We start from the raw sequence: 71,266 nt of genomic DNA on the forward strand, positions 1-71,266 counted from the left end.
CCCAGCAAAAAACAAACCCTGAAAATCCATCCCATTAAACATATCTGAATTCTGATGTTAAATACTTGGAAAAGATTTCTGCTGATTTCTTTCATAACTTCATTTTATCACATAGCCAGTTCTTAACTAAGGAATATGCAGGTACTTGGCAGCAATAAAGTTATAGTATTGACAGGCTGGTTTACATACTGGACTCTGTGCAGTTGCTGTAATATACCACAAGAATTCTTTTTTGAGGTCCAAACTCACTGTTGGCTTAAATGACCACAAATCTGCTGAAGTAGCTGCAAGTGACATTGTTTTTACCAGCAATTAAATTGGCCTTGCAACCACTGAAAAATCTTCATGATCATGAGCTTTATTTCAAGGTCACAAATGGAGCAAATCTGCACATCCCAGTTGAACATCTTTCTTTGAACTGCTCTGGTTCTGTCTCCCTGTTCTTCTTAAATAATCACTGTAATGGAAGCAGAGTCACTCTGGAGTAATAAATTATAAATGCTGTGCTTCAGCCTGCTTATTGGGATGTGATTGTATAGATAATTTAATATAGTTTTCACAGATGACTATGGAACAAAGAACCAGCAGTGGCTCAAAATAACCCATTTCTCCATACAGTCTTGATGGCAGTCGAAAGATAATGCCAAATGCCCCCTCTTTGAAGACCAAGGTAAGAATGCAGAGTGATAAAACCTCTGGCTCTGTGAAAAGAACTGCTCTCTCTAGGCAGAAATGGGGGCGGCTGAAAGACCCAGACCCTGAACTGGACACTTGCTGCAGCATCTGAAGAGAGCAGCCTGTGGGGCATCAGCAGGTAAAGTACCACCCAGAAAGTCTGCTCCTGAGTCCCGAATCTGCAAATGATGTTGTTCCTATTGATAAAGCAGTAGAGTGGGGAGGAAGAGGCTGGTTGCTCATTGCTGGCCTGGGCTGTGGACTTTTGCTGGAAACAGGGAGGTGGCAATGCTGCTGGGAAAATGTGATAGTCAGGTTTTTGTAGTCTGGGGGTCTAATCTGAAAGCAGAGAAGCTGAATTAAAGAGAAAAAGGGCTGATGCTTGGGTGATTTGCTCTGAGACTGGAAAAGAGGAGGTAAACAACAAGAGGAAACCTGTAAATGTGACAGAGACAGTCCTGCAAGTCAAACGTGGGGTGGGTGATGTGGTTCTGCAGGAATCAGTGGGCTATGCCTGTTTTGTCCAGCTGGGGACAGGGTTTCGGCTGCAATGGGGCTGTGCTGCTCTGCGGGGTCCCCTGAACTCATCTCTCCTCTTTGCTTTTGTTAACCGATTCTCAATATGCTCATAGCAATACTTTGGTTAAAATAAACCAGTGATTTAATTCTTGGTTTAACTTCTGACTTAGTCCAGCAAAGTTTTCAGTACGACAAGGACATTACAAGTCCCGTTAAGCAAAGTAAAATAAGCTTTAACCTGAACATTAGTCTAGTCACTGTGAGTTACCATATAAAGGCATAATTCTTAAATGCACTCAGTCTTCCATTTGATTCATGTTACAGCAAAATATCACACCATAGATTTAACAAACATAGATCATTTTAAATGGACAGCTATGTACAAAACTATGATACAATATTATTATAAAACTTGAGAAATAAAGCTCTGAATTTTAAAAACACAATACTGCACATTCCAAATTTTAAAGCAAAAGTAACACGAATTGACACCTTCTGCAGCTTGAACACAGAGGCTCTTGAGTGCAAGCAGCTGGCAACAGAATTCAAACCCAGAGATTTACTAAAGGATGAGCTGAAAAGAAATGTGTCCAATAGAGCATTCTGGATAAATCTCTTTCTGTTGCTTTAATAAGAGGAACTGGGGCCTTGATTCTCCAAAAGCTGGTGGATGCATCTGTGCATGTGAGAAGATTTCTGCAAGGCTACTGACGTGCTTCAACTTAATTGCACATAAGCATGATGTAGGAACTGGACACTGTTTATATGGCCATATGCTCACTAAAATACATACTTAAAAAAAAAAAAACCCACAAGTTTTTTTCCCCCTGTAACCAGTTTCCCTTGCTTTAAATGACTGAGAATAAAAATACATATGTCTGATTTTGGTCGTGGACCTGGTCCAATATGAATCATCAGTGGGTGATGTGAAGAAGGAGTAACAAACTTCCACTTATGATGGCACAGCCACTGCTTAATTTATACCCTTAATTTAGTTGAGGCACTGCTATTTTTAAAATTTCTCTGAGGGCTACACACTGCGGTCCTTTCTTGGGCCACACTCAGCTGTCATTTCAAGTGGAGTTTGGCCTAAGAGCAGGTGGAAAGACTTGGCTCTGAGGACAGCAGGCGGCAGGTCTGACCCTTTCAGGCCGCCAGAGGAAAAACTGTCCCTGTCCCCATGGGCACCCGGCGTAAGGTACAGGCTGAGGGGGCCAAAGTCTCCAGGGACGCTCTTTGCGTCTTGGGGAGGGGAGCGAAAGGCTGTGGGAGGAGATGCGGTGCGTCCTGGTGAGGCAGAGGTGACCGCGGTGGCGTTTTGGCGATGCAGAACCCGGCTTCTGAGAAGCTGGCAGCGCTCTGCGGACGTGGGAGAGGTTTGCTGGGTCTCCATTATATCTTCTGCCTCGCCGTGACACCTGCAGGAGAAAGGAGAAATGCAAACTATTTGCAGCTATAAAATAGAAGTGGTTTTTTTTTTTGCATGTGTATATATCTAATGGTTGGGGTGCTACTAGAGAAACAAGTTGCATATTCTTCAGACAACCTGAAAACAGGTAAAGCTAAATCTTTAAGTACTTAACAAAGAACCCACGTTTCCAGAACTGATCCTGATGTTCAAGCATTTGGGCAACTTTTCTTTTAAGCTGGGTGCCAGTTCAGTCCTACAACATGAGTCTTGCATTTTCCAAGAAGAATATCAGAATACAATTCTAGATATTACCTTGCTGAATTTACCAAATCTAGTGGATTTATCAGGACTGTCAGAAAGTCGGGGCAGCACACTGTCATTTTCAAGATCCTATCCCACTCCACAACCAAAGCAAGTACCATTCTAATGACAGACATGAAGGTAAGGACACCAGGCTGCTGTCTTCGAGCACTGACCTGTGCTCCTGGTTTGGTTTGTTCTTTTGTTTTCTAGGGAATAAATCAGGTACATCTGTGAGCAGGGAAATAGCCAAAGCCTGGTTGCTTATGGACTTATGCTTTCAAGACTTTTCTTTCCCCTAACTTTTCTAAGTGACACAAAGACGGGAACAGAGGAAAAAGGGAATTAATTTCAGGTTTCAAGGTGCAGCTCGTCTCTGCCCTGGTGCTGAGGCACAGCTGGGTGCTGCTGGTGTGATACAGCTGTGCCACACGCTGCGTTTCCAAGGATGCACTGAAACTCCAGCCTGACTCGGTCACTCCATAAAGGTACTGTTTGTCCATGCTTTCCTCTGTATTGCTTTCCTATGTCTTCTAAGGTGAATTCAAGTCTGTCTGAGCCTCTAATTTTTTTTCAAATATGACTTTTTTTAAGCCTGCATGCTGGAATCCCTGTGCTTAAAACATACATAATCCAAGTTACACTTAACTCATGTTTTCAGCTGCCCTCCCTGTGCAGCACAACGACTGGTCCTGACGTATTCCTTACTCGTGCCTCACTGCTACGATTTTCTGCTCTTGCTGTAAATCTTCCTTAGTATTTTTAAACCAACAGAGCTACTTCCCTTTTCCACTTGATGTAATCCCGTGGTACAGCACGGAAAGAACCAAGAGGAAGGCAGGAGCAGTCAGGACTACCAATTCATATCTGCTTTTCTCTTGCTAGCAATGATGCTTCAGGTACAGGAACAAAAGCAACCCTGTATGGAAATCCTGCAGAGATTCCTCTGTTCTGGCACCCCAGGGGCTGGGACTGCTGGGCTGTGTGGGACCAGGGCTCCTGGCTGGGCTCCCAGCCCCAGGCACTGGGGATACTGGAGAATAAATACATTCCTTTCAGGAAATGAGACAGGGAGAGATTTGACATTATTGATTCAGTTCATAAGAGATACTCATCAGCACGGAAAGGACAATGTGTAACTATGCAATTTCAGTACAGTGGGTGTTTCGATTGTTTCTTTTTCTTGCTTTTCTTCCCACTTGCTGTAAAAACATGCAAAGTTTTGCAAATGAAGGTCCCATCCTGAAGTGCCTTAAGTTTTCTTTTGAGGGTCAACTGTATGTTGCCAGCATCCATGAAGGATGCAGGGAAGTCGGTACACAGTTTCTCTAGAAGTTAGGCTTAGCTGTATTATTTTTTAGGCGACAAAAACCAAATTACACTTCACCACCCCCATCCTAGAAAGCTGTATGAATGCTCATAAGTATGCACCGTCTGTTTGCACAATGTGAAACTGCGTGCAACACTGGAATTGAATTTGACTTTGAGCTGGAGCTGCTATGTTGCCCCAACTAATACTCCTCCCCAGGTCCAGTGTTTTATTCCCTTTTCCAGATACCTGTATTTAAATGGTGCTGTAGGACGCGGCTAAAAGCAAGCAAAACAAACGTTGTTATTTGCATAAAGTAGGTACTGAAATTGCATTTTTACAGTTTTTGAGAAAATAATGGTATCAAAGCAAGGACTTTGTTTATCACATGAAGCTGGATTCACTTGGTTAGAATAATGACTTTTAATTGTCTGCGGGAAAGGAGGTTTGGCGGCGGCTGCTGCTGACACAGAGGACAGACATGAGGGCTGCGACCTTGTGTCAAAGGGAGATCAGCACTGACTCCACTCAACGCAAGATCAACACCCTGGAGAGTAAAAATCAGAGTAACAAATTTATTTTACATGTATTTGTGATTAGACACAAAGACAAAAAGCTTAGCTGATATGCTGAATACTGATTAGGTCTGTAAAGTCCCAATGCTGTGGTTAGTTCACATAGAAACACCTTTGTGAGTTTACCTACCTCATTGTACCACACAACCTTTTTTTGTTTTATTATCTCCAGTATCAGTCTCAACCTCTGCTTTTAAACAAAAGAGAGACACTAAATATAGCTGATCATAGCAAGGCAAATGTAACAACAGGGAACATTTTACGATGTAAACATTGTCTAGTAGCAGAGAGGTTTCAATGATGCCACTCCTGGATGCCCAGGGAGCTTCATGGCTTTTGTGGGGGGTCAGTTCTCTAAGCCAGAAACACTAATTTCAGGTGTGAGGAGGGCATCACCATGGCTGGGAGCACGGGGTGCTCCAAGGGATGCAGCTGCTCCTGCTGCCTCCTGGGAAGCAATTTTGGGAACCACTGCTCTGGGAAACCACTTCTGGTTTGTGGCTTGGTTTTTAACTAGGGAAAAGTGGTATGTTTAGAAATGTAAATAACTATGGCCCCAGGGTGTGCCAGCATTATAAGGGTAAGTCCCTCATGGAAGATGCTCAGCCCATGCTGCCTTTCTCAGCAGTGGGTATTCAAACCCTCCTTTCATCTCTCCTCCACTTTCTTTAGAAGGAAAAACGTTAACCATTGATCAAAACAGACTTCCATCACATTCCTGCCCATTTTCTTGACCCCAGGATCTTGCAAAAAAACAGGCTTTGGACGGTATTTTGCACCTTTCTAAAGGCTGACAGACTCCTGTGCCTTCCCTATGAGGCACATCTAGTTTGGGATTAAAGTACCCACCCAAGTGTTGCTTCAGCTCGGGAGAGCACTTCCCAGGCTTGGGAACACCTGTGGACATTCACCATGAGGCAGAGACCTGGGTGGCTCCACACCCCTGGCCGAGCTCTCTCCCAGCACCAGCCCAGTGCAAGGGACCAATTCATGCGGTCAAATATGATCCTTTGCAAAAGCATCAGCAAGATGCTCTTTTTTTAATTGTTGACTTTCTCTCCTCACCCTGCAGTGATGGTGCCAGGGCCTGATGTTCAGAAGCCACCTCAAATACCCCTGGGGCAGTCTGTCAAGTTACTGCAGGACACATGCTCTTGAAATGAGGCTTAGGAGGGAAAACCAAACAACCCTACGGCAGTGCTGATGTTGCTGGTTTTATGTGTCTATAAGTAGTTGAGAGCGGGTGATTGCTGATTAAGTACCCAGTATTAACTGCTCTTAATCACTGCTCTGGAGTCCTAATGGAGCTCTTGTTTGCACATAACCGTGCCTTGTAGCTGTCTTCAGCACACTTGACAGATGTGCTTATTGCCATCTTTACTGCATATGTGTAATGGGCTTTTTAATTATTGATTCATCATTACCCCTTTATAAACTACTTATAAATGTCAAGAGAACAAACAATGCTACTGTTTTTCTTTTTACATCTCTTTTGGGTTTAAAAAATGACAGCTCCATGAAACAGTGTGGCTCTAAGGGCAGGGGGCATTGAACCTCAAAGTGGGGAGAAACAGACACAAATATATGAGGAAGCCTACCCAGTTTAACTCAGTTCCCAAGGACTACATATAAAATAGGCTACCTGAGTAGTTTTTGCTGTGCCTCTTCTTCTTCCTCCGTTTTCCAGGTGGCCTCTGCTTTTCCCTGTCTGTGTGAGTGTGCTCCGAGGGGAGCGTTGCTGAACACGAGGAGTCAGTGGCTGGTTCCTCTGAGAAAGACTTCTCTTGAGAGGTGTCCAGCAGTGAGTCTGTTCCAGGGTCTTCATTTTCCTTCGCCATCTCTTTCAACTCTGCCTGATGAGCCTCATCACAGGGAGCAGACTGAGCACTGCCAGAGTCACCTCCAGCCTCGCTCAGCTGGGTTTCTGGCTCCTGCACCATCCTGTCGCTCTCTGACCCATCAGCTGGGTATTCCTTGTCCTGCCCTTCTAGGATGGATCCATTGAGTTGGTCTTTTAGAGCAGCACCCGAACCACTGCTCACAAACCTTATCCCGGTGCCTACATTAGCAACAGAGAAGGCAATGGATCCACTCTTTGTGCTCGGCTGGAGGCTTGCCCAGCTCTCTGCCTGCTCCATCCTGGCACCCCGCATGGGCTGACTGGTCCCATCAGCTTCCACCAAACTTACTGAGCGGATTTCCATCTGGGACTCTGGTGGCAAATTTCCTCCAGCTTTGTTTTTAGATAACACATAGTTTGAAGCTGAGGCATTTGTAACTTCACCCATCTCCATCAGGGCAGTGGTTGAGGTGGGAGTGCTTTCTGAGGGATGACCATTATCATTTGGTTTGGCCTTATCAGTCTGCTTTTCTGCTGCTTGTGGATCCTTAATGCTCTTTCCTTTAAACAAAAAAACATGCAATTAGCCACAGCTGCAGAGTTGCAGCTGGGATCCACCAAGGTGTTTCTGCCACTGGGAGAGGTTACAAGCAAGCAGGTGCCTGTGGAGGGACAAATGACCCTAAAGTGGCTATGCCAAGGCAGCACCATTTTATCCACCTTATGCTTCCCCTCCTCATACCCCATGTGGTCACCCCAGGTGGACTCCAACCTCCAGCCCAACCTCCTGCTCTGTTTTCAGCAGGTGTTCATGTGTCTTTGCTGCCAACCATCTGACTTCCATGGAAGTCCTCAGACTTGCAAGGGTGCCTGGAAACCTATGGCAGGAGAAAGGAACCCACCTGTAAAGTCCTGAACCAGCTGGGATTGCTGGCTTGGCTCAGACTCAGAGGCAGATGGGAAAGAATAGCTTCAGGTACAGTTGGGTCTGTGTCCTTACCAGACTGGTTCTCCTCCGGGCTCTCTGCAGGCAAGGTTTTAGGAATTGCATCCGACTCGTGTCTGTTCTTTGTCTTTCTCAGCGTGAACCCTTTCCTGATGTCGGCTAGCAGTGCATCGATGACACACACCTCCTCCTGCTTCACCATCCCCTTCTTAACTGGGATAGAGAGAGATGGGTGTTAAATCTGCCCAGAAGATGGGGCAGAAGGACACATTGCAGTGAGGCTATAGCTTGGGGGTGGGTACTGCTGTCCCACTGAAAGCAACCACTGGGCAAAAGCCAGGCTCAGATGCCAGGCCTGGGGGCAGCCCATGCTCCCTGGCCCCACAGCAGCATGTCCTGGCTGAAGTCAAAGGATTTACCCCAAAGTCTGGTGCTACGGGCTGGCATGAGTGGCACCAGCTCTGCCCAGACTTGCACCTGTTTGTACCATGACCTTGAAACAGCTCCTGTTTGCTATCCATGTTGGTGGAGGCCTTTTTTGGGGGGGAGGGTAGGGATAGAGGGGAAAAAAATGCTTTCCTCTCATCTTCTTTCAACTGTACTTTTCAGTTGTGCCTTTCATCTTGATCTAGAGAAAGGCAGACTGAAGTTATCTGCAAGATTTTTGAGACATCAGAAGTCTGTGGTGAAGAGCGACTATTCAAGTGTATATAGGGATTTTGGAGAGGGGGGAGAAGTCAAATGTTGCTTGTTAGATTTGGGATTCAAAAGCTATGTTTAGAAACTGAAAAAGTTAACAGAAATGTTTCAATTTGATTTTTGTTTCTCTGCTGTTCAGTCAGCAAACCTAAAATTAACTTCTCTGCCCAGCTGCAACTGTGAAAAGTCCGTCTGAGCTATGGCTGTGAGACATCTAAAAGCCTTTAGTCAGCCAACACCTGGAAACCCACAAAATAAATTACCACTACTGGTCCATTAAAGCAGGGTGAGCCACGAGCTCCTGTCAGCTCTCCCAGCCAGTTTGGGATTGGAAGTTCATCTCTCTTTTTTGAAGCCCTTTCATATACTCACTGACTTTTCCATTTTCTCCCTTCTGTCTCTTCCCCTCTTCCTCTTCCAGCTGTTTCTTCCTCTTCTCTGCTTTGGCAGCTTGCTCCTTTCTGTCCTTGTTTTCCTGCAGTGAGGTAACAGGGACATAAGAAAGTTGGCTAAATGTCCGCTAGAAAAGTCAATGAAGAGAAACATGATCTGCAGAGGGTTGCAAAGAAGGAAGAGAAATTCTGGCCTTATCCTGTGCAATAAATAAAAGTGGCATGGGGAATAAGGCCTGTCTTGCCAAGAGGGTGAGAGGGAGACCGCTGGCTTGGGCAGGACTCTGCCACGTCCCAGTAGGAGGTGGCAGCAGTGATCCACCTAACACAGCTGCTACCAGTGTGCAGATCTGCCTGACCTTTAGTGAGGCAAAAATGGAAGGTATTGAAGCCACGACTTCCTCCAAACTGGTGGCTTTTTTACTATCCGTCCCTTTTCTGAGCCTGTTTGTTCAGGTTGGAGTGAAGGGTTAAGTTTTGTAAGCCAGTTCCTCTAAAAATTATGAACTTGAGTCCAAAGCATCTTTGCAACTCTGCACTGAAATACCAAATCTGGACCAGGCCAGAAGCACCAGCACTGCATGAGGATGCAGTGGAGCAGGGATCAGACACCCCTTCCCCAGGTGACCTCTTGCCAAGTGCTGAAAGGAGAAGGCCATAACCAGCACCTTTCCCCCACCAAATTTGGGTGCCTGTCCCACTCCTGTCTATCAGAACAGAGGCGTGCACCAGAACTAGGGATGCTCAGTGTCATGTGTGCAGACACCAACCTTCAGGGCTCGGATGAAGAGGTCTCTGAAGGTCTTCATGGTGCTGAATATGTCCTCTAAGGACAACTTGCTTGGATCTTCACAGAGATAATTTGCAAGTTCTTCTCTCTTCCTCTCAATAGTTTCAAATTCTTCTTCCAGCTTTCTGGAGGCATCAATGCTATCCTGAAATGCATTTGGTATACACAGTAAAGCACCATCCAGAGGACAATGAGGGAAGTACACATAAAGAAAAAAGAATATCAACATTAAGAGCTTGGAGCAAGACCCTGGGTCCTGGCTTTTAACTGCAGCAGAGCTTATAAGGTGGGAAGAAGCTGTTTTGCAGATGACTTTTGCTCCTGGTGACTATGCTGTGCCAGTTTACAGGGGTGGCTTGAGCAAGACATGGAAAGCTCAATGCAAAGCTTAATCCTGAGACAAGGGCTTTACTCTGGTGATTCACACAGAGGGTGAACATCTTCACTTAAAGTGAGGAGTCACACAACAGAGTCAAGAGAACAGTTGGGACAGGGGCCTTGAGAAATGGCCCTGACAATGGTAACTAGGTTTGGGGTGGAGGTGGCAAACAAACACTGATGAGTTGTGTGGCATCACAGTCTATTTCCAAATCTGAGAGCATGTCTTGTGGCAATGTTTTCCACCCCCTCATGAGCCTCCTCACCTGCATATGTACCATGCACTGCCTCTGTGTGTGCAATGTGGGAGACATGAGGGAGCTCCATTACTGACCTGTATAGGTTTCTCATACTGTTGTTTCACATTGTCGCTTGATGATAAGACTTTTCGCTGAAGCTCCAGCAGCTTCTTTAAATTGGTGCTGGACTCCGTGCGTATAATATCAAGATTAATTCTGAAATGACACAGAACCTCCCGTTAGTTGACACTCCAGCATCCCGTGCCGACCAAAGAGAGGACAAGTCTGAGCTGCTGTTTCATTGTCCCTCTGCTTCCCACCACTGCACTGAACTGAACCTGAGTTCTGAACTCCGTACAGTGCAAGCTCATGAAAAACAGCATTCTTCACGGGGCTTCTGAAAAAGTGGCCAGGTCTACCTACAACTTAGTGTATTGAGTAGAAGAATGCCCCCCACCTCAAAAGTCTGCTCATTCAAAAGGCTCATTCACCGTCAGAGCTCAGCATTAGCTCATTTCCCCTGGTTGAAGGCCCTTCAAGAATGCTTCTGGGTAGCTGGCTGTCAGGAGCTCCTGCTACCACAAAGGCAGTGCAGATTTTGGAAGGGCCTGGGAGGCAGAATTAACTGAATGTTCTGCAAGTTTCAGCCCTAAGTGTTACCAGCTGTAGTAGAACTAATATATATTAAAGGGGTTTCAACATTCATCAACCAAATCTTTTTGGTTAAAACTAAATAAGATGCCATCTTGTTAATATGCTATACCAGCTGCGCGTGTCCTAATTTCTGGTACATTGTTGATGTGTATGGGATTTATTTTTAATTCGAAGGAAATGACACACAATTTTACCCTGCTGCTTTTGATACATATTCAAGATCCTTTGGCAGTTCCAGTAGGTCCGTGTGTCTGTTTTCTACTTCCTGAAGTGGAAGAGAGAAAGAAGCGTTATTTGCTGTGCGGCAGGAGCTGAGAAAGGAAGCTGGGGGGAAGAGAGATGGGCAGAAATGCCTGGGCAGGACGACTGTGCCATGTCCTGCTGCTGCCACCCCTCTGCAGTTTGCTTTTCCTTGCACAGCCAAGCTGCATTCAAAACAGGACTGCACATTCCGAAAGGGAAGGCATTGCTCCAGGCTATAAAAACATACAAGAGCACTCAATATTGAGGAATAGTTCAAAGCAAAGTTGACCTGCTGCTGAGCTCTTCTTACCCTCTTCTGAGACACCTACTCCCAGCCATGGGAGGAGGCAGGACTGTGTTTTGATGCAGTCTGACAATTCCTATGGTCCCAGGAGGGTATCAAAATGGCTTGAATCTTATTTGCATAATTTACTTTCATGGTTGTGCTTGCTGAAGCTGCTGCCAGCTAAAGCAGTGCTTGAACATGTATAACTGGAATGGAGAGACCTTGGTGAATGAAAGTGGCAGGGCATGGAGGAAAAAAGGAAAAAAAAACAGCATTTCAGGGAAGAAGAAAGCAATGGGGGCTTGGAGAAGAGCATGAAAAGCTCAAGCATAGTCTAGTGGAAAAGGGAGAGGCCGTGGAAAGGCAGAAAGGCTGAATGGGTACAGACCAGCCAGGACAGCTTTGGTAGCTCTGTGGTTTGCAGCTGATGATGTGCAGGTTGCACAAATATGAAAAAAGGACATTCCAGACACCGTGGGAAAAGATGCCAGAGGAAAACAGAACAAGCCTTCAAATAAAGAGCTCCCTGAGTAGTGCCCACAAGCAGCCTCCATCAGCCCAAGTGAATCAGAGACTCCCAACTTGTGACACTCTGCAGCTGGCCAGGGAGAATACGAATACTCATGTGGCATTCACCGAGAGTAGAGCAGGAGAAATAGTTAATCCATGATAAAACCCTCCCTGTTCCCTATTACCCAGGGCTTGGCAGTGGTACCTCCAGAATGTGATGGAGCAGTGTAATGCGGGTTTGGTTTGCTTTGGTTTCTGTTAGTTTGAGTAAAGTGCTGATTTTAAACCCATCGGCATCGCCCGTGTGACTTCCCTACAAGACAGAAAGAAAGCAGATGTAACTCCCATGTCCACCCAAATTAAAACCCTAAAGGAGATCATCCACATACTGTAATGACAGGAGAACATGACAAAAGAGGTCCTTACATAGTTCAGAAAGTTTCCAACTTTGAGAATCAGTTGACAAAAAAGCGGCAGGCGATGACTGTTCAGAAGATCTGAAAAACATAAAGGACTTTTAAACAAAAGCCTCTGTTACACCAGAACATTTCCTAAACTGCACTGAAATTGGGATTCTGAATTCCAACAAACCAAACCTGATTTTTCAGCTTTGGACCCAGTGGCTCAACCTGCAGAGAAACTGATTCTACATACAGTCAGTTCCAGAAGTTGTAAAAGTTTTTGTTGACTTATGCTTCTTTCTTTCTTTACATCTAGACTCATTCCTAATGGAAAATAACATGGTGTTGGACTTTCTAAAAGCCACCAACTCACCGCTTTCCTTAGAAGTACTGATTTACCCCGGTGTGGGTGAGGGTAATGGGGCTGTAATTTTAATTTTGCAGAGACTGTTCAGCTGTGCAGTGAAGCCAGTTCTGACAGCCCTGTGATTACGTGCCCGCTGCTAAAACCCCGCTGCTCACCCTGTTCCTGGTCTCGCATGGTGGAGGTGATTATCAGGGCATGAAGGGCACAGTCCCTGTCCTTGCTCTTACAACAGGGTGCTGCAGTGATGTGCTTTCTGAAGCACTCAGCTTTGAGGCAGGAATAGCTCCAAAAAGACAAGCGGGCTGCTGGGAAGACACTTATTGGTGGAAGTTTCAATTAATTGCAGCAGGCAGTTGTAATTCCATCTGGAGAAAGCCCAGCAGGAGTTGGGAGAACCACCTCTTTAGGACAGGTGCCCATAATAGAAAACTTTCTCTTCTGGTTCCATTTGTAGGCAGGGAAAAACTAAAGCATCACTACTTTCTGGAGGAAGTTTGGGGCACACTTTTCTGGCAGCAAATTGCTGTGAGAAGGTCTTAATGTGGCAAATAATGCTGTATGGATTAGCTATAACAGGGCCAGCTCTGCTGCCTAAATTCAGCTCCTTTGAAAGGGCTGACAAGCTTCCAATGCTTTACCATTGGAAGTGTTTCAGAGGAATACAGCTGCCACAGAAAAAGAGGCCTGAGGGTGAGGGAAAATGATCTCCAGTCCCATCAGTGGAGATACCTAGAGCTGCATCCCATATTCTGCAGAAGATTCTGGGGGCTGGGTAGACTCATTGCAGAAGTCCAAGGGAGTTTTCTGTGGATTTACAGCTTCCTATCATAAGTAAGATCCAGAAATCAGAACAAGTAATTTACCTTCGCAGGCTCTCCGGATGGCTTCAGCTTTCGGCTGAATCATGTCCAGCACAACGGTGGTCTCTTCACAGATCAGCATACATTCAATGCGCAGCTGGTAGCTAAGGATGGAGATTGATTCAAAGCTTAAAGGCATTGTGATCTTGGCCAGCCCAGTGGCCCTCTTCCCACATCACCATGAAGTCTGTCAACACCACAACATCACTAAAATGAACTTAAACTTCTCAGAGGTAAACCAAGATTGGGCTGAACTTCATGACCAACACACTTACCTGGGAATCTGAAGGAGGAGAAGATAAAACTGGTCTGCATTTGCTAGCTTGGATTTCTCTTCTTTGAAGGCCTTCAGGTTTTCTATCTAATGAGAAATAAAGAATCAAGACTGCAGGACTGCACTGCATGTTATGCTCTGTGAACCAAGGGTATCATTTTTCCTCCTGACCTCATGCTTTTCAGGCAGCAGCTTCAGCAATTGCTTGAGAACCTCAACATCGAATTTGGTCCGGTCTCCATTCTGCACCATGGCAACTACCTCTTCATTGGAGCTGCAGGGAGAAGGAGCACAATCAGCCATCACCCAAACGACCCCTCTTTCACAATCCTATGGTACCAAGATTTATCTGTGCAATTGCTCCATGCTTTCCCCAGTGAGAGCCGCCATAACCCAAAAGGAAAGAGGTGTCCCCATGACTAACCCAGAATTGGGACCAGGATCCTTGCTATGGCCCAAATTTTGTTTCTGGCCATGGTCAAATTACTCAAGGCCAGAGATCAATCCTGCAACTTAGATGACTGTCTCTGCACATCTGATTGATTATTTAATTCTTAACTCCCCCACTGGCCCTGTTTTGAGGAGGGGTTCAAACTCCAGAGGTATCTCGCAGCCTAAGTCACCTTAAGAGTTTGTGCCACAACTTCATCTGTAATACGGAGATATAATGCTTTTCCAACTTCTAGGGATGTTGTAGGTAAAATACTAAACCCAGTATTTTAAAGACAGTATAGGACAAACTGGGAATATTCAGATGTTTCAGTAACACAGACCACCAAAGCAGATTGGCTAGAATAGATTTCATTAGGACCTTCCAGACACTATACAAAACCTGCTCAAAGTTTTGTCAACTGTCACAAAAATTTGCCAAATCTTACCATTTAAATTGCTTCAAAAATATGTTCAAATTGAGACTTTTCTTGGAGTCCAAAAATGTGATCTTCATTAAAGAAAAAGAAGATATCTCATATTAGATGAGCTGTCTGCAGCGATCTTTATTCGAAAGAACAGGAGGGACCTCCTCACCTCCTTGGGTTCTGCCTTCACTGGTGCAGCCGTTTTCTCCTTGGGGGTTGGTTGTGGAAAGCAAAACAGCTGCTCAATGCTTGTGTAATTGGGCTCTATAGTTTCCTCACTGCTGCTGCTCACTGAAGCCCACATTGAGTGACTTTCTGAAAAAAAGACACAGAGTTCAGGCTGGCTACAGGGATGGTTGAAAGCTCCTGGCTTTTGGGGCAATGTGAGTTGCTCAATGGGACACTTCTCAGATGGATGAAATAAGAAAAGACATATAAGTCCCGGACAAATGATAATTAGAAGGAACAAGTCCCACAGGCAGGATCCAAAGGGCCCGAAGAGTAATTAAACCCGATGCTTTACCCCGAGATGTGCTGGAAAGGGGATGCAACACTGGGCACACAGAGGTCGTCTAGCCCCATCCATCCCTATACAACTGCATTCTCCCCTGGAGCAGGCAAAATGGACATCGGCCTTTTCTAGTCCCATGGCTGAGGTGATTTTTACTTCCTTGCATCCTAGCTGAAGGATTGGTCACAACCTGGACATTTTCTGACATTGGCCTTCCTCTATTTTTCATTTTATAACCAAGCATCCTTGTATAATGCTGGCTATAGGACTCCCTGAATTAATTACCACTGCACTTTTTTAAACATCTTTTTAAAACAAACAAACAAAAAAAATCACCCAAACATGCCTGTAAAAGTCTCTGCTGAAATAATCTGAACAATTAACTGTTCTTGTGATTGAAAACAAGCCTTATTTAGACTTCGCCTGTGCCAGCTTCCATGCAGTGGATGCCTTGCTTGTCTAGGACAAAGCTGACATTGCCTGTCCTGGCTTCTCCTCACATTTCATGCTGCTCTTTGGATTCACTAGGAGATGGAAATGTGATCCAAAAATCAAGAGACAAGTCATTGATTCTCATGGCTCCCCAATTCTTTCAATGTCCTTGGACTGTGATGTGATCCTTACCTGCACTCTTACTCATGACTTTAATATAGACAGATACAAGTATAGATGAACTAGGGAACTGAAGTTTGAGGAACCCAGATCAGAGCCTGTTGAGAACTCAAGCCTAAGGCATGTCAGGTGGATTAGGGTAATATTCCCTTATTTTAATTTCAAATAATTTTAGTTATAAACAAGCTATTCCTAACTACTGAGTTGGAATGGTTATTATATTAATAGTTTTGTGTTACTATTACTCATTTAAGGTCTGCAGGTCAGATGTAATAGAAATCAGGGAAGTTCTGTATCTGAATGGAGTCAACCACACTTGACAAATTCAGAGAGAGTGTTTTTTGCCCTGGATCACCCCTAAAGCAGCAGTGACATTATGCCAGAAGCACCCACCTCTCACCACGTTGGAGGGCAGCTTCTGCCAGTTCAGCTTCTTCATTCTCAACGTTGGTGTCTTCACTGCCTTACGGGGAGGTCTGCCCAAGCCGAGGGGGCAGCTGACCTGGGAGGCCACTACGGCTTCTATATGATCTCCTGCCATGCTGGGCAGGAGGGGTGGAGGAGGAGGGATGCCCCCCATACCAGGCAATGGGGGTGGAGGGGGAGGGATGCCCCCCATACCAGGCAATGGGGGTGGAGGGGGAGGGATGCCCCCCATGCCAGGCAGTGGGGGTGGAGGAGGAGGGATACTCACCATGCCAGGCAATGGGGGTGGAGGAGGAGGGATACCCACCATGCCAGGCAATGGGGGTGGAGGAGGAGGGATACCCACCATGCCAGGCAATGGGGGTGGAGGAGGAGGGATACCCACCATGCCAGGCAATGGGGGTGGAGGAGGAGGGATGCCCCCCATGCTGGGCAAGGGGGGTGGAGGTGGGGGGATACCTGCCATGCTGGGCAATGGGGCTGGGGGTAGAGGGATGCCAGGGAGTGGAGGGGCTGGAGGTGCATTCATCATGGGAGATGTGGGGGTCACAGCTGCTGTGCCAGAGGGAGGGGGTGGAGGTGGTGCGGGTGGAGGTGCCTGGGCAGGAGCAGCATTCGGTAGAGGGTTAGATGTCTCTGGCAAAACAGAGCAGCCTGTGAACTGGGAGGATGAGATCTTCTTTTCATTGGCAGGTGGCCCTGAGCAAGGTGCTGGTGTCTTGGTGGGGTTTGATGATCCTGCTGGGGTCCGAGATGTACGTAGACATGGCTCCAGCTCAGCCTGGATGCTTCCATTTGCACTCCCGGACAGCTGGTTTTCAGCTCGCATTTGCTTGTTTGGATGTTTCTTGATAGACAGCAGCCTCTCGATGACTTCTTCAACTGTGTTTGCTTGGACTAGAGAAACAAGCCAGTGTCAGAGAAGGGGATGGGGCCCAAAGCTTGATTCATGCTATTTGACACCCACCAAGGAGCAGATCTGGAGCCACAGTGCCCACTCCCTGGTGTCACTTTACACAACTGCACTTTTAGCTTCCAGGCAATATCCTTCCCACGGTCTTGGCCCATCAATGCTGTTTTGAGCATGCCTGCCCCTAAGACTAGCCAGCACCAGTGTCAGGATGCCAATGAGAACGGATTCCCGCTACCCAAAGCTCAGGACTCAACCCTCAAAGTAAGATAAATGGTGAATCCTGAGCCCACTTCTAAATGACCGGCTCCCACTGGCATCTGCATGGCTGGAGTTTTGCATCAAGACTTGACCCTGTGCAGCAGGTGTAGCTTTGTCCCAGATTTTGTTCAGCTCTTAGAAAGTCCCACAGGTTATTTCTTGTGCATTTGGGAAGGACTTTTGGGGGCACTGGGTGGGACGAAGGGAAACAAGAGGAGAGTGCAAGGCTGGATGAAAATGTCATTCTTACTGTCATTTGCAAGCAAAAGGGCTCTGTTCACTACTGCGTCCAAGGACTCCCACAGCAGGAGGCTGGAGTGATGAGATGGTTCCAAGTGCAGCAGGCTCTGGAGGATGGACAGCAGCTGGATGGAGACCGGAGACCGGCTCACCTGGAAGACAGGGCAGCTTTCCATCATCGCAAGGCTGGTTCCAAGCAAAGTGTGTTAACTTTGTCATTGCATGACTTTGTGCCCCACATGAGGGCCTGCTTACTTTATTGAAGAGAGATGAAAAGACTTCATGGTGATCGTTCATGTTTATCCCATCACATATCTTTAACAATTCCTCGTCATCTTCTATCTTGAACTCCTCAAATGTGTCACACTGGATAAGCAGATCCTCCTCCTCTATGTTTCTGCAATATTACAGCATTCATTTTCACGATTTTTTTTTAAATGGCTTTTATCTCTTTGCATCTCAGACTCAGCCGGTCAGTGTTGAAAGTACCCCAACTCTACCTTACTTATAATGGATCAAATACCATCAGTGCATGCTTTCTTGAACTGAATATACCCCTTTACAGTCAGCACATACAAATGAATGGGACCTTTCAAGGCATAACCTGGCCCAGTATATACTTTGTATCAACCTTTCCCTGGAGCTGAAGCAACAGAGTGGCATTTCCACCTTTTGAAACTGGGCCACCTTCTGTTTTTTAAGAAGGTCAGACAAATCGAAAGCTTTCCAGTGATGTTTCTGTTTGAAAAACTTCCTTCTCTGTTACTCAAAATTGGATTAAAAAACCCCAAACACCCTAAAGCAAACTTTTTCAGCACTCAGTACAGAAACTCTGCCCTTGCTAGTTGGCTGTATTGAAAGATCTTCTTTTCCCTAGTTATATGGAGTTGAATGGAGCAATTCCAGTTACACAGAAAACTGCAACTCACATATAATGCATTCTAGAATTTATCATGGGTATTTCTGACAGAACATAATTTTTTAAATTAAGAAACTGAAAAAACAGGTATGTCCAGATATGCATTAGTAAAGTGTCTTAGCTGGATGCTTCTGGGACCAACACCAGCAGTGAAGGGGTTAGGATATAGCAAATTGCTCAGTGATCGCACAGCATCACTTCAGGCTCAGTCTAAAACGCAGCCTCAGTGAGGATGTTGCTGAGCCTTGCTCCATCTGTGCTCAGGGCCTTTGTCAGTGACATCTGCACCAACAGCTGTCCCGTGACACTGTGGTTGGTGAGAGCATCTTAATGCTGGCCTGATGCCTCCGATTCCTGTGTAATGGGTGCACACTAGCATGGTCCACCCCACCTGCGTACACTTCATACAACTGACACCTGATAAGTATTAAGTTTCCGTGAATGTCACATTAACATGAATGTCATTTATAAAGAAAAATTAAACACTGATCCTTACCTTAGCTTGTCTAAAATATCCAACAACTGAAGTCCTAGAAGAACAACAACAAAATATTAGCATTGTGACCTACTTGGCACTGATTTATTATGATCTCAGACACAGGTTTCTGGGGCTGGATGGGATTCATCCAAGGGTTCTGAGGGAGCTGACGGAGCTCCTCACCAAGCCACGTTCCATCATTTATCAGCAGTCCTGGCTAACTGGGGAGGTCCCAGTAGACTGGAGGCTGGCAAATGTGATGCCCATCTACACAAAGGTTTGGAAGGAGGGTCAGGGGAACTACAGGCCTGTCAGTCTGACCTTGGTGCCAGGGAAGGTCATGGAGCAGATGATCTCGAGTGCCATCAAATGGCACATACAGGACAACCAGGCGATCAAGCCCAGTCACCATTGGTTTATGAAAGGTGGGTCCTGCTTGACTAACCTGATCTCCTTCTATGACAAGGTGACCTGCTTAGTGGATGAGGGAAAGGCTGTGGATGTTGTTGACCTGGACTTCAGTAAAGGCTTTGATACCATTTCCCATAGCATTCTCCTGGAGAAGCTGGCAGCTCATGGCCTGGATGGGTGTACTCTGTGATGGATAAAGAACTGGCTGGATGGCCAGGCCCAAAGAGATGTGGTGAATGGAGCCTAATCCAGTTGGTGGCCTGTCATGAGTGGTGTTCCCCAGGGCTCAGTATTGGGGCCAGTTCTGTTTACTCTCTTTATCAATGATCTGGATGAAGGGATTGATTATACCCTTGGTAAGTTTGCAGACGACACCAAATTGGGTGGGACTGTTGATCTGCTGGAAGGTAGGAAGGCCACACAGAGGGATCTGGACCAGCTGGATTGTTGGGCTGAGGCCAGTTGTATGAGGTTTAACAAGGCCAAGTTCTGCCTTCACTTGGGTCACAACAACCCTGGCAGAAAGGGATCTGGGGTTGTTGATTGACAGTCGGCTGAACATGAACCAGCAGTGTGCCCGGGTGGCCAAAAAGCCCAAGAGCATCCTGGCTTGTATCAGGAATAGTGTGACCAGAAGAACTAGAGAAGTGATTGTACCACTGTACTCGCTGCTGGTGAGGCCCCACCTTGAATCCTGTGTTCAGTTTTGTGCCCCTCACTCCAAGAAAGACATTGAGATGCTGGAGAGAGTGCAGAGAAGGGCAATGAAGGTGGTGAATGGTCTGGAGCACAAGTCTGATGAGAAGCGGCTGAGGGAACTGGGTCTGTTTATCCTGGAGAAAAGGAGGCTGAGGGGAGACCTTATTGCTGTCCACAACTACCTGAAGGGAGGTTGTAGCATGGAGGGTGTTGATCTCTGCTCCCAAGTAACAAGTGATAGGGCAAGAGAAAATGGCTTCAAGTTGCACCAGGGGGTGTTTAGATTGGATATTAGGAAAAAATTATTCACAGAGAAGGTTTGTCAAGCATAGGAACTGGCTGCCCAGGGGAGTGGTTGAGTCACCATCCCTGGAAGTGTTTAAAAGACATGTAGGTGTGGTGCTTAGGGACATGATTTAGTGGTGGACTTGAAAGTTCTAGGTTAATGGCTGCACTCAATCTTAAAGGTCTTTTCCAAGCTAAATAATTGTATGATTCTATAATTTATATGTTAATCACATACATCCTTTTTCTTCCAGATCTAAAAAGTGAAAGTATCCTCAGATGGATCTGTCAAAGTGGGTAGCATCATTTGGTAAGAGACACATAGTACACGTCTGCAGCTGCATGAGCCAGTGAGCATCCCCCTGGAGTTACTGAGGGACACAGGCACTTTTGGAGCATGATTCACCTCATTCCAAATTAGACATCTAAAACCAAAATCAGTCAGATGAACAGTGAGGTCAGAGGTCCCTTGCTTTCCACAGAAGAAATGGAGCCCCAGCTCGCCAGCTCAGGTGTGCACAACACATCAGGTGATTTCTAACAACAGTACTTAGGATCCTGGTATTCAAGTATTAGAAAGTATTTTTGAATCACAGGGCAGCTTCTGTGGCTCAACTGAGTAGATGCAGGGCAAAAAAACCTTATCTGCTCTTATAAGGAGTTGCCTCATAACGAAATGTGGCTACGTAGGATGGTTGGTTCTATAAATGCATTGAACAAGCTCAAGAGATACAAAGCTGCTGACATTCCAGAAAGGATCAAAGCTATGGGGAGGCAGTAAAGTGAAATAACTCTAGTTACAGAAAGGCTGTTGAAGAGAATAGAGACCAAAAGAAAAAAAACACTTTAACATTTGCAGTTTTGCACCCCAGTTCTCTTTAGTCACCTTACAGATACATCTGAAAATAAAACTTCTTGGCAACTGATTTTCTCCAGGGAAAGTTAAGTGCAACAACCATTCTTACCTATGAACTCATTTCTGATTTGTGTCCTTGTTCTTAGTTCTTCTTTCCCCAGTATGATGGCATTGATAGCACTCAGCAGTGTCACCATGTACGGCACGTTATCTGTGTTGGAGAGCTCGTTCATTATGACGCTGAATCGATACTGCTGGTTTTTCACACTCTGTTAACAACACAAGCAATATTTCTGTTCAGACAGTTCAGCAATGTCTACCACTTTGGTGCAGTCTCAGATGGAATTAGCATCTTAAAACCACTCAGTTTATGCCATTGTGCACAAGACAGGATGACACAGGTAAAAGCAGCACTCCTCCATTACAGAACAGTGTCTGGTTGGCAGAGAAGTCAGTGAAACTCCTCTTGGATCCCTTTACGCTTTCTGATAACTGATGCACCTACCTGAGCTTGTGGCCAGCGAAACCCACGGATGTGGCATCATCTGTTTTGCTAATCTGGTAGTGCTTTTCCTGCCAGAAATGACCTTGCGGCTGGCAGTCATCTGTCCAGACAACTCACAGAGCAGTATTGTGGACTTACGCTCATCAGGCCAAATTTCCTGCAGTTTTCACCTTATAAATCCCTGCCTCTTTTATCAAAATGATGCAAAACGACCCTCATTCCCAGTCCTTTTCTGTGGCACATGGATCTACCTGCATAGAGCAGAGCAGAGCTGTACCTCCTGCTGCAGCCCTACACTTGCCTTGTAATGGTCCAGGGCATCCAAAGCCAAAGCGTGGCCATCTGATGAATAAATGCACAGCGCAGCCAGGAGCTCAAATACTTGCTTTTTGACCATGACATTAGTTGTGTCGAGTGCTGGAGGACAAAACAAAACAAAACAAGATTTTATAATTACATTAATGTTCTAAATTTCAGTGTCTGCTGCTACAAAGCTTATGACCAGTGTTAAAAAAAAAGACTGAAGGAGTGAAGCCACTACATGGAAGATGGAAAGCAAAATATCCCTATGTATAGATACCCCATCCTGATAGCACTATGTGATAGTAACTTCTTGTGGGAACAGTAAATGCTACAGATACCCTATTGGCATTTTGGTGCTGCTTGGAGTTGTTCATCTTTTCCATGTAGCAGTGGTATGCTGCAAGAGCAGCACAGTCACACATTTTATTTCCCATTTACACATATGGGTATTTTCTAGAACAGCAGATGAACCATTTTGCTCAATTAATGAGTCTTATTTTTAGTGCAGAAACATCCGATGTGCATATTAAGTACCTACATTGTTCTAACCCATCTCTTTTTTCCTCTACTCTTCCTCTGTGAGCCCTGGGAGCTGGGAGGGAGTGGATTAGACCATCTTAGTTTTCCTTTATTAGTGCATAAAGAAGCTTGACCACTGAAAAGCCCCGAGTGTGCCACTGTTTTTCACAGCACAAAAATGCCAGCTCTGTATTTCACCCTGGTTAAGAAAATACAGGGTGGAGAGGAAGGAAGAGGACTTCAAAACTGAAGGGGGGAGCAAGCCAGCCTTCAGACTAAATGCCTTTTAAAGAGTAATTAACCAGGGTTTCTGAGCACAACTGTGACCTCAGCTCTGTGGAGCAGCACAGTTATCCTACCAGCCCCAGCATCATTAAGTGATGCACAATAAGTCTTAGGAGATGCCCTGACAAGTGTCGTACCTAACAAAGAGCCAAGTGAATGGCAAGAGAAAGTGACTGTTATTACCCACCATCTTCTAGAAGGAACAGACTGAGCAGTGCAGAGAACAGGCTCTTGAGTCTAAAACATGTCACCTTCCCTCCTCTTTACAGGCTACAACTCTCCAAGTCCTTTAAATTCCTCTCCCACTGTCCTTGAAGCTCAAAAAGACTAAATAGCAAATGTCTGCTGACAACTGGAGGGTCAAGGGCTTTTCATGCCCACGCATGGCTAAGGCTGGGTTTACCCCTGGCCTCTCAGTGAACTATGAAAACATTTGTGTGGAGATCACTGAATCACAGAATGTTAGGTATTGGAAGGGACCTCAAAAGATCATTCCGTCCAATCCCCCTGCCGGAGCAGGAACACTTAGATGAGGCTACACAGGAACGTGTCCAGGCGGGTTTTGAATGTCTCCAGAGTAGGAGACTCCACAAGCCCCCTGGGCAGCCTGTTCCAGTGCTCTGTTACCCTAAATAGCATCTAAACAGCATCAAGTGGCAAAGGCAAAGCCATTTCTAAGCAATATAATTTTAAAGAATAAAACGATCTCTTTCATTAATCGTGACCAACAACTTGCAAGAAGCATGGTGTAGGAGGACAAACAATGGGAAAGTCCCCCACCATGCTGCATGTGATGGGTGAAGCAGGAAGATGTCTTCTCACCTTGGAAGAGTTTCCTGACATAGCCCTCGTTGCTCACAATGTATTCGATGCCTTTGTGTGAGTTCATGACCGCTCGCACACAGTTAATGCAGGTGAGCTGAAGCAAGGCATCAGAAATCCTGGCCACTCCTCGCCCAGACAGCCTGTCCAGCGCCTCCAGGAGGAGGTCCAGACCACACAGCTCCAGGAACTGGACCATCCAGGTATCATCACTGTTCTCCAGACGCTTCTTCAGCCCAGAGTAATTCACCACTGATGGCATTTGCAGGAGACGGATGCACAGCTCCGGTTCTGCATTTTCCAGGTTGGCCTCTGACTGGTCAGTCTCCTGGGGTCCGAGTTTTTCCTTTAGGGCAGCCCACTTCTTGTGGGCACCTTCCTTTTTGACTGACATTGTGAATGATTTGTCCTAAGAGGAAAAGAAAACACAAAGTGAGAAGTTTGTCCAGACTGGCCAACAACTCTTCAGCAGTCCTGTTTTTTCTCCCAATGATTAGGATGTGAAGTTCAACTGCAGGAGGTCCCCAGCTCTCCAGCACGTACGGCACACACTGGAACCAGTCCCCTGCTGAAGTAACTCAATACATTCCCTCCTTAACCACACGCTTTACATTCAGGCCCTGAAAACTCTGTAGTGAGACTTTTACCACATCTAAGCCAGAAAATACAGCTTTAAAAGTAGCCAATTTAGACCAGTCAATAGCCACTACCTATTTTCATGCAGCAAAAGGATAAGGTTGGAAGTGGCATTATCAGCTCTGAACTCTTTATGCCCATTAAACCACTTTAAAATCTCACTGCGCTGGAGAGGCTGTGCAGTTTCTAAGCATTTGTAATGGGTCAGAGAAGTAATTTTGAGCATATCCTGCTCATAAGAGCATCCAATTACCCTGCTAACTTTTCCTTCTGTTTCTTTTGACTGATGCGAAGGTTAGTTTTATAGCACTCACTTAATCTCTTCCTGTCTGCTGTAATAGCAAATACGCTTGCAAAATGCAGTGCTTGTGCATGACAACATGAGAGCCCGACAAGGCTGCAAGCGGAGGGACAGCAGCAGAAGGCTGTGGAAACAGCGGTGCATCCTTTTGGAGATGGGGAGCATCTCTTCAAGGCCATTCTCCCTGGAGGACACAGCTTGTCTCAGACATGCTGTTATCAGCAAGGGATGTGAGGAGCTGATTCAGCACAGAGAAACAGAAAAGCAAAGTCTAATTAATACCTGGTGCCAAATTTTATGTTTTTAGGCAGGATTACTATTTTTCAGACCCACAGTGATTAAGTTATCCAATGCAAGTCCTTTTCAAAGCTGAATGCAATCGTTTTAAAGCTGAATTGCTCCCAGAGAGGCCAGTTTGTCCCACAAAAGGGGGATAAACCTGCTGGACCCAAAGCCAGCCACTAACATTACCTCCCCTCCCTGCCATGCCACCAAGACCTCTGCTTCCCTGGGCTGGTGAGCCCACACGAGGCTCTAAATAGCCTGGGGGCTAGTTGGCCTACAAAACCAAGCACTTGGGGGACTGAAGAAACTATAGGAGAGTCTCACTTTCCCTTATCAGCTCCAGCCCAAGGATTTCTAGCCCTGCAGCACACAAGGAAAAGGCTTGAAAAATCTTGGCCAAATTTTGGCCCGAAAGCCAAAATAAAGGACAGACCATTTTCAATGGTTGGAAATAATCTTGTTATTTTAAAGCCTGCCTCGTGATTTTTCCTGTGGGCTGCACTGTTGAGAAAGGTCCTGGCTGCTTTACCAGAGCAGACCTGCATAGTTTCTGGTTTACTCGAAAGTCTCATTTTGGCAGTCACCCCTTGGCAAATATACAGCCAAAAAGTTGATTCATTAATTTGTGGTAGGCATGATAGTATAGGACTAAACATGCCTCTTGGAAAGACGCAAAGCGCAATGGGATGGGATATTTGAGAGAACTCGAACAATTCTGCTGGGAAAAGGTGATGGTGGGACTCTGGCAAGGCCACTCAGGTCCCAGCTCACAGCATCAAAGACTGTGCTGAGTAAGGGTCAGAGGGGCGGTGAAGTCAGTGGAATATGGTCACAGAAAATCCTTTTAGAGAGCTCTGGGGAAGCCCTCTTGCAGAATCTCCCTTTGCTTCAATGGGAAAGAGCTGGCCAAGTGCCCAGTTGTTCACTGTCCTGTTATCTGAAAAAATGATGGTCACTATAAAAAACCATGAAAGTGCGAATCTGTGTCTGAGAACACACTGTACAGCTGAAAAGTAATAAAAAGGACGATATAAAAAAATCCAAAACCCAAACAACAAAACCTCCTGTTAAAGAACAGCCTTGAGTTCTAAGATTTGTCATCACTGTCTGCAGCCCAGAACTGCTACTCCCTCCTGGTAAAATTCTTGTTGGAGTGAGTCACTCTTAGTTGTTCTGCTGCACCCAAGCCCAGGAATTTGGGTTAGGCTCAATGCAAAGGAGAAAAGAAATCCTCCCTCCCCAGAGAGGGAGAAGTGAAAGTGTCCTGTCCTGGGGTCATAGCCCTGGTGATGGGGCAGTGTCCCACACTCTCACCTCACCAAATTTACAGTCATGGGGCTGAGAGGCATTTCTAAGGAGCTGTGGTCAAATCCTGCCCCATGCTGTGCACTGAACTCAGAGGTCCTCTTCCAGTGCCTGGGGTCAAGGCCAGACCTTCAGCGTGGGGCAGTGCTGAGGACCACCCAACCTTGCTGGGACCCATCCCTCCTCTTGGCTCTGCTGTAGCCCAGACTCTTTCCCCTCCCCAAAGTGAAAGTGTGCACCAAGCACAGAATCTGGTTCGTGGCCCTGTGTGTGCACAGAAGAGCCTGGTGGTCCCTCCAGGTGAGAAACCTGCAGGAGTGACCATTAGAGGAGGATGGTGATGCCAGCTCACAGCCGGGCTCTGCCCTGCCCGGAGCTGTGCCAGGGCTCGTGTTGCTCAGCCGAGGGGCTGCAGAAGCGGCTGCTGACTGCAACCTCCCTCTCTCTTGGTGTGACTTTTTATACTCAACAAATCACTTTTTTTATTTGCATATGACTAAAACGCTTCTTATCAAACCAGATAACAAAGCGGGCTGGCTTTTTGCTCCCAGTTGTATGAATACTTTATTAGATATCATATCAGCTATGGAAAGTCAGAGAGATTATGATAGCATTATTGACTTTAGACTTAGCTGATTTCTGAAAATTAAGCTTAACCAGTGCAACAGGAGACAGGAAATACCGACAGGGCATCCTGTTTACTGCTGGATTTGCTCTGAATTATTCTTTCCTCCCCACCTGCTCCGCACGGATGTGAAGAGATGAGAAACAAACCCAGGCAGGTACCTCTCCAAACAGTAGCAGCTTGTGTTTTTATGCACTAAGCTGAGCAAATTGGATTGATTAAATATTCTTTGTCACAGTGAGTGCACTCTTTCTGTAAGAAAGAAGAAAAGATGGCTAATGTATCTAATTGTAAAAAGGGAATAAAATAAATCAGAGCTGTACTATATAAATGGAAAGGGAATAAATATGGAAGAGACTGCAGTACAATTCTGCAGATGGTGTGATAAATCTGTTTACAAACACAGATATGAGTGATAAATTATGAATGCAACTTCTTTCCATATTTTCCATAAAGCATGGTGTTGCAAAGCCACTCAGACACATCCTGAAAGGGCTTGTAGTTTCACCTTTTATCTCTAAGCACAGGAGTTTATTAGCAGGTAAATAATCTTGGCAGAGTGAGATACATAAGGGATTAAAATGGAACACATTTATCTGGCTGTCTCATAGAGGCCATTTAGACCATACTGGCTGAGGAAGGTCCCCTGACAAAAACAGACAAGGTGTTAGACCTAAAAGGCTGAATACATCTTGTCTCATCCTGGCAGAGGAGCATGGGGAGCTTTAGATTTGCTGTCCAGGTCACAGAGAATAAATGTCCCCAGTCTCTGTGTCTGACCGTGCTTGCAGCACCCATGGTGTGCCCTCCCCAGGTACATGCTCAGCATCAGTGCTGGATGCTGCTCTCCGGGGCACATCCTGACAGTGCATCTGTGCTTCTTGCCATGGGGACACCCACAGCCCATAACACTCATTATGGTCAATGCAACCTTCTCCTCATCTTGCTTCTTACCCTCAGAGGTTGGTTAGGTCTGATGGGAAATGACAATTAAAGAAGTATCAGTGTAAAAATACTCTTAATTTGAAGAGATTCCCTTGGGAAGCATAAAGGCATCATAAAGTCTTGTCCTCTTGCACCTGACCACAGCAACATTGTGGTTCATGGTGCTAACTTTTTGGATCATTGAGTTTGCGAAGCTATGATGTTCCCTGCAGCCATCCAACCCAGTTTATAAAATTTCCTCCTCCTTTGTTTTTGATTCAGTTTTCTGTGCCCCTCTGTCCTTCAAATCAGCTCCTAGGGAGATGACATCTGTGGGAGATAAATCAAGGCACATCAATACTTTCTCTATCCTGTGAAGCTGTGAAGAACAGAGCTGCACAGCACAGCTTTCAGTCTAAGTTATTACATGCCTCCAGGATAACATGGATCACAGCAAGGACCTGGGATGACACGTAAAAAGAGATTTCTCAGGGCAGCTAAGTATAACTAAGTGAAACCAAAAGGGAAAACAATTACAGGTCAAAACTATCCTGATTTTTTGGGAGCAGACCCGCTGCCCATGCTGCAGGACGGAGGGGTGTGAGGGGAAACAGCAGTTCCTTGCTGTCCTTTGAGGGATTCTGATTGCCCTTGCAGCCCTCTGCTTCCCTCCACAAGGCTGCTGAGGCACACTGCTGGCCCCTAAGAAAACCTCTTTTTGGCTGCTCAGCCGCTCGTCCCTTCTGTGCCCGTTCCTGGCACTCCAGAGCCCGTTCTGCTGGGCTGACGGCTAACTACAGGTTTTGCTTCTGGGTAGTTCCAGTTTTCACTCTGCTGCTGGGAATACACCGAGCCTTTGTATTTTGCAACACGTCAGACTACTCATTCACTAAAAAGAAACGACATCCTGGCTTTGTGCTTTCCAAAACCACTTCAAGAAGTGTGATGGGTTTGTTCCTCCCTTCCTCTTGCTTTCATTTGTAGTATTGTGTGTTCCTGTGCAGCGTCTGAATAGCTCATGTACATACAGGCTAGTGAAATCATCCTCCCACGCACCAAAAGAAATAAGTGGGGGACTACAAATCTATTTTTTAGAAACCAACCTGACCCCTTGGTGCGGGCCCATGTGTGTTGGTAGGAATGGGCAGTGTACTCAGTGTCCCAGAGGTGCTGACAGTAAGGATATGGTGGGAAATAGAGGTGCACAAACAAAAGGCACAGTTTTCCCGACAGACCCTGCCTCAGTGCACAAACCAGCTGCTGCTCCATCCTTGTACTGCCAAAGCCAGTAGCCTCAGATGCCTTCAGATATAGTTATTCTTGATCCTCAGCTGTATCAGAGGCCAGAAGGAGTGATTTATGATTAAAAAATTAAAAGGGCTTGGAATAAGCACCCAACCTTGTTCTGCATTACTGAAGAAGTTAACTAAGTCTCCGGCACATGCTCTGCTTTGGCGCTGCCCACGTGTGAGGCAAAGGGGAGCTCCCACAAAGCAGCCCGAGTGGGCTGTGTCCTCAGAGGTACCACATCATTACAGGGAGCATTTAGTCCTTAGCAAATGAGGGAGCATGGACACGCAGCCCACTGTGGCCAGCGTGCAGGAACTGTGCCACGGCTTCTTCTGGCAGCGAACTCCCAAAAAAGAACTTCAGTGAACTGACTAAAAGGACCATGGCAATATTGTTGTAAATGTATATGCACTATGCCAGTATAACTTATTATTTTGCAAAGAAAGGAAAAAGGTGTTGTCTTGTTTCAGGCCCATGCACCACTATTAGGATGCTGTGTGCCAGCACAGCTTCTCCGTGCAAAAATAAGCCTTGATATCAAGTCATATCTTGCACAAGTGGTAAATGTGTCCATTCAATATGCATTGGTAGCAGTGGAGTAACACCATGATTAACTACACCAGTAAAAATAATGACCAGTGCCTTATTCCTCGTCAGTAAATAAACAAGTAAATAAATCATCAGGCTGCTACAGGTACTACATACAAATCAAGCTCAAGTGAGATGCTCAAGGATGTTTCTGTTAGGATCTTCAGTGGCATCTGAAGCCTAAAGGCTGCACTAGCTTAACTTTAAATAGCTTTAAAAACACTCTTCACTACAACAGTAACACAGTCTGAGAAGCTCAATAACCCATCTACCTTAACCTGCTAAGCCAGGTTTAAATCAGGTTGGTGCTGCTGTCAGACCTTCACTTCAGAAAAGGCCACTGCCACCGGAGAGACCTGTCCAGAAGCAAGGCACCAGCCTTCCCTATCTGAGTGCCCAATCAGCTGAACCAATGTAAAAAGCTTTCCACAGTGGCTATGAGCCCCATGGCATCCTCGTGTGCTACCACAGGCCTGTAGAGGCACGGCAGGTTTTGGGCTGGAGGGACACCAGGCGGTAACCAGCACTCACCCCATGCAGAGGGTGCCTGCTCCCAACTGCACGGCAGCAAATGGAGCTGCAAACGCTTGGCCCTGGTCTCACCAGAGCTCCCTCCCTGCCATCATTAGCAGACCCATGGGCATCCCAGCCAGGCATCATGACCCCAGCCAGATTTCGGGGTTACACAAGAAGCAGAAATTGTTACCCAGCAACATGGACAGTGGGGTGGTTGGTAACTTTCTAAGACCCTCTCTGTTCCCACTCAGTGGGAAGCTGTCACATAAACAGATATTATCAGTGCCAAAACCCTTTTATTGTTTGTTTTGTTTGTTTGTTTTTAAACACCTCCACAGGATGCCAAGAAGACAGAGAAAATGGGCAGAGGGAAGAATTCGTACCTTGGAGCTGAAGCCAAATTATTCCCTTGTCTCTCTCGCATGGAAGGATCCTTCTCGACCAGCTGTATGAGCCTTCACTTCTCCCACCCAGCTAATTTTCTCCTTCTCTGCCAAGCAGCCTTCAGTCAATAAAAGTCTAAATCCCCAAATGAGCGTGTCTGCAAATCACACACTCTAAGAAAGTTCAACAGGATGTCGGCGTCTAATAGTATGTAAATACCAGTCTTCGGAAAAGTGCAAAGAAGTGACTTTTCTGTAGCCTCCAGGGAAGGCATTTGCATGTCATTTGTCACCCTTTTCATTCACTCTGCTCTGACTGCTGGGAGGGTGACACTTCCCCATGGGCTGGGAAGGAGGGAGCCTTGCACTGCACCGCACATCCATCTGCCAGCATGAGAAAGCAGTCCTGGCATGGGGTGACTCAGAGCAGGGAAATGATCTGGCAGAGGAAATGAAAAAAAAAAAAAAAAAGAAAAAAAGGAAAGAAAAAAAGAGGAAGAAGGATGGCCCGGGGTGGGTGGGATGGAGAGTGTGGGGGTGGCAGGCAGTGAGGACAGCCCCTTGTACCTTGTGTCAGCCACACGGGGATTTTTGGCTTTGTGGCACTGGGGCTTTAAACACTGCAAGATCTCAGAGGTCTTTGAAATGCTGGGAGAGCCAGGACAGCTTAAAATAATGAGTATGTTTGACCCAAGCCTGCCTACCCTGGAATGGACAGGTAGGAGAGGGACGGCACAGCAAAGGCTGGAGGCTCAGGCAGCGTCCCCTGGGCAGGGGCTCAGTGATGGGGATCCTACTCTCACCAGGGCACCCCTAAGGTCTGCTGATCTTCAGTCCAGCCTGTCTTTTAAGGGCTGAGCAGGCTCTGAAGACTTCAAAAAGCTCTTTTTAACAGGAAACATCTCTGCACATTTCTGGTTGAGATTTCACGTAGAAACTAGCATCCATTCAACCTCTCGGGAGGTGTTAACTGAAAGTCAGTTATTAAATTGTGAATATTTCAACATTGCCCATTTTAGCAGAGGCCTCCTGGCTGGCTCAGGATAGCAGTTAGACTCCAAATACTGTTTTTTTTTTTCTTACTCCATGAGGCCTCTACCCTGAATTGAACCCCTTAGACCAAAAGTTGGAGCCCATGGCAAGGGTTTTCCTGCCTTAGTGGGAAACTCAACCCTTGTGTACATGACCACAGCTCTACCAATATTAGAAATACACTGATCTGTCTGCCTTTTTGTCCAAATTCAGCTAGCATTTAAGAGATGAACTTGCCCACATGCTTACTAATTAAGGCAGTTTGACCATAACAATTCAAAATCCAGGGAAATGACTTTGCACAGATCCCCATCCTGTTGTAGGAAGCTTCTCAGGGCGTGTTTATACAATCCAAGACAAACACTAATTCATGACAGGTTTTACATCAGCAAATGAATTTCACTTTACATTACGTGCACTCCTGACGTGTAATCCTCAGGTCCTCAAAAGATTAGACGCTAATCTGGTTCTTGGGAGCAGAATGGGGCTCACAGCAGGTTTTAGGGGAAAAATAAAAAGTTAAGAGAAAAAAGGATTGTTGCTGTTGTAAATTCCTGTCCTTGCAGCCACGGAAGAAATTTAAAGGGCTATCAGCTCCCATCAGGTTTCATCTGAAGGCTGGATCTGTGAGACACCAGAAATGTTTGTGTTCTTAGAAAGGCTGCATCATCTCCCAAATAAAAAATAAGCAGAAGCAGAGAAATGGGGCTAAAGAGCAGAAAAAACAGCCATAGGGCTGCAGTGTCTCTCTGTGGGCCACACAGCACAAGAACAGCAGCAGCAATGGGCAGCAGCTCAGAAGAATGAGGGCATTTGGATCCCAGCTCCTGCATCACTCGTGTTGCTTCCAGGTGTGTCAGCCCTGCCTGCCTGCTGCAGGCAGCTGCCTGCAACCCTCGCCATGCTCTGACTCCAGCCTGAGCAGGAATAACTCATGGATGGATGGATGGATGGATTTTTCTGCATCCTACCAAGCTCAGCCCCCAGCCAAGGTCCATCAGCCCAACTATCCATAACTTGGTCCTAGCAAAGGTGTTTGATTTCCACAGCACAACCGGAAAGAGTCCACACATGGGCTATGTCCGCAACCAAATGTTCTGGGCATCACTTGGGGGGAGAGGGTTTCCTTGGCACCCCTGGCTTCCTCCTTCTCTGGAGGAAGCAGCGGCAGCCCCATGCAGATGTGCTTGGAGAGGGAACCATCTCTTCACATCTGAGCTTCTGTCCCAGCAACTTTGCTTTCAGGTTGCTCAGAAAGCGCTAATGGTTTTCCCCCAGCAAACCAGCCCTGTTTTACACCAGTTTTCTAGCAGATGATTCTATAATCCTCTCAACAGTAATTATATCAAAAATCTGACAGATTAAATCAAGAACTGAAAGTTTAGTCTTACATTAGGAACAGCTGAGAACCTCTACGGATCCAGCATCGCACAGCTGCCTCTGGATCACAGTGTGGTGGCTCCCCTGCCCACACGGAGAGTCAACAAAACGCAGGAATCCAATTAAACAGAAATAAATACATACCATTGCCCATAGGAATTAGATTATTCTTAATTACAGCAATCAGCATTTTCTCACTGCTCTACTTTTATGCGACAAATCAGCTCCCATGCCCATGGCTTTTCTTGTAAGTTGTGTCAAGGATTTTGGAAAGGAGACACCCAGTTCATTTCTGGCTGGCAGGGACAGGTGCCAGCCAGAAGTCTGCTGTGATGGCTTTTTTTAGGTGATCCTGTCTAAAACGCCTAGTATTACCAGCTACTAAATTACTAAACATCAGCACAGCCAGTATTCAAGAATTACAGCTGTAATATTCACTTCCCCATCTCTGTGATCAGCTTGTTGGTTGGGTAATGCAGCTCCAAGGGAGCCAGAGAAGACAACCACATGTTTATAGGGCAAAAAATAAGGCACTGGAAAGAAATCTGGATAATTCAATGACACTCCTTCATTCACCTGAGAACTGAAGTCTTTGTTAACCAGACGGATCAGCATCTAAGAGTGCTGCAAGGACACTGAAAGGGAGTTTGGTCAGGTGAAGATATGCAAATTTAAGGGGAGAGCTCAATTTTCCCCATGCCCACAAGGAAGGGAAGGCATCTGGCCTTTGCAGCCTGACTTTGTGCCACAGGGATGGCAGAAGATGCCAAAATAACTGCTGGGGAGCAATTGGGATAGACCAGTGATGACCTTCCCAGATGCTGGGAGAACACAATGAACACAGCCAGTTTGGTCGCTCCTTGGGGAGCAGAGACATCTGAGCATCCTCAGGAAGTCGTGGGAGCAAGACAGGAGTTGCAAAGCTGCCTGCTGGCTCTGCTGCATAGTGAATTTTTCTGCCCTCATCGGGCAGTCGGAGACTGACTCCCCTCCAGCCCTCTGGTAGCAGATCAGCTCTCTGACTGCTTTTCTGCTGGGTATGTTCACTTTAGTCATAAGGAGGAAAAAAAAAAAAGCCTTCTGAAGTAGTCTTTATCTGATGGATACTTCAGATGATGAAAATAAAGGACTCTGCTACTGCCAGCACATGCATATTTCTGGGAAGTTTGCATTTAATGGGGTCAATCTACTTTGTACATCCAAAACATTCATTTTGCAGCTCCTCTGGTAGGAAGTTTCTGCAACAAAAAAACATCCTGTTCTGGGGAGGGTGCTTCCAGCTGGGGAGATTAAACCATTAACCGTGGGGAATTCAGTGCTTTCTTTGGAGAGGTGATGACAAAATTCTCTGCCAAAACCCCAGACTGCACCAGCAGTTCTACCCAGAGCAAAGGGCACAGACCTGTGCACGGGTTTCTAAAGGATGTATGTGCTCCTAAGCACAGGCTGAGTAAAGAGCCTGATATTTATTCAGTTTATTTATCCTGCATACATATATTACATCCACGCTATGGTTGCAGGGGTCCTCTTAGGAATTGCCAGGATGAAGGCTGCCGAGGCAGCTGAACTCTGTTCCATTGCACACTTGCTGGTGCTGCACTAATGAGAAGATGTAATTACAGAAAAAAGACCTTTTGAGCCTTGCCCCAGAGGGAGAGGCAGGCAGCTCCTGTGCAGGTTTTACCTGTACTCCTCTGGCATAGGCACAAACCCTCCTCACTTCACAAGGATGAAGATCTTCAGGCAGGGAATAGCTCTTCCCTAAGAGCCACTATGATGCAGGAGGTCCACAGGCTGTAGGCACCAGTAAGCTAAATTGCTACTCAGATCCACATTATCATTTATGGACGTCCCTGCTGAAAAAAGCTACCGAGACACCGGAATGGTACATAGAGAAGCAGCGTTTTCCCAGCTGTTCTCCAAACAGGCTGCAGACACGACTCCCTCCTATGAAGATCAGCTTCTCCATTCAGCTGCTGATGAATCATGGTAGCTGGTATCTCACCTGGTGAACGGCCCCAGAGCAAACATCCTGAACATTTTTGTTGAGATAAGGCTAAGCATAGCTAGGATTCCTAATGGCACAGGCAAAGTACATACTGCACATGTTAAGGAGAACAGACCCAGATACTGCCAGGTACTCTCCTGCGAGTTTGTCTGAATATGAACGTTACTAAGAGTAACCAGAGAACATGCTCATCTGCTAATTCAAGAAGTCAAGCTTTCAAGATGTTTCCAATAAGTTCTTGCAGAAGAGTGGTTTAGCATTATTTCAGAACTAATCCACTCCAAAGTCTTCAGACTATTTTCTCTACTGCTGGGTGAAAAATATTGAAGTCCCTATTTTATGACACAGTAATCCCAGAACATTGACCATCTTAAACCTTCACGTTCCTACAGTACTTGGTCCAGCTGTTTCTAGAGGACCTAAAGTTGTCCTCCTAGATATTGGGGCCCTCATCATAAGAAGGACACTGAAATACCGGAGAGAGTGCAGAGGAGGGCGATGAAGCTGGTGAGGGACCTGGAGCACAAGTGTGATGAGGAGCAGTTGAGGGAACTGGGGCTGTTCAGCTTGGAGAAAAGGAGGCTGAGGGGAGACCTTGTCGCTGTCTGCAACTACCTGAAAGGAGCTTGTAGCATGGAGGGTGTTGGTCTCTTCTCCCAAGTAGCAAGTGATAGCACAAGAGGAAATGGCCTCAAATTGCTCCAGGGAAGGTTCAGATTGGATATTAGGAAAAAAATTCTTCACAGAAAGGGTTGTTGGGCATTGGAACGGGCTGCCCAGGGCAGTGGTAGAGACACCACCCCTGGAGGTGTTTAAAAGGCATTTAGAAGAGGTTCTGAGGGACATGGTTTAGTGCCAGAGTTAGGTTAGGTTATAGTTTGACTCAGTGATCCTGAGGGCCTCTTCCAACTGAAATGGTTCTATGATTCTACGATTATCTTTCCAGTTCTAACTCAGTCTTGGAATTAATGTGAAGTGATTTTAACACGGCTCGACCAGCTGGAGGTTTATGATGGAAAATTCTCATGCTGGGGCAAAATGAGCTTCCTATACTTAGGTCCAACTTACATGCAGGATATCTTATACCAACACTTTGACCTCTTTTAGTTTTTCCTGCATGATAATTTAAATCACTTTAGAAACAAGTAGTTGATATTGTTTTTTTTTCTTTGCAAAGAAATCAGTTGTTCAGTCATATCCTCAGGTTTTCACAGTCTAAAGAGCTGCAGTGCTTTATGCCAGCTGAGCATGTGGCTGTCATTGATCTTCAAGAGGAAAAACACTATATTTATCTGATAAATAAGTATAAAACTAATATTAGGATATCATTTTATAAGTGATTCATCTCTACACATATGGCTTGCTCCAACACTTGCTTACAAGTGTTATCAGACCAGAGGTTTGGGAATTACACACTTGTAAATCAATTTAGCTTTGTGACAGTCCTTTCCTCTTCCTTTATTCTAGATAAATAGAGGCCATATTTAGGGCTTGGTAATGGCTGTGGAAGTTCAGTACATTTCCAGTAATGGAAATAACAAAACCCAGAATTTATCCCCAGGCTTATAAAAGAAGCCTCAGGACTCAGTAAATACAAAATAACTTATGAATATTGGACAGCTTGTTCTGAAATGTGGAACTACAGCCCATCGGTGCATAAACAAGTGAGCAGAGCCAAGCAGGCTGGAAAGCAGCTTTCCGAGGAAGAAATGAAAGTAATGGAGCTGCTCAGCCAGGCTTCGGATGCAAGCTACTCAGGCAGCCGGGTGCCACATCAGCATGATGTAAACCAGAAAGGAAATAAGTTATACAATGTATCGGGGAATAAAATATTTGTTCCCCAGTTCACCTTCATGGTGGGCTCAAATTTGCACGAATTGTCATGTAAGTCAATAACAAGACACATTCATGAATACTTCCTAAACTGCAGAGCCCACCGCTGAATTGCCAGCTAAATAACACAACCCGCATTTACTTTTTCCATGCAAACTTTTTTGCTCTGGCTCAGAGCACATTTGCTTTACTGCATTGTACACGCAGCTGAAAGTTAAGCCGACCAACTCGAAAGGATTTCTTTTTTTCTTTTTTTTTTTTTTTTTAAATAGCAGAAGTAATTAATCTGCTTCAGAGAATGAATCAGCCTTTTCTGAGCTAGAAACACACAAAGGAGGAGATTGTGGCTGTTTCTGGGGCGGGCGGGAGCCTTACTCACACAACCACCGCGGTGGAGGCAGCTGCCTGGGTACCACAGCTGTGGGCAGCAAAAGGGGAAAGGCCCCAAAGCTGGACCCTAGAACCCCCAGTGCCACCCTGTGCACCTGAGGGACCCCCTGCACCCAAGGGAATGAGCTCAGCGTTGGGCAGCAGAGCTGTGGTATGGCTGGAGGAGACAGGCCAGCACAAAACCAATGGTACAGGGAGGGCTGTGTGGCTTTGCCTTTCCTCCTGCAGCCCCCTGGGTCCAGCATCCAGCCCATGGCGGGTGCACCCACCCCTCAGAGTAAACTCTTTGGCAGTGGAGACCTTCCTTTTATTGAGGTGAAGTACCTTGACCTGTGCCAGGTGGTGGAAAGAGCTGTTTTGCCATGGCTTGGTTTCTTGGCAGGTGGTGGGAAGAAAAGCATCGCTCACAAAAAGCTGATACTTTGTACTATGGGAACCTCTGTTTCCACATGGGGCCTCTGTCAGAAAATAATGCTAATTCTTAGCTCGCTGCTTTTGGTGAACGCTATGCAATGACTTAACAGAAAAGCAGGATGCTCGAGGAGCAGACAGTTCCCAGATAGGGGAAACCAGCACAACAGAAGCAGCACAGAGATAGCTGTCTTATTAAAAATAATGCAATTCAACTGACAGAGCAGAGGGTAACAAAGTTATTCCTTAGCTACACCAACACAAACAAAGCCACTCACCACAGTTATAAATAAATAAACAGAAATTATGCCATCCTCATTCATTGATTTGGGGAGAGGAACGGAGCTCTGCTGCTGTTGCTTCCCTCCCTTCGCCTGCCCGACGGGGAAGTTGCAGAGGGGCCATGTCTCCAGCGATGGTGGAGCTCACTGAGCAGCCCCTGGGACAGGGACAGGGCTGGCACGTGTCCCTGCCATGGCACCAGCCCTGCCAGGAGGCAAGGGGGAGCAGGTGGCCCCAGCTCCCCATGGAGGGACTCGCTGCAGAGCAGATGGGAGCGGAGCAGACCCACGGCTCTCCAAATCCATCTGACCTCCGCAAGGGCAAAATCACCAACATTTTCCATTTTGAACTACAACTAAATTTAGAGGGTTTATAGTTGCAGAGTGCCTGTTTTCCCACACTTTCCTGGAGTGATATCCGAATTCCTCTGCTGTGCTCACTCATTAAAATGTGACTCAGCCCTCCCAGCTGCAAAAGTGGAGACCAACACAGTCCCAGGGTTGCCTGCTGTCATTAGATGTGTCCTGCATCGGCATTAACCATCAGCTCGAGATAGGCAGAGGCAACAGAAGGCTTTGCATGTTGGATTTGGGAAGAAATCAGTGTTAGTGAACCTGTAGATGCTCTGTGAGCAGCTACACAACCTATCAACTAGGGTTTATCTCATGTCCTTTTTGGGGAAGTCCAAGGTTTTGGACTTAGCACCAAGGATTGACCAAGGACACCTGCACAATAGACTTTAATGGAGTAGCATAGCAAAGAGCAAATTCTTCCTCTGCCCTCAGACATTCCCCCAAATTAAAGCCACACATACCTCAACTGAGGCAAAATAATGGCCATGGTAAGAAAAACAAATGGGAAGTCAATGCAAAATAGCACCCATCTGGTGCACCTACGATAACCATGCCAAGTTGAACACTACGCCCTCCCAACTACAAAATTTGGCAGCTCTTCACTTCCTTTTGCTTTTTTTTTTTTTTTAATTGGACATAGTGCTGGAACAATGTCTCTTGTGAAGCGAGCTGTTATTTTTAGGGTATTTAAACATTTTGGAATTGGCTGAATGACCCCAGTGCTGGGATGAGGACTTCATCTGCTGGCTCTCAGTCCTCATTCTGCCTTTGCCCAGCCTCCTTTATCAGTTCAGTATGTTTCCCAGAGCACCTTGATGTACACCGTCAAATCCTACAGAGCTTTTTGCAAACACTACTGCTTGCTTAAGATTTTCATTGATCTGTGGCTTCAGCGTTCCCAGCACTTTTGAAATGTCAGCTCAGGTATCAAACTAGCAGAAACAGCTGAATCTGTGAACAATAACTGTTCGTTATATCGAATAGAAAAACCATCATGCTGTTAGACCCTCTCCTGATGCCTTCTGCAGATGTGAAAGGCTAGGTTGACAAAATGGCAACAAACGTTCACCTGCCAAATTGTACAACCACTTACTTTTAACTGCAGCCACTTTTGTAGATGCCAGGCTATGACTCAGGGGCTCATGAGACCCACGCACCCTCTTCCTATTTGTTTCTACACTCAGTTCCATAGAATTGTCTCCTCATCTACCACTGATGACATCTGGTAGCAATCACAAGGCTCAGCTGTTGCTCACTAGTTATTTTTTCCCTAGGAAAAAGGAACCAGACGATACTTGCCCTTGATGAGGATCCTGAGTGCCACTGAAAAGTCACACAAACATAGCGACCCCTTTTTTGAAGCATTCAAAAAGCACTTTGCTCCAGTTTGTACAGCATGCCTGCAGAACTCCAACAACTGGAATGCTGTGACAATCCCAGACCAGACCTACCAGCACAATGCCACCCTCCATTAGAAGTAGGAACCCAAGGCTTGAAATTGGATGTAACTTTTTTCCTTCTCCCAATTTGGTCTTAGCATCTTGGTTGACAGCATGGGACCCAAGAACCCTCTGTATAACTAAAATACAGATTTTTCACCTGTTCTACTGTAGCACTTGGTGCTCTCAGTGCTTTTTTTGGCTTCTGGGAGATGAAGGCAGCCTAGGCAATGCAACACTCACAACCACTGTATAATGAACTGCTGCACACACAATGCTGAGAAACACTGGAATAAACTTGAGTTTGGTCGATAATACCAAAGGGACTATAATATATTAGGTCAGAAGCACGTTGGCATTCTTGAGCCTCCCTCCTGCACTGAACACCAGGGGTTATCACACCGCAGGGCTGTATACAGCTTCTGCAAAATATGGAGCTATTTTTTCACCTAGTTAGATAAAAAGCCATGTACAATGTTAATGAACGGAACAGGGATAACTCCTGGTGATCTGTTTGTCCGCACCTACTAGCTGCAGTATTTTGCATCAAGCAGAGCTGGATTTGTTCCGTGCCACTGTGTGATCCTATGAGCCGACTTTGTTGATTCAGTGGGTGGTATTTCCTCTGAATCATTATTGATAGACCTTATTGCAAATATTAAGAGCAAGGATATCCAACTGGGAGTTCAATCTGAGCTCAGACATGAGCGCTGAGTTTGTCTGAAGTTCCCCCAACTGTTTCAGCTCTATGAATATTATTTGCTGTCTAATCTATGGCATTGTGTTGTTACCCACTGCTGAATTACTCCCATCTTCTACTCATGGCTGGTTACGGCACAATGGTGGGATTAAAAATCCCTCGTCAACAGAACAATCATTGCAGAAAAAAAAAAAATAGCTGAAGACATGGAAGTAGATGGAGCGGGGGCGGGGGGAAGGGAGAAGGAGAAAATATAACTTAGTTTGCTTTCATAAGAACAATTTTCTACTCAGTTGCTCTGGAAAACCTATCCAGCATATCTGGCACATGAGAACGGGGTAGAATTCAGCTTCCAACACATTTGAAGTGCAGCAACTTGCTCCGTGAAACCAGGAGTTAAGACACAAAAGATGAAAAATTGTAATAAATTGGGTATAGATCTGAAAGGATCAGACAGCCAGTCCCGTGGAAGGGGCCAGTCTGAGTTTGGCAGGGGTCACAACCGAAAGTGAGGGAGACCCCATCCTACTTGACATCTTCCTTCATGACAGAGTGACTTGGAGAAAACTGGGAGAATATCGTGTCAGCACAGAGCACAAGGATATGTGATAAAAATGGGATTGGATGGACACCTGGGAGTGAAAATCCCAGTTTCCCACCCCCATCACAGGACAGGAGGAGTCTGAGGAGGAGGTTAATAGCAGCACCTACCAGGTGAGGTGTTTATTTCTAGGTGTGGCGTCAAAACACGAGAGGCACCGGACGGACCTTTGAGCCTTGCAGCTCTGCTCATCCACAGGGAAGCTGGAGGGCGAGAAGCTCAGCGCAGGACTGCTGGGGATCAGCAGAATACGGAGCCTGCTTCACGAAAGCAGACAGCAAGTTCTAGCTTGTTTGGCATTGCACAGTGAAAAAACAAGCACGCAACTCCTATTTCTATACTGATAAGAGAGAAAAGCATCAGGCTGGGAGAACTAAGCAATCATACTGCAAATACAAAGGAAGAGAAAGCCGTATATTGAAGAAAAAAAGAACTATAATATCAGTTCAGTAACATTCTGAAACTTCCCCTTCCCAGGAGTCCAGGAACAAATGAATTACAGTGGTGTGCAATAAGGCGTAATGTCATTCGGTGCTTAGATTTGCTGACCTGCCAGGTCCCTTCCTGTCCTACATTTAGATTTCTTTTACACAATGGGTCTTGCACACTGCTTGCATTTTTGAAGCAAAATTCTTGGACAACCGCCTAGAATGGGATTATTAACTTATAACAGGACAAAAAAAATCACATATGCTCATAGGTTCCTGCAATCCGCCATCCCACCCCCCCGTCCCCAATTTTGGCAGCCACTGCTCCTCTGTGTAGTGGAAAACTAAGCTTAAGTGGATGGAAGAGAAATGAGATTAGTGGCCAGACAGCCCAAATTCTGAGCAAGTTCAGCAGGACAATTGCAACCTTACTGTAACTCTGCTGACTACAACTTTTCTTTTAACTGACTTGGGCCAGAAGTTTCCTCGTACTCTACCAGGGAGCCTGACGTGTTTCGCAGCCTGCAGCACATTTACTCAGAGAAATTCCCCAGTCTTAGGGATCCGAGAAAAACAATGTACAGTTCACAATGCCGATCTGGTATGGGGAGGGAGGACCATGAACACCGTTTGGGGGCATTTCTCCTAAAATCAGTGTATCTGGGCACTCCTTCCCCACCCCCAAGCTCTGGAATTCAGCTCTGGGTGCTGATGTTGCAAGAAGCCACTTCATCATTGCAGTGCTATTGGGCAAAAGGGAGGATGAGGCACGAGAGAAGTATGTAAGTAAACCCCGGCAGGACTTGGGAGACCTTGTCCAAAAAACACTGAATAACAGAATCTTTCAAAATAAAAGTCTGAAAGTGGCCCAGCCCCAGGAGCAGACACAGCAGTCATACGTTGCATGCTAGCAGATGGGCTGTCACATCCAGGCACAGCAGGACCACATCCTGCCTGCACATCACACCGTCACACCTGCAATCTGGACCATGTTTCACCTACACATCAACTGCAACTGCAGCAAAGCCTATGTCACACCTATACATTACATAGTTGCACCTGTGATCAGAACCACATCTAGCTCATACATGGCATCTTTGTAACTGCAACCCGGATCGACTCCCACCTGTATGTTGCATCGTCGCACTTGCAATCTGGACCTTGTCCGACCTATACATTGTACTGTTGCATCTGCAATCTGGACCGACTCCCACCTACCCGATGTTCTGTCAAACCAGCAGTCAGGACCATGTCCCAGTGATGCGCTGTATTGTCACACCCGCAGTCCAGCCCAGGTCCCACCTGCGCCTCCCCACCCTGGCACCTGCCACCGCCCTGCCGCTCAGCCAGCACCTCTCTGCAGCGCCCGGCAATTCCGAGCAGCCCGCGGAGCGGCGGGCTGGACTCCGGCGGGGATCTTCCCTCCCCTGACACCAACCCCATCTCACCGCCTGGGAGCGGGGCAAAGCCGGAGGGAGGATGCCCAGCCGGGCTGCCACCCCGGTACGGAGCGGGGCCGGGCGGGGCAGGATTCAGCCCAACTTCTCCCGACCGAGACCACCCCGCGATCGCCCCCGGTGGGGCTCGGCCTTACCGCGGCGGCCTCCTGCGGGCGGGGGGCGGCGAGGCGCGGCACGGCACGGCGGGCAGCGACCCTCCGCCGGCGCCCGCAGCCGCCGGGTCTGCCCGCCCGCAGGAGCCGCGCCCGGTTCCGGGGCGGAGCGCGGGCGGGGCGGGGGGTCCGGACCGGCCCCGCCGGGGAAGTTTCTCCCCGCCCGGTAAATGGGTCCAGCTGTGCCGCATCCCGCCCTGGCGCCCAGCCGGGGGCAGCCCCAGCGGCGGCCCCGGGCCCCTCCACCGCGCTCGCCCTAGCAGAGGTCCGGGCGGAGCCTCCGCGTAGGAAGGGCCCTGCCCGGAGGCTACATGCAGGGTCCCCCTCTCCGCAGAGAGGTCCTGCCCCCCACCGAAGGGGATTCCTCTTCCTTTTGTCCCCCGTGGGCATCCTGGAGGCCAGCGCTGCAAAAGCTGCTCATTGCCCCACCTGTGCACCCCGCGCCCGGTCTAGGGTCCCTCTCTATCCACGGCCCGGGGCTGGGAGGTGAGTGGGGTGTCACAAAAGCTGGGGACAGGCTACCCAGGCGGTCAGAGACTCAAAGCAGCTGCGCCCTCTTCTAGCGACCCTGAGCCCTGGTCTCTGCAATTTAAGCGCTTCACTTTCTGCATCTTTCTGAAAAGACGAGAGGGATGGCTTTGCCTTTTGCAAAAAATGTCAGCTCTGCAGTGAAATGATGGAGCTAAGTCTACATATTATCGGTCAAGTGGGGAGAGTTTGGTGGAAAAGTTTCTTTCCCTTCATGGGTCAGGAGTGCCGTCTCCTATAGGCGTTAGGGGCCAGACTCAGTTTTAGTTTCAGGCAGAGCCGCTCGGCTTTGCCATCCGGAGAGAAAACCTGACAGGGAAAATCATGGGTGGGGGAGAGGGGAATAGCTGATGTAGGAATCATGATAAAATGTTTTGCAAAGGGCTGCTGCAAGCTGTTGAGAGCCGATCTGAGACCACTGAGTGTGATTACAGGACATTTGGAGGATAGTTACTGGCTAGGAATGCAGTGCTGAGCATCTCTGGGACTTCAAATTGGAAAATGAGTCCTGAGGTTTTACTGTTTACTTGTGAAACACTCCTCTGTTTTTAGGGGAAAAGGAGAGGAATGGAAGAAGACCGCATGTCTCAGGGATGGCAGTTAACCAGTGTGGCTGATCAGTTTTTCTTGTACTCAAAATAAATGTTTCTAATTGGTATCTTATGCAATACTAAGGTGGGTACATAATTTGTTTTACGAATCTACATAGAAGGAAAAATGGATGTGTTCTCTGGAATCTTTCTCTGAGGATATAAACCTGATTTTGAAAGAGCTATTTTATTTTTTTTTATTTTTTATTTTTTTTTTTTTTTAGGAAATAGCAATTGTGTTTTATGCTGCTGGTTTTATTTTAGCCTTTTTCCCTTCTCTGCAAGTTTTTGCCACTTTGGTGTGTAAAGAGGAACAGGGAACCCAAATCTTTTCTACTTGAATTCATTTCTCTTCGTCTTTGCATTTGTGTGTTCCCTTTTCATCCTGGGGCAGCCCTGGCACTTGGGCAGGGTTGGCCATGTGGAAAGCAGATAGGACACCTTGCTCCTGGCCATGAGGGTATCCATGGGGCTTCCCCTTGTGCTGCCTCATGAATAAGCCCATTTCAGGCATTTTCATTTCCCACTTGGTGACTCTTTGCTGGGGTGGTTGGCCAGTGGATCCTCTAATCTATGTCATATAACAACTATGTCCATATAACAACTATGACCATGGGGTAGCAGGAAGGCTGGGGATCTGTGTGACTTGCAGGGCACCTGCACCTCACTGTGACCTTGTACTTGGGGCAGATAAAAGACAGCAAGGGAGCTCTTCCCCTTCCTTCATTTTTCACTGCTTTACTCATCCTTACCCTAATGCTTGACACTTGTCAGTCATGCTGCCTGACCTTGATATGAGTGGGATAGTACACATGGTCCTAAAAATTGCTTATGGAAGATAAATTAACTGCTGGGCTATGAAGGCTCTTAGCACCATGTAGGAGTAAGGAGCAAAGCTCAGCAAAGACAGGGCAAGTAAAGAAAATGAAATTCTGTGTAAATGCCCCTCATTTTCACCCAGATCCCTTTTGACCAAAGTAGATATGAGCGTGGGGGTGAACAGTGAACACACAAATGCTTCTTTGTTGGGATAAAGCCACATTGTGCATGTGTGTCCAGAGCTGGATGCACACGTGATGTGGCTGAGGGGACGCAGGAGCTGATTTTCTTCCCTGGACCTGTGTCTGCAGTGTGCTTTGCACACACCTTGCCTCCTCGAAAAGCAGGCTCAGCTCTCCCTGGGCTCTTCATCTGCCTGCCTGAAGGGGGTGTAATCACTGAAGGTGCTGTTGAATGTCTGAATTGCCATTTGTTTGGTGTGATCACTGCCAATTATATCAGAAATGCGTAAATGAAAGTCCACCAGACGGACCAAACTCTTTGAATACATCATGAGCCACTTTTTCTCCTCTAATCCACAGCTGGCCCCTTTTTTGTTCTCGTTTAGGTGAAAGAGCTGATGGCGAGTCTGTTTATTTCAACACCACCCTTGTGCTGCTCCTTGGTTGCTCAGTCCCACAGTAAATGGGATGGAAAGAAACATCACTGCAGCTGGAAGATGGGGGTTTGAATTTTGGTGGAACTGCTTCTCTGGCTGGGTTGAGCTCTTGAAAAGCAACTTTTTCAGTGGAACAAGCTACTTCCAAATCACTCTTAGCTTGAACTAGTCTATGTTGTCACTACCTTCACTAATATAGAATAGAATATTTCATTTGGAATGGTCCTACAATGATTATCTAGTCCAAATGCCAAATATTTGGATCAAAGTTTGTTTCTTCTGATCTCCTTTTTTTTCCTGTCCTGGGATTGGGATCCATGTCAGGTTCCTGATATTTTACCTACAGTTGTGCCATGCCCCTCAGGGGGACTGAAAAACCTTTATTTGTGGCTTATGACACGAAGGCAGGGCTGCAGTAGAGCTCAGGAATGTCTGAGAGACATGACTGTTTGTGCAGACATTCCTCTTCCTACCAATTAGCTGGGGTTTAGATAGAGATCTGCCATGCTGAGAATGTCATTACTGCACAGCTGCAGCAATTGTTGTCCCAAGGTCTGATGACGAGAGCTGGTTTTGTGTTTGTCCCTGCTTGGATTAAATCAGGACTCGTTTCCAGCAGTGGTGGAGGTGAAGGGCATGTACTGCACAGAAGGATTCCTGATCTTTTGTTTCTTCACTTCAGCCCTTTGCAATGCTTACAGTGAAGGTCAGAACACAGAAGGAAAGTGCTTTTTAGTTTTGAGCCACAAAGCGCTAGCAGCAGTTGAATCTTCCTGAGGGAGGGGTCCCGAGAGAGTTAAGAACCTCAAAGATGAAGATATTATCTGTAATATAAAACGCACAATCATGTTTAAGCTTTAGTGTTCCCTGAACCACAGGAGATTAAGTAAGAACACTGGGGAGCAATCTAGTGTTTGTAAGTCAGTAATGGTGCATACGTACACGAGGATTCAGACACACATTTTCAGTTGTTGTAATCGGAAGAAGATTAAAAAAAAAATATATGAAGCCTAGAGACATGGAATGGGTGAAATGCCTCAGACTGTGTAATTTAGATAAAGACTTGCTGATGTCCTATTATATAATGCAGCTGAGCACAGTCAATTTTTCTAAGATGTTTTCAGTCTCTCTGCCTCATATTTTGTTTTGTTAGAGACAACACTTGGAAAGCAAGAGAGTCCTTTGTTTCATAAGGGCTCATCTGCTCCTCTTGCCTACTTCCCACTTGAGAGTGTTTTTTTCTTCATGTGCCATCGTGTTTATTTCCCCAGCAACAGTGATTGCATCTCAAACACAATTTCAAAGATGCTAAAAGCTTCCAAAACAAACATCCACTGCATTTAAAGAAGAAGCTGAAGTCTCCTTACCCTCACGCAGATTTCTACCTAATCGCAATGTAAGATTAATGGCTGTGTTTTCTGTGTAATTGATTTTTAAAGCACTGTAGTTCTTGCACTGATTATTCAGGCACTCAAAGCATGGACTAACGGGACATAATTTTGTACTGATTCAGTGCTCTGGATTTTCTATCAATCTCTCGCTCCTCAGTCTGCCTGCTGCTCTTCCAGGTACACAGCAAAGCCACACTTGCTGTCCTTTGCCATGGAGAAAGGAACCGGTTACAAACTCAGGAGAGAATATTAATCCAGGTATCGTGTTCAGTGGTGGGATAAACATATGTCAGCCAGACTGGGGGTACATGTGACATGTGGCTCCCTGCCCCTATCTCCTGTCCAGATGGTGAGAAGATTTCTAAGTCTGCCAGAGCTTGGAAATGTTTCCAGCCCTGGCAGGAAAGCCTTCTGCTTTTATGTCCAACTTGCTTGAGTTCAGGTCCCCACTGCTAATAACTCAGCTAGGAGCATCCTTTGAAACGCTGTGTGCAATTCTCAATAATTCCCAGAATGATGGATTTAAAGTGGAACAGATGCTGAGAAGGGGAATGCTAGTGGTGGTTTACAGCGAGATTAAAAGACTTTGGCTGATATAGCGTAACAAAATGAGGGTTAAACGGGGATGTGGTTGTCTCTGAGTATTTCAGGAAAGGTGTCAGTGCCACATAGAAGCGAAATCCACCAAGCTGTTTAAGCGTGTGAACTATACTGGCACAAGAACAAATGGGTGTTAATGAGAAATGAACACATTTACATGGAAGAAATCAGGTTTTTTAATGGTCAAAAAAGTCATATCTCTGTCAGGAGATGAAAGGCCAAAAATCCTAGGCTGAGTTAAAAGGCACCAGCATTGCTTTATGAAAAGTGATTGAAGAGGGGTTTTCCTGCACTAACAGATTCCAGTTGTAGTGACCACAAAAGGGGTTTGGTCCTAAATTCTCCTTTGCTTTTACTTAAACATCTTTCTGTAGACTGAAGGAATGAAGAAAGGTTGTGATAGACAGGTTTGCCCTCCCGTTTTGGGTAGTGATCAGGGATAACTGCTCTCACAGTGTAGGGTGGGGTGCTTTTGTATAGGTCCCTCTCCTATAATTCCCTCCTAGTTCCTCAGATAATCACGTCAGGCTTAGCCTACATCTCACGCCTTGGTTGTGGTTCACACCCTGAATGCCTGGTGCGTTTCATGTACTTTGAGGTTTGTAGGTTTGATTGTCTTTGGTAATGGAAAATCCTTCATCAATCTTTGGATGACCACAGCCACAGGAATAAAGAGCATCCAACTTAAGATGTGTGTTACAGGGACTAGTTATAGCCAAATTACTACATTAATGACACAACTCCTACCTCTTCCCCTTCCTCAGAATACTGGAGATTCAGAATAAAAATAAATACAGTTACATTTCTGGGAAAGAATTTTTACAAATACTTGGGCCCTACATCCTGCAAAACACAATACAGCTTTTTAGTGACTTCTCCAGCAAAAGAATTAGAACCTTGGAAAAAACTAGTAGGAGAAAAGTTCAAGGCAAATAGCAAGAGATGATTCCTCACACAATGTGACATAAGTTGTGGAACTCCCTGCTGCAAGATGTTACGGACATTAAAAATCATAGGGACAAATTAATGGAAGAAAAATAGACTGAGGCCAAGGAAGATAATACTTCCGGCTCTGGAAGTTCCTCAGATGCAAAATGCTGGAGGCTGAGGAGGTGTTGTGGGTGGATGTCATTATATGCTGCACTTAGACAGGACTGGCAACAGTGAGACATCTGATTTGGCCACTTACAAAGATGAAATGTGGGGCTAGTTGGATGAAGATTATGGTATGGCCCAGTACAGATGATCTTATGTTTTTGGGCTTTCTTCTACCCCGTGCCTCATAGGTAGAGGGAGCTCTCCATGATCTGCAGAGCTCGGTTCACTATCCATTCTTTGAAACAATGTCTGCAAAAGTCTTAGCTAAGTGACTTAGTCAAAGACTAATTAAAAAGATATGACATCTGCAAAAGTCTGTCTTGCTTCTTTCCGGAAGGTTGTTGTTCTGGCTTTAAGCAAAGCACAGGATTTTTTGTTTGCAGGGTCAGCTTGCCGCTAAACTACTAGTGATTTAGCCAGCTTGCTTGAGCTGGTGGAAGGATGGAAGTGGCATGGCAGGGCAAGGCATGGCTCCTTCTTTAGGATCATCACTAGCCTTCCGAGAAGCAGCATTTTCTGCATGTTAAGTATCAACATGGCAACAAATTTCATGCACAGTTTAGATAAATAAGACCTGTGTTCTTAGCAAAGGCACCAAGACAGAGCCCTTTTGTGACTTAGACCTAGTGTGCGCCTCTGGGAGAAATGCAGAATTCATTTGGGGAGGGGAACCGATACAAACAGCAGCCCATTTTCCTGGACAAAGGCTCTCTTTCAAAGCTGTTTCTGCATGCAGCAGAACAAAGGCTGATACCCTAGTCTGTACTCAACAGTAGCTTGGGATATTTGATAATTTGGCTATTGTACATGCATACATCATGCTTGGCTGTAAATAAATAGGGCCATGGTTGGATCCACTATGAGGATATAGTCAGCCTGTCTCCCATTACCATTCTGGTTTCAAGGAAATGCTTCTTTTGCATTTCTGCCTTGTTCTGGCCAACCTAAGTCCATCTTGCTACAGAGACCAAACGGCCTCAATTTCAAGCTCAGTAGCAAAGACACAAAAGGTTTTGCCACCATTTTAGAGGAAAGTCCTTTAGTGATGAGAAACTGATTAATCACTTCTGTCTCCTAACTCTGTAACTTCTGTTTCTCTTGAGAACATTTTTTTTGGCTGAATTCATGGCCAACAAACAAGTAGTGCAAAAAGAACTTGGGCCTTATAGGTAAATTGAGACCCATGCTGTGATAAAGGTGTAGACTAACCCTCTGCACTTCTGTTCCTCATGTGTAAAAGGAGGAAGATAAAACTTCTAAAGCCGATCCTCAGATGCCTGAGATACTCTGAAAACAGAATAGTGACACTTGCTCAAGCATGTAAAACAGTGGCAGTATACAGATTAGTGATAGTTTTTATAAGTTGTCCTCAAAGTTCTGTGGCAATGTAACATATTTGCTCAGTTCAATTTGTGGTTACACTTATAATGCAAGGAAAAACTGAGTTGCTATACTGGAAATATAAAAAATCCCTGGCTTAAACCACAGTGTGTTTGCAATGTAAACATTTGAGCCTTGGTTAATGTAATTGACTAACTGGAGAAGAAAGCAACCAGAATGAGACTTTTGCAGAGTCATCAGTTTTTTACTGGGCGAAACAATTTTTACTTGGACATTTTGATCACATTTAGTTCATTGATTAGCATTAGGCAAGGGTTTTTTGCAGTGGCAGTTTTCAGAGCTTGGCGTGAATGATTAATATCCTATGGCATAATGTCACATGGCATAACAACACATAAACATTTTCTAATAACATCAAAATCTTTGTGTATGTTTCAGTATTGAGGCCAAGAACACAGAGATCTGTTCCAGCAGAAGAGCTAGTGGCATGTGTGACTCAGTACATGGCATTACCTCTAAATACATAAACACTTGACTACCAGCAGCTTTTACTCTGAGGCTTTGTGACATTCCTATAAATTTACTTTTCTTTTTTTTTTCTTTACTATTTGCATTCCTCAAGCATTGTGAAGACACATGGTGATGAAGGGGCAGATATTCTGGAGAACTCAGCAGCCAGGTCCCTTAGGATGGAGATCTAGAAAAGTATAGGAAATCTACATGGGAAACTTCAGACCATCCTTGGAAAATTAGCAGAAAAAAATAATAGAAGATTAAATTACTGGTAAAAGTGGTAAATATAAAAGGAACAATCAACCAACCTATTAAAAGAAGCTGCTTCCATTGATTAATGACTCATTAAAGCAAATGAAAGAAAAACCTTTCACAACTGAGAGGAATGGACTAATAGACTGCTATAGTGATTTATCTTTGGTTGCTTTTCCGTGTATTCATAAGTGATCTGGAAGAGGAATGAATAAGGAAGTGACAGCAGTTCCTGATGATACAGAGTTTACTGAGAATAATAAAAATTAAAACTGACAGGAAAGATTAACAGAAGGATCTCATAATGATTATTGGCTGAATGGTAGAATAGTAGATGCAATTCATGTACTTAAGGAAAACAAAACAATCTTAACCATGCACAGTGGTGAGGCCTAAAATTAGCTATTGCCACTCATAAAGAAGAGCTTAGACTCATCGTGTATAACTCTATGAAAATGTCAACTCAATGCTCAGCAGAGGGAAAGTGGCAAATCAGCAGTTAGGTATTGTTCAAACAGGAAAAGAGCATAAAAGAGAAAACATAACAAGCTACTCTAGAAATGTTTTGCATTCATGGCTGGGATGCCACACAGCCAGGGGAGAGTATGTGTTTCTTAACTACCTTGCTGAAAAAAAAAAATAAGCTGAAGTAGAAAGGATGTGGAGAAAGGCAAGAGGAACAGTAAAAGGAATGTAACTGCTTCTCATGAGAAGACGTTTTACTGACTAGGAAGAGGGATGATTGAAAGAGTCTGTGATTGAGGCTGCAGCGTCACTAGTGCAATGGGGAAGGTGAAGAGAAAGCAAAATTCACTTTTTCACCCCAAGTGAGCACCTGGGGTCTTAAAATGAACTCATTTTTTTCAGTAATGCAGTTTTTAAACAAACAAAATAAAGTACTTTTTTTACACAGTCTGGCATTAAACTGTATAGCCCGCTGTTCTGGTGTAGATGTGAAAGAATAAAGGGCTTTAAAAAGTGATTAGAGAAATTCAAGGGAGAAAAGGCCATTGAGGCTATTCATCATAAAGATCCAATACAGACTGTGGATCAGAAAACCCATAAATTGCACATGGATTAGAAAAGTATTTGGATTAGCATGTCATGTCCTTATCGCTGCTTAAGTGTTCACTGCTGTCAAAGGTGAGATACGGTCCCATTACCATAGCTGGGGCATGTGTGGTCCCACAACAAGTGTTCTTGCACTTTTTTCTCCCTAAGCTGTAAGGAATTTAGTAAACTCAGTGCCATGCTTCTTCAGAAAACTGACCTTCAGATTTGTGATAGACCTTGAAACTCCAACTTTTCCAAGGTTACAGAGGGAGATGGCAACGGATGACTCAAATATCCCGTGTCCCCATGGGATTATGTACCACGGGACGAGACAAACCAGCCCTCTTTCTCATGTACAGTTCTGCTTCTGTTCTTTGCAACTGAGGTACCAATCATCTCCTAGCATTTTCAAAACATTTATCCCCTGCCACTGACAGGTTTTGAGCTAATTGTGGTACAGAGAAGCTGCTTTTTTGAAAACATCTGAAGACAGCAGTCACAAAGCTGATGTGACAGGGAGTTTCCATGGCTTGCTCTCACCGCACAAAGGTTTGCTTCTTATGACTCAGCCACTGGTCTGACTTGGTTACTCATCAGAAAGCTACTTGAAGAAAAGACTAATTTTGAGTTGAATTTGATTAAAGATCTGAATGGTGGAGCTGGGGCTGAGGCTCAGAGGTGGGGTTAGTGGTAAGATGGGGTGAGGAGAACTGCCAGCTTTCTGCATGGTGCTGGTGCAAGCTCCTGCTTTCATAATAAACCTGTCCCTCCTTCCAGCCACACAACAGCTGCACTGAGCCCCAAGGGATTGTGTTCACCTCAGAAAGCAGTGTATTCAGCCCTGGAGCCTGCTCAAGGGACCCTGCCTGCCTGTGTTCTCGACCATGTGTGGACTGACATGTTCCCTCCTGCAGCTAGGTGGGCTGTGTGAGGAACAGGCCATGTCTCCACCCCATGTCTATGGGCACAGGCAGCCGGGCCAGCATGGGAAAGGCTGTTATTTAACATTGCCAGGGGCCAGCAGTAAATGCTTCTGTCTGTTGAAGGAGGAAACCAGAAAGGGAGTGGTGATTCATGGTGAACCTCTGAGTCATGAGGCTTGCACGGGTTATATTAGGGTAGGGCAGGATATACCCTACCCCTTACTTCATGGCAAGCCTTCAAGTCCCTGCCTAGCTGTCATTACTCTGCCATTAAGAGTCTGTGCTACCTTGTACTTGTTTCATTTGTGCTGTATTGCCTTGTCCTTCATGCCACTGTTTTGATAAAGCGTGAAAATCATGTTGGTGGCCTTGATGTTTCTTCAAGGCTGGACAAATCAGTCCTGTCCCCGCAAGGCCAGGCTCAGAATGCAAGATGGTTCATTGCAGGGGGCTCTTGTCAGCAACTGCAAAGCTGAAGCAGTGCTGGTACTTGTGTGCCCAGAGAAACTCATTGCAGACACAATGAAGATCTATGGGTCTGGCTCTCCTGATCTCTTCTTAATAAAATGTTTAGTTCTCCCTTTCTCCTGAGTGTCCAGCAGACATGGACCAGAGAGGACCTGAAAACAGGGGGGAGTAGTATGGCTGTGGACGCTGAGGGAGCTTTGCACCTTGCCTCACCAGCAGTAAGAGCTGGATTAGAGGGAAAGCTGGAGACAAATAACTCTTCCCCAGAGCAGAGGAAGACCTGAATCCCGAAGGCCATCCTGTAGGAAGTCAGACAAGATCCTGTCGATGCTGCTGAAAGCTGCCAGACTCCCTGAATATTCATGCAGCAAAACATTTTTGTAGCTGTGATGCTCTAAGGATGTAAGCAGTGTGAGACAGGCAGAGAGAGATATCTTTTGTTATATTGACTTCAGTTTTCTTTTATTTATTAAGAAATCTGTGCAGGGCTTAGGAAAACTGGTCTTTAAATCTGTCATCAGCTTTTGAAAAGATGAGCCCAAAAGCTTCAGCTTGGCATTGTCTGACAAATTTGTAAGAGGGAGGTATGTAGGTGCTGAGCTCTGTTTTCCAGCTCCATGAATGGAGCTGTAAATGAATGGGGAAAGGGCAGCTCACATCTCCTACCCGCATCAACAGCTCTGCCAGAAAACGGACTGTTTCTCCACTGAGCTCGCCCTACTAGAAGTGGTTAGAACAGCACATTTGTCTGATCTCACATGCTGAACATGGGATTTACTCATTTGACTTCTTTACATTCCCTCACTTGCAGATGCAGCATGGTCATGGGCAGTATTGTACTGTGGTAGCTCCTCTGTGTTGGGATCCCATGTGCCTGATGCAGCTCCTCCACTTGAATTCCCCATCAAATGTGTAAAGGAGATCCCAGATGGGAGGATGGAGGCAAATTCCCTTGCAAATGCCTTGCACTCATCTTTCACTCCACAAAGTCCAGATGAGCCTTGGAGTGGTTTCTTATAGATTAGCATGTTTGCCTGAAAATGAAGAGCCTTTTCTCATTTCCAGAAGCAGTGTAATAAATATTTTCACTTCAATATGGTGGTTTTTTTTTTTTTTTTTTTTTTTTCCTGGGAATCACTTTCATTTAGCTTCTTATCACAGTGACTTAGGGGCTAAGAATAACTAGAGTCTAGCAGCTCCTAGCTGGTGAGACATATATTTTGAGAGCTGAATTTAAACTTGCATTACTCATAACTAAAGAAGCAAAAGCCGCTCCTGCACTGAGCTCAGCTTCCTGTGGGCCTGAGAGAAAGAAGAAAAAGATAATTTTCTTTTACCTCATCAAAATTAAGACCATCAGGAACATGCAACTACTGCAGTCTCTTTGCACTAAAGGAACTTGGTAACAAGCTGGCAGTGACAGCTGCCTTCAGCCTTCTGGCTGGAAATAGCTGGTGTTTCCCAGGTAGCCACTGCTGGAGATACCCATGCAAAGCTTCTTACTGAGGTGCTGGCTTTTGTTCTGACGGTTTGTGAAAATGCTCCATGTTCACCTGCAGAGAAGCCCTTTGCAGCTGGCAGGTTTGCAGTTTGCTGGGAGCATGGCCTGACCCCCTGCCCAAGTGAGACAGCTGGAGGCTTCCCCCAGCAAGGGGGCTGCCTTGGACCCTTGGAGAGCCACCCTACACCAGCGCAGCAGTGTGCAAACGTGCCTATCTACACTGGCCAGCTTTTGTCATCTAGTGGCAGTCAAGTGAGCTGTGAAGACACAGCGAGGCACTGTCCACAGAGCACAAGCCAGATGAAGTGTGGGATCTGATGGCTTGGCTGTGGGGTGAGCTGCTTCCTCAGAAAGCTGGATTAAAGCTGGTGGAGATCTCTGGGTTGATGTCTCACCTCTATTTTACAAGGATGATCTCCAAGTTGATACCTTCGAGTGGTCTTGGAGGTTTTTTTGTGGGATCTTCTGATGGTCAAAGGAGGGAGAAGGGAGAGAAGGCAAATGATTTTTGATTACAGGAGCTCAGCAGGGTTCTGTGTGCTCTGAGTACCCAGCATGGAGACAACAGGGTTTTGACTGGGAGCTGTTATGTGTGCCCTGGAAATCCATGGCTGGGGGGTTGGAAAGCCTCAGGACCAGAGGTGGAGGCTGTGCTTTTTTGATGGAGAAAGGAGAGTCTTGCCTTTCCCTCCGGGAGCAGATGAGGACAGCGCAGAAAGGTCCGGGTCGCCTGTAACGTGGGAGGTGAGCAGAAATGCCCGAGGAGTCAGGCACTTGGAATGGGAGGGGGCAGATAAAGCCCGTGGGATTGCCCGCGAGGAGCGGGAGGCGGTGTGGGAGGCTTCACTGCCACCCCAGGGTCAGGGGAATTGTGGAGGGCTCCAGTTTTCAGCTTGGAGGTGGAATCATGGACCTCAATCCTTTTTGCCTTCTTCAGGCCAAAAAAAAAATTCTTTTCAATTTTTTTTTTTTTTCTGAAACCCACATTTTAGTGTGAACAGGACATAGAAAAAAGGTTAATTTGTGTCAAATAAGAAAAAAAAAGGAAGCAGAAGCAAAGATGTATGTATGCTGAAGTTTCTGAAACATGGTATGCAATGAATGTTTGGAGTTACCACTGGGTAAAGGCAATGTCATTGCACTGAGGTTGATGAGGTTTATTAGATTTCTCTGCCATGGCTGAGATTATACCCCTGAGAAGCCAAAAAGGAAGCTATGAATCTTGACCACTTTTAGAATCAGAAGTCAGTATAGGGAGGAGGAAATTTGGGCTTTGATTAAAACCAGGGAATTGCAGAGCCTGTGGGAGCAGGGACTCAGTGCAACACTCAGGTATGTGAAACGCTGGTGACCCAGAGATAGGGGTATGACGGGATGCTCTTGAAATGAGAGCACTGCCAGCAAGCTGTGGTGCTCTCTGAGAGGGTGTAAGAAAACGCCGATAGTGATCAAAAGCAGAGAAGTCTAAGAAGTTTTTCAAGGTTTTCACCTTGTGTGGAGGAAGCGCTATCACACTCCTTCCTGTAGCAGGTATTAGTGTGGTGCAACCACTGCGGAAATGATGGGTACAACCAGGAAACAACCCAGAGAGTCAACATCTGGCCATACTTTGTACCTGGATGGTGGTGTGACTCTGGTTTCAGAGCCCGTTATGTGCCTAAAAGCCTTTGGAGATGTGTTTCTTTGTCCCCATGTTCTTCCATTAAAGAGGGACATTCTATTTGTCTCTGTTAAATGCTTTGAGATCTTCTGGGCTGTTAAGCTCTGGCTTATGATCCCTGCCAGCTTCTCTGTGGGATGTGAAAGGGGCTTGTTTGAGACTGTGACCACTCTGCTCAAGCCATCACTGGCCCTGGGAGAATGCGAGCATCTATCCCTGGCACTGGTGTAAAGATCACAGAGAGCAGTGCACTTTGGACAAATGAATGAGTATTATTTCCAGGAAGATATAAAAGGGTTGCTGGCAGTTACAAAATAAACAGCTATGAGTTGTGGTATCAGGAGGCCTGAGAAGATGTCTGCACAATTTTTTTATCATTTATTTTATTTTATTATTTGTTTTATTTTATTTTATTTTATTTTATTTTATTTTATTTTATTTTATTTTATTTTATTTTATTTTATTTTATTTTATTTTATTTTATTTTATTTTATTTTTTTTTCCCCTTCATGTTTAGTAAATACTAGTTAGGGAGAGCTTAAGCAACACCTTCAGCCTCTGCACTGTGCAGGTCAGAGATGGAGTTGATGGAATCAGCAGAGACTCCACTGAATTCCCCTCTGAGATCAATCTGAAAGCAGCAGGAACCCCAGCCATGCTGGTTAGCCTCAGGCCAGATGGGAATTTCTTGACACAGGTGGAAAAGTGAGCTTGGGAAGAGCTGGGCCATCCTTTTGAGCTGAGAAGCAAGAACATGAGCTTATTGTGCCTGTAACTGGATGTGAGCTCCCTTCTTGAATTCGTGCTGATTTAAAGGAAAAAAGCCCCTCCTCTTGCTGTCCTCAATGAACAAGATGAAAATGTGTTTTGCCAGCTGATTTAGCTCTTGCGTGGGGTTGAAGGTGAGCAGGCAGCTGTGTCCTCTCTGCTTCCAGGTCTCTGCTGCTCTGCAAAGCTCCACAAGTACTGTGGGTAGCTGAGGAGACAGGGAAACCACAGGGCAGCCCCAGGTGCTGGGGAATGGGGCCCAGTGCCCGGCCTGCAGGAGATGCAGCCAGGAGCAAAACAAATAGCGCTAAAATTGGGAGAGGATGGCTTGTGCCAGGCTTGTCGGGAGACTGGCATGTCTGGCTGCCATGGTCCTTCTTTCTCATTGTGGTCATGATGCAGGAGCCAGTAATACTGCAAATGGACACTGAAGCAGTGAGACCTGGTCTGGGGTGAGTGTGTCCAGATGTGGAAGGAGCATATACGGTCGCACCCTGGAGGACATTGCTGTGCCAGAGCAAAGAGGCTAAAGGTGAGACCTGAGGATCGGTAACCTGTCTCAGCTACTGACTCACACTGTGAAGCCATGTAGCTCCTGCCCACACTTACTTTGTGTATGTGTGTGTGTACATGTGCATGCACTCAGGGGTGGCAAAGGCAGAGCAACCTTACTTTGAAGCACACGATTAATGCACAGGTTTGGGTGCTTTGCTGGAGGGGTGAGTGAAGGTGAGAAGGTGCTGAGTGAGTTACACCAAACTGTGCCTGTCTTTGGGTACTCATGGTTCAGGTTTATGCCTTTCCTGAGGCCAGATCCAGTGTGTATGGGGCTGGGCTGGAGGTGAGGTCACTGCAGCATGCGTAGGCTGGCATGGGACACCCAGGGCTCTTGTTCAGCACAGGTAAACCTGGCTGGGCTCAGAAACCTCCAGACAGAGATGTGCAGGTACTCATTACCCACTCTCCTACCCATCTGTGCTCCAGTGACCACAGACCAAGTGCTTTCTTTCTACTTCTCATTTTTGCAACTGTGGTTTGATTTCTCATGCAGGGCTGACCTTGCTGGGGGCTACGAGCACCCTGAGAAGATCCAGCTGCCCTTTAGGAAGGGCACCTGGAGTCAGAGCTGCAGGAGGAGGCCGTGCTTATGTAGCTGGCAAGAAGGGCCGTATCTCTCACTTTTGGGTGAAAACTCTTCCTCCCCCGAGGATGGGGATGAAGGACGGGGTGTCTTAGGCCTGAATGGGAATGACTGAACACTTGCCTGTGATGCTGATGGTGTGACAGCACCACCTCCTTGGCCTGGGTAGAACCGTGCACAGGCTTTCTCATCAAAATTATGTTCCATGGGACAATTAATTTGCCTGGAAAGGCTCAGACATTCAACTAGGTAAAACGAAAGCCTGGTACTGTGGGAGCCTTGGTGCTGCTCTGTGGTTTGGATCAGCACTGTCAGCTCAAAGTGCTATGGGACAAACCAGCCACAGCCTTATTTCATTTCCCCATTTTCTGAGAAAGGACCAAGTGAGGTCCCTTAACCCTGGGGCAACAGTCAAAAAAAGCACTGCTGTTCTCTGGTCCTGGGGCAGTGCTCTGCAGGGCAGCTGGGTTTCGGTTTGACTGTCTCCCCTCATGTCTGCAGCGATGTGGCTGTGCAGGTGTGAGGGGACTGGGGTAGTGCCAGAGGGATGGGAGCCCCAACCCCACTCACCAGCAAACACTGAGGATAATCAGGATGAACGCTTGGACTAAAGGGGTCATGAAATCACTGTCTAAGTCACCCACTTGCCATTTAGGGCACATCTAGAGCTCCACAAGGCAGCCGGGGCCAGGACATCTTGTGCTGCATGGAGAGACACACCACTTGGGGGTTTTAGGATTTTCAGATGATTTTCTGTCATCAAGTAACAGCCCCACTTCCAAAATATTCCTCTAGATCCTGAAAATCACCTAAGTCCCCTTGTGACCCACGAGCAAGTAAAACATGTTGGCCTCAGCTTGACTTCAGCCTCATGGTTAATTGTCATACCTGTGAGTTGGAGTGTTTTGCTGAAGATAAGAAGGAAGTCTTCTAAAAATATGGCAGTTTTGCACAAACTGGTAAACATCTCTTCCAGACATTTTACTAAGTAGAGCTGACAGATGAGGACCTGCCCATATTAAGTGTGCGTCAACTTGTCCAGCCATTCTTTGTGTCAACAAGTGGGTGCCTACATCATTTTCCACACTGCTGGTGTCCCTGTTGATGTAGTGCAGTGCTCTCGCCGGGTACCACACTGGAGTACATCTTCCTTCTCTCTCATTTGCAAAGGAGTTATTTATTGCCCCCAGACTGCAAGATGGTGAAATGGTTTGTGGCAGCCATGTATTAATAAAATGGCTTACAGATCATTGATTGCCACAGATGAGAAGACAGCAATTACACTATTTACACCACAGTTGTTTTGTTTTACAGCCTGATTCTTGTTCATTTCCCTGCAACAAACTCACAAAGAAAAAGCACCCATTCATTGGTGTTACTCATCTGTATAATTAAACAGTAAGTGCCTGGTCTGTCAAATAGATAGAGGCTCATTCAGGTTTTGCTTGCCATGTGTTTGTTCTGTGGAAGGGTGGAACTCCTCAAAATTGGCACAGATCCATTAAACTCAGCTCTGTTAAAGTGATGAATGGAGGTCTAGGTAGTTACCCAGGCTTCTGTTGCAATGGGCTAGAGTGCTGATTTCAGACAAGATGATGCTTCCTTAGGTTTTGGGCAGTATTAACATCCCCAGACTTCCCAGGTTGAGTGGGCTGAGCATTCAAGAACCAAGTGTGTCCCAGACCATCTCCCTTTCCCAGAGTGCTGCAGAGCATGTAGGTGAGGATGACCTCTTCCCTTCTTAAATCAAAACTGGACAGTTTCAAAATAGGAATATCTTGTAACAGACCTTTACCATCTATATCCTTTGCACTTGGATGGTTCATGGGGAGTGAATGATGCCAGTCACACCAGATGACACTGCTGTTTGATTTTCTGGTTTGTAATTGACTTGCATTTCCTAGTTGCCATGTACTCTTTGCTCTTTATAGGGAAATCGCGTGGTGGAGCCATGGGGGAACAGCTCCATTTCTGATCACCCTGTCTGTGAAATGACCTCATTGGAGACTGCATTGCTCTGACCACGTCTTTGTGGCTTCCTCTGAATCCCAAGGAGATGCAGCTATGAGGTTCTAATCCCTGCTGGCCTGCCTTGCAGGGGCTGATTTATCAGTGTTGGATGAGCTTTGCCTGCCTGCCTTGCATTCCTTTAGGTGGTCTGCAACATTGAGTGTCTGCATGCCCGACTGAGATCCCTTTTAAGCAAGGCTTGTAACACTTATTCTGCCTCTTCTCGGGTCATTTGGATGCTAATGAACTCACCACAACCATGCAAGACCATATATTCCTTATAATGATCAGAACATTGCTCCTTTACACTACTTAGTCCAGCCACTGTGTTTACCTTTTCTGCACTTCATCCTGTTGCTTGATTTCACCAGACCAAATCCTCTGAAGAGACACAAATCAGGCTACACTGAAGAGTATTTGCACTGGCAGAAGACCAAGCTTTCAGCTTTGTAAGGGCCTTCCAAGGGAGGCTTATGGAACAGGCAGTGTCTATCAGATGCAAGGGATGTGCCTTTTGCAGACAAACAGAGCAGGAGCTGTGAGTACTGCATTTGTCATTTTGCATTTATCTAGAAATACTAAATGAACACGCACTGAAAGCTGGGCCTCCAGAAAATAGCATTTCCCTCCTGGAATATGAAGACAGGAACATTCCATTTTTTTTCAGAGTCCTCAATTGTTGTTGCTCAAGCTTCAGACTTTTTTGTGTTTGGGCCTTGACACTGTAAATGTCCTTGACAAGGGTGAATGAAAAGCCTGTAGATCTGTGTCAGGTTCTGCTCTGGGCTGTGCGTGGGTGGGTCTGGTGACCAGCCTTTGCTGTGAGTCAGCCTGGTGACAAAACGCCACCTTCATATTGCACAGTTCTGGTTCCATGTTTTGTTTGATTTTTTTTTTTATTTTCTTGAGAATCACAGATATAGCTCTGTGTTCTTTGGTGGTTTTTAGAGAAGTGATACCTTCGAACTAAATGTCCTTCCTGTGCAGGCAGCACTGGGGACAATCGGTATTCACTTGAAATAGGTATGAATCAGACCTGATCTGCACTCCTCTGAACACAGAAGGAGGAACTAAAGGCATCAGAGATGGATCAGTCCTCCCTGTGTTACCCACATGCATCTCCAAACTATCCCCTATTTAGGTGCATGTACCCTTAGTGCAACAAATATATCAACTTCAGTAAGGAGGTATTTTACATGTGTATATCTCTTTACATTTCTGTCTTTTCTACCAGAAACTGATCGGCAGCAACAAGGCATGTGCTCAGCTTTTAGATTAGATTCCTAATAAAACATTGGCTTGGGTGCCCAGCTTGTGTAAACTAAACTTTCAGTTGCTTGGGGAGACATTTTTCCTACTTGGAAATATGGATTAGTGGGGTAAATAAACTGCATTTTGCTGGGGGGTGAGAGTAAGAAAAGATCTGGTCGCTGATTGCTCTTGCTAATAGCTCCTATTTTGTAGACTTCCCTGTCTCTTTGCTTCTTTGACATCCCAAACCTCTCAGGGTTGCTTAAAGTGAAGGTAACAGCTCACTGCGAGTGCTTGGGCAATTAATTCAGATTCTCCCCTCTGTCTGCAGTAATAACATTTCCTCAGCTCTCTACTATGCCTCCTATTTGAACAGAAATACCTCCTAAATGTATGGAGATTGCAGAGATTTCAGGTCTTTAATCTGCTTGCTTTCTTCCAGATCCCTACAGACCATCCTGCCAATTTGGATCTTCTTAGCCAGGAACTTAGGTTTCATCCATCCAGCTGTGTCTGCATCTTCAATTAGGGTTTAAGAAGCTCTAAGGGCAAGCAAAGAATAGTTCTGGGATAAGGCCAGTGACCTGGAGGATTTCCCCAGGGAAGCCAGCAACCTGTTGATAGGCAGGACAAGACTTCACTGCCATTAACCTGCAAAGTCAGCCTGGTGCTCCTTTTCTCACTGATTTGCCCTTAATAACCTAAGCCACTCTGTGGTCGGCTTGTGAATCTGGGAGCTTAATTTAGGCTGAAATTCCCTCTGGACAGCGGGTTGCTTAGAGTGAGGGACTACAATGATGAGTGAGGAAAGGCTGAATGGCTGGGGAGGCTTGGAGATTAAAACCTCTCATTTTTGGGTTTCCAATACAAGATGCTCAGAGGCAGCTGTCTGCAAGGATTCTGCTGTTGGAAGCATGTCTGTGCTTGGAGGGCAGCCTGGCAGCCGGCTGGGTTGTTTGGCATCGCTGCAGAGCACAGCTGGGAGCGTTCGGCTCTTCTGCCCATCAGGCTCCAGGGTCCCCAGGCAGCACCTGGAAAAGAAGGGATGTGCAGTTAGTGACTACTCATTGAAAGCTTTGCTTCAGTGGCCTAGCATGGCTAGGGCAGGGAGAAAAGCTAATTCCTGGGAACAGTGTTCAAATGCTTAATGAGGGGCGGTCCTCTCTCCTCCTGCAGTCTCTTTGTCCTTCTGCAAGCAGCAGCAAAGTCAGGAGGTAACCTGTGAACCAGCTAATCTGTGTGGGTTTTCATGGGTCTACGAAAACCTGTTTACAACCCAGAAGTTACTTCACCATCCCGAAACCATGTGGGAAAGAAAATTTTGGGTTTGTTGCATGGGTAAAGCAACAGTTCCTCCACCTTAGCCTTGTTGTTGGAGAGCGATAAATCCCTTTCTGCCATGTTTCTGAAAACTAGACCAACTCCCCAGATGTTCAGCCTAAATTGTGTACAAAGTTCAGCCCAAACAACAGAGATTTGAACAGTTATAAGGAACAAAACTGAGGTAAGCACAGAGTGACGTTCCTCAAACCAGTCCTACCAAGCTGATCAGTCCATGGCAAAGTGTTTCTCAATGTTCTTTCATCTAGTGTTCGTGGGGTAGGCACTACTCCACTTATGTGATTAGATAGTCTATATCTGCAAATCCTACTAAACACACATTTAACCAGAAGGTATCTTAAGAGTGTGAGGTTTATCTCAGTTCTCAGGCAATCTCTTTCTCTGGGTTCTTATCTCCTGTGATTTAAGATGTGACAGCAGGGAAATAAGCCACCAGAGTTGTTAAATTTAAACGGAAGTATCACTTCTCTGCTGTGATTATTGAGTAGAGGAAACCCAAAAAGAAACCCTAAGAAAATACTTCCTTAAAAACTAAAATTAAGGAAGTAGAAACTAGGATATTTGTAATATACACCATGTGTCTGATGATCTCTGTATTTCTGTTGTGGACAAAGTTTACTGAACTTGACTCTGTTCTCACCAAAATCTCTAAGAAGATTTCTGTTGACCTGAGGGGGATTTGATCCAGACCCCACACAGAAAATCAAGGAAAATAGTCCAAGAGTCAGCTTGTTACACCCAGTATCTTGCATCCCTCCCCTCCTCCTCCTGCCCTCGAGAGGTGTCTAAGGCTGCAGGTCATACTCTGGCTGTTTCATTGTTCCAGGGTCTTGGGCCACTTGTCCACACTTGTTCCCTCTTGCAGCTTGTTCTGGCCTACAACTGACATGTTTTTCTTGTGAAGCAGAGTGTGTTGGTTAAGGGAGGGAATAGCACAGCTCTGATAGCAAACTGGGAAGTGGCTGCAATCTCAGAGCTCCTAGTTACCTCAGCTTAGATTTATCATGAAAGTACATATGCAGACTGCACTATTGCTCCTGCATTGAAAGTAAGCCAACACAGCCATGCTGATTTGTGTACCTTAAAAAACAGAGAAAGCAAACAGAGAACTCAACCAGAAACCTGCCTTGCAGTGCCTCTGGAAAGGGAACATGTTATTACACTCAGTGCTGCCAAAATGGGAGAAGAGCCTGATTTGGAGCCGTGACAAATTCACCATCCCTTGGGCTCCTTGAACCATGGGGAGAGCATTTGGGGGAGACCTGCTACAGCTTAGACAGCGATGACAGATATTTTGAGGTGATGTTACCTGCAACAGTCCAGGAGTTTATAACGATAATTAACTCTTCTTCTCTGAAGGAACTTCAGGCAGGGGTGATGTTGTTCATACTGTGTCTAAAGTGCATTTTGGAGGTACATCTGAGCAAAAGGGCTTTTTGATGACCACATCCTTCCCTTTCCCTTTTCCCTACTTATGCCTCAACCAAGATCTACACCTGTCTGTGTTGCAGCCTTCAGGAGCTCCCTGTCCTGAGGAGCTGATACAAGGGGCATAGACAGTCTGGGGAAGATGGCAGGGGCATGTCCTGCCAGAAGCAGCAGAGTAGCACCCTGCTTTTATGTCTCCGCTCATGGTGTCCTGCCAAGTGGACATTCTTCTTGGCTTCTCCAGCAGAGAAGCAGCATTTCGGTGCAGGGAGCTGGACTGGACCAGCACGATAGCTGGGTCTTGCTGGCAGTAAGAAGCAAGGAGGAGGACCGCTTTGCTTCCTCGGCTGCACGCTGTGAGTGCTAGGCTGTTGTAAATACCCAAACCTCCTCCGTGGCCACTCTCTGGCTTGGAGATGGTGCTCTGCTGGGCTGGGCACACAAGCTCTGGGGCTGAGCCTGCTCTGGCAGAGCTGAGTGAAACACCAGGTTGCTCAGTCCTGACAAGCCCGAGCACTGAGGCTGAGTGCCGGTGCCTTAGAAGTGCCAAAGAAGAAAGTCTGGGTGTTTCTGTGGTCAGGTAATAACTGAATGGAAGCTTTCCTGAGCTGAGACCTTGGCTTTGCATCAAAATTTGGTTTCAATCCGGTTATTGTATCGGTTCCTCAGTTATGATCACAGTTTAGCTCCCTGTCTTTGCTACATGTTAATATTTTCACACTTCTTGGAAATGCATGACATTTTCTTCATTATTTATCTAGTCTGACTCATTGCCTGGGTGTTATGTCTGTTCCTTGTTTGGGACCTTCCCCCTTGTGTGATGACAGCCTGAATACTTCTGGCTTGAATGTTTCAGTGAATACAAGCTCTCACCAGTTTTTGCAACACATAATGTGTGCCAACATGCAGGGAAAGTGTGAAGCTGAGGTAGCAAGTGCTTTGAACCAAATCTCATGAAGAAGGTTGTAGGAGATGTTTGTATCTGCCTCTAGTTTATCCAAACATCTGTTGGGAGAATGGGACTCTCCAAAAGCAGACATGATTACTAATGAAAGTTGGTATTTGTGTGTGTTAGCCGAATTTCACACCTCACTCCAAGTAGTGGGGAAAAAATAGTTATGCTTGATAATAAGAGTAATGAATACATCTGGTTTTTAAGAAGACATGCACAGCCACAGGTTGTAAATCGATCCCCTTTTTAGAACAAAGGGTGTTTTAGAAGAGTACAAACTATTTCAGTAGTTTAGTACTACCGGTCCTAAGATGCTGTCTGAAATGCCAGTTCATCTGTGCTCCCACAAGGCTTTTGCTTAGAGGATGCAAGAAACAGCATCCAGTGTTTGTTTTTTCTCTGACCTACTGCTGAGTAATTGAATCATCCCAAGCACCAAGCTAATGTTTTTCCTCCCTAGGAGAACATAATGTTAACAGGAAAAGGAGAGGAGGAGAAAAAATAAAAAGGCAGCTGCAGGTGTTTACTCCAAATGCCATACAATGTGGATCTGAGACCAGGAAAGAGCTTTTTGTAGCTGAAGAAAATATTCAAAAAGGCAAATGGTGGTGATGATGCTGAATGGTGCTGAGCCCCTGAATCCAGTGGGGTCTAGGAGGGTAGAGCAGACCTGGCTCATGGCATGTACATGCAGATAGGAGAAGACAAAAATGTAGAACCTTATTTCTGGCATGTTTTTCAACACTCTCAGGGTAGATACCTGAATTACAGGTGTTCAGAACTTCCACAGCACCAGCTCAACAGACTGGCTACTTCCACCCAGCAAACAAGATCCTGAGAGAGGACAACCAGGGCTCACTTTGACTCTTTGTGAGTACCCCAAAAAGTATCCATCTCCCAATGGTGTGAGTGGGCTAACTACTTTGGGCCAGGACCTGTTGCTGGTAAGTTTTTAATTCATTTGTGTATCACCATCCTGTGGGCAGGCAGAGAAGCTGGGCAGAGACTCCTGCTCCACTGTTCTGGACAGAGGCTGGCAAACTCACCACAGCTATTGTTGCTATCACCTAGTAGGTGCTAAGACATTAAAAAAAAAATATTTCTTTGTCATTCTGTGTTGTGGCCTTCCTGCCTTCAGGAGGAAATAGGCACTTACTGAAAGGAAATAATTTTTTCCAAGTAGTGTTGTCACACAAGAGCAGGAACTCTGGGGAGAAGGATCAAGAGGGAGCTACCAAACTGTTGGGCTGCATCAGCAAGAGCTAATGTGTGCATTAGAGAGCTTGTGCATGAGATCCAGAGATGTTACTGTTACATGGAGACTTTAGTTGTCCAAAAGACCCTACAGGGCAGAGAGACAACACTAACAGACAGGAAGCCTGGCAACTTCCAATTCACAGATAGGGCATGTCTGTGGCATTTGGACTCCATCACAAGCACATCCTCCCTTGGAGAATACAGAAGGAAGAGGAAAGAAATGAAATTATTTGAATAAAGCAAGTGTTTCCTGCATGTCTGCTGTTTGCTGCTTCTATGGACAAGGTGCTGGGGCTGCCTGAAAACTTCCAGCAAAGAATTTTTTATTTGGTAAAGGGAAACTGGGTTTTGCACAGAATGGGCATCTTTTGAATGTCTGATTTCTGTAAAAAGATTAAATTGTGTGTTTTTTTTTTTTTTTTCAATAGCTGAAATGTGTCGATGGGGTTTTATTGAAGTGCTGCCATTTTTTTTTTGTGACTGGAACATGTCCCTGCTCAAAGCCCCATCCAGGAGGAGCCACCCCTGCAGCTGCTGGCTGGCAGCGGTGCCATGCTCAAGGAAGTCCCGTGTCACTCAGCTCCTACACCCTGAGCAGTGTTCAGAGGTGATCCAAGTGGGCATGTATTTGCCCTCCTCTGTCATAACTGCTTCGCAAAGGGAGGACTTCAGCTCTCAGATGTGTCATTTCTGCCTTGTTCGTGAGCACTCATCTCAGCTAAAGGTATTAGTGTCATCTCAGAAGTTGTATCACTGTGGCCACCTGTGATTTCAGCTCAGCTGCAGCATCCCAAGAAAGCAGACTTCTCTGGGTTTCCAATCGCATTAGAGCACCAGCAAACAGTGCATACGGTAGCTGCGATGGCAGGGGGGGTGCACATTACTGTGTCCATTACGTGGGTGTGGAGCAGAAGCAACTCAGCTGAGGCTGGTACAATTATACACGCACAGCTTGGATAAAAATCCAACCCTTGACATTAAACAGCCCTCTGATTTTATTTTTATTTTTTTCCCAAACCCCAAGATTTGTTCCAGAATAATGAGATGAGCGTGCTAAATAAAGAGTTTTAATAGAAAAACATTGCAAAATGCAATTTCCTGCTGCCAGTTTTTCAGTACAGATACATTTCAGAAGCATTTCAGATTTATTAAGGGTCCAGATGTAATTTGTTCACTGAATTGACAACCTGCTGGCACTCCTGGCAGGGACATGGGGACTTTCCATTTCTTCAGACCTCTTGTGTCCTGTGATTTGAAGATTTGGTAAATTCAGCTTTAAGGTTCCTGGTACCAGAACAAAAATACCACTATCCCATGCCATAAAGTGTTGTTGATGTTGCATAAACTCCTTCTGCCATCCAAGCCGTGTGCTGAAGGCATGGCTGGTGTGGCACTGTGCAGATGTGCTTTGTGTCACATCAGCTGTCGCCTGCCTTCCTGCAGCAGGAGAAACAACAGACCAGGCTCTGACTTGTGCTTTCTGGCTATCTGGAGGCATCAGATGCCTGTGCCTGGTGCAGATTTACTTTGCTGAGTGCTGAGATGCAGTTTGGCTGCCTGGGCAGCTGCATCCAGAGCTGCAGACCTGGCCTCTGGCTGAGACTTGCCTAAAAACAGGCAGCGCAGCTCCACTCTGTGGGAAAGAAGGGAAGCAGCCGGGGAGCTGGCACAGGGGTTTTCTCTGCTCACTGGCACCTCATCCTCTGCTGGGATGCTGAGGGGGATCTGCCAGCTCTCCACATCCTCAGGTGTCCCCCTGTCCCTCTGCAGTGTGAGGCTTGGAGCTTCACCCTTCCTCAGGCTGCTTTGGAAATCTCCCCTGGGACGCACTGCAGCTTTTTCCACTTGAATTTTTTTTTTTTTTTTTTTTTTTTTTTTTTTTTTTTTTCACTTACAGGCTTGGAAAAAACAGCAGATGACTTTGGAAGATTGAATATGGGACAAACAAAGCCCCGTGGAGGACTTTGCTTTCCATCTTCAAAGGTGTGTTCCTGCTCACAGGGGATGTCTGTGGCAAAATTCCCCTTGCCTCCACGGGGAGGCCTTGAGTCAGGGTTAATCTTCACCTGCTTCACCTGCTGTTGCCAAAACCATCTCTTGCAGGTGAGGTACCCAGCCTTTATGATGGGGTATCCACTTGCCGATGTGGCTCATAGAAATCTTTACTACCATGCTGCTGGGGCTGGCTCTGATTAAAACTCCCTGGGGTGCTGATAAGGTCTTGAGCATCCCTGGTCCTGAGCATTGCTGTCCCTGGCAGAGGGTCAGCTGGGTGAGGGGCGAACCGTAAGGACTAATTGCTGGTGACAAGTCCAGTTCATGGTGGCAAGCTGGGGCTGCCTGCTGTCTGTTAGTGGGAATAAGTAGGCTGAGTACTGCCAAAAGACCTGTTTGATGCAATATTCCCGGTGAGCTGGGGAGTGTGGCAAAGGCACACTTGTCATGGGATCATTTAGGCTTGGCTCCAGCAGGGATAACTCACAAGGCTGACCTGAACAAGTCACTGCTCCATGTGCCTGTTTGAGGAGTGAGTGCTGAGGGTGTTTTGGGACATCCTGCGGTGGTTAGTCAATGACCTTTAGCAGCTGATTTCTCCTTGAGCAGTTTTGCCCTGGGTTGAAATTCTCCCAGCCTGCCCTTGGAAGATCACCAAGTGAATAGTGCAGCAAAGTACAGTTTCAGCTTGGTATTATCAAATGGGTCCAATTGCTTCTCTGTTATTTTGGCTGACAAAGCCAGTTGTACCATTTAACTGTCACAGCTACCAGCAAGCTGTCTGCTCATCTCTACCCCTAAATGTCATCGGCAGTGACATGGATTCCTGAGAGTCTTGTTAGTGCATCTTGCTGGCGGCACCTCTACTTTGGATCCCAAAAGACAGTCTCAGCCATCTGTACTTCGATCCTGGTGCTCAAAACAAGGCAAGGAAGCTGCTTTCCTTGCCTAGTAGCTTGTGCCAATCTCCATTACCGGCATCCAATGCTGGGGATATCTTTTCCTTTTGCCATGTCAGGTAAGGTTTCTTTGGTGGTAGGCGCTTGGATGGAGTGTTCAGTGCTTGCTTGGATCTGTTCAAATGCGCAGTTTGTTTTGCTGCCTGATACCTGTGCCAAGGCTGGAGACTCTGCTGTGAGCTGACTTTTGCCATTCATTGTTTTATTCTCCTTTTATTCTCTCTTAACATGCCATGTAGTCAGAGAGGTATCTGCTGACTAATCATGTACTTGAAGTCTGGAGTCTTAGAGCAGAGTCTCTTAGTAGCTTGGATATATGGAAACTGGGGATGTAGTTGGCTCCAGTTGCATGTTTTTATTCTGCTCATGCTTTTACCATATGAATATTTCACCCCAGGTTTGGCCTCCCTTGGATTACAAAAATGAACAATTCTACTGAAGCTGTAACTGATGTGTCCAATACCAATGGCAGCCCTATTGCTTCTTTCTCTCTGCTCAGGCTTGTCATGTTCCAAAGCTGGAACTCAGTCTTCGAGCTTCTGCTTGGTGCCCTGTGGCAGCTGTCTCTCAGGCAGCTATTCAGCATGTTGTGACACTTCTCCAGGCCCCTCTCACCCACAGTGACACATCCAGTTTTCTCACCTGCTGCCAGAGAAGGTACTCGAAGGTCTGAACATCTTGGGTGTAATTTAGAATCTCCTCAGGGGTGTTTGGATCCTGCAAGCTTTAATTTTACTTTGTTTAATTGCAGGTTTGGTTTCTTTTCTGTGAGATGCTGAGAAATGCCTGGGAATCCAACCTGCTTACTGTTGATTCCTTTACTTGTTTGCTTTATGCTTTGTTTTTGATCCTTATCACTTCAAATCAGTAGTACTTTTTTTTCCTTCTCTTTCCTGAAGCTTTGACATAATGATTTCTCTTGCAGTAATTACTGTTGATGACCTTGTGTGTCATTTGCTGATATACCCTGCCCTTCACCATTCAGAAGTGAAGCACTCACAGTGCATTTTTTTTGCACCAGATTTTCCTCCTCTGCTTTGTCCTTTGTCCTCCTCTGCATTTCCTTGTAAATAGCTTCTGGTGCTGTTTTTCCATTTTCTGGGCTTTTCCAGGCTTGCTTAGTGAACCAGCTCTGTGTTTGCTTCATGCAGGCTGCCTTTGAAGGGGCTATTGTTAATTATGTCTCTGTACATATTCAACTCTTGCATGACAAACGGAGTCTCTGAGCATTTCTGAGCACTGCCCTGGCATCTCAGCATTGTCTCTGCTGTCTGTCAAGGACAGGCTCTTTCCCTTCTGCTGTGAGCCCACAGACCCTAAAGGTTTCTCAGCCAGTGCCTGAATTTGACCTGGCTGTGGATTGTGCCTTAGCCATGTCCCAGGAGGACGTTTTCATGGTGCTCTTGTGCAGGTGCCAGTTGTGTGTGCGGCGGAGGAGCTGCAGCGTGTCCTTCTGCACGTAGCCACCTCTGCACGCAGCCATGCACAGCTGGCAGCTGCTCCCCGTTCTCCTAGATGTGACCCCAAGCAGGGGCTTCGGTCACTGGCCTTAGGAGAGAGCAGGGCTGACTGGAGAGAGACGTGAAGCTCTTCACAGCACCAGGATGCTGCTGGAATCAGGTGTTGCATTGCTGGAAAGCAGATGTGAACATGATTGTGGTTGCAGCGCTCCTGAGATGTACACATCAGAGTTATGGGTAAGCTAGAGCCAAATGCAGACCCAAATGCCACCAGCACTCTTAGGATGGGATGCTCTGTTGTAGCCAGAGCAATGCAATGGGTCTTGGGCTCAGCTCTGCTACCACCTTTCTAAGTGCCTTTAAGTCTTGTCAATCTGCTCTCCAGATCAGGATTTCTCTGTTACACGGGGATTTCTGGCTTTTTAGTGTATTTTAAGATCAGTAGATTGTCAGCTGTAC

General features: G+C 46.0%; 1 protein-coding gene across 6 annotated transcripts; it reads right to left on the bottom strand.

Moving 5' to 3' along the window:
* Positions 1 to 337: 337 nt before the first annotated feature.
* Positions 338 to 42,942, bottom strand: LOC309442817 (inverted formin-2-like). Of its 6 annotated transcripts, none has more exons than XM_082059079.1 (23): positions 42,872 to 42,942; positions 23,568 to 23,976; positions 21,940 to 22,055; positions 21,243 to 21,402; positions 18,901 to 18,934; positions 17,741 to 17,882; positions 17,496 to 17,637; positions 16,042 to 16,971; positions 14,695 to 14,840; positions 14,547 to 14,608; positions 13,840 to 13,942; positions 13,670 to 13,755; positions 13,398 to 13,498; positions 12,193 to 12,263; positions 11,972 to 12,079; positions 10,922 to 10,992; positions 10,169 to 10,289; positions 9,437 to 9,601; positions 8,647 to 8,749; positions 7,630 to 7,788; positions 6,432 to 7,190; positions 4,920 to 4,976; positions 338 to 2,612 (listed from the first exon to the last, which is right to left on the bottom strand). In XM_082059079.1, exons 2-22 carry the CDS (start codon positions 23,959 to 23,961, stop codon positions 4,921 to 4,923), a joined length of 4,029 nt encoding a protein of 1,342 aa, XP_081915205.1. In that variant the 5' UTR covers positions 23,962 to 23,976; positions 42,872 to 42,942; the 3' UTR covers positions 338 to 2,612; position 4,920. The 6 variants fall into 6 exon arrangements, 5 of the variants coding, with proteins under 5 accessions (XP_081915205.1, XP_081915203.1, XP_081915204.1 ...); XM_082059077.1 differs by having other exon boundaries at positions 4,920 to 4,979; XM_082059078.1 differs by lacking the exon at positions 42,872 to 42,942 and adding an exon at positions 40,960 to 41,034 and having other exon boundaries at positions 4,920 to 4,979.
* Between the last annotated feature and the right edge of the window lie 28,324 nt (positions 42,943 to 71,266).

Source organism: Streptopelia decaocto, assembly GCF_964273445.1.
Source record: "Streptopelia decaocto genome assembly, chromosome: 7".
Lineage (NCBI taxonomy): Eukaryota > Metazoa > Chordata > Aves > Columbiformes > Columbidae > Streptopelia > Streptopelia decaocto.

Excerpts from the sequence above, each read along its gene's own strand:
- LOC309442817 (XM_082059077.1), bottom strand. The coding sequence starts at position 23,961 with ATGTCAGTCAAAAAGGAAGGTGCCCACAAGAAGTGGGCTGCCCTAAAG. Across the intron at positions 14,841-16,041 it reads GCCCTCCAACGTGGTGAGAG|AAAGTCACTCAATGTGGGCT; the intron begins GTGGGTGCTTCT and ends TCTTTTTTTCAG. Across the intron at positions 7,789-8,646 it reads GGGAGAAAATGGAAAAGTCA|TTAAGAAGGGGATGGTGAAG; the intron begins GTGAGTATATGA and ends TCTCTATCCCAG.